The following is a 60,948-nucleotide window of genomic DNA, read 5'->3' on the forward strand; positions in this document are numbered from 1 at the left end:
TTACATCATATTGGGATTATCTTCACCAGACAGAAGTAACAGCCCAGGACATTTCATCAAATGTAGTAATAATTAGAGACCTTAACGAAGATTTGTTAAATAACAATGTACACCACAATCACTATATAAGGGTGAGTAAAGATCCACGTAGTCTCATAAAACAGTCCACACGTATTACTCTGACGTTGGAAACAGGCAGATATACGAATATGAATGTGAATGAAAGAGTGTGTTTTCAGTGTAAGGAAAGTATTGAGGATGAATGTCATGTATTGCTGGATTGCCCTGTGTACGATCAATTTTAGCTATCCCAACTTTCTAGAGTTGTGCAATACTGATAAACTTATTGTACTTTTTAAATATTATGTATATTTTACAGCCAAAACCTGCTTTTTAATTCTCCAACGAAGAAAAAATATTTTATATGGCTAGTGACGGGTAGTATATTTTACACACCCGTTTTACAATAATATATTTATGCTGTACATACTGTGATATATTTTAAGTCTCTCGTAACCCTTAACGGGTGGCTCACGTTTATGCCCTTTTATATGTATCTATGTAAATATTTTTGTGAGGTGAGACTCAAATAAACAATCTGTCTGTCTGTCTATTACACAAACTTCGACTACTCTGATCGACCCTATTGACCCAGGACAGCGACACTGTAGAAGCCGGCGTTTTAGACCCAAGCGTTGATATCAGTGACCACAAGTTTTTTGTGTGTTGCTCTATCCAATTGTATCAACTAATCAAAGTCTTATGCAAGAGATGTTTTACTTTTCAAGCAAGCTGATCATCAACGCCTAAATCAGCTTATTGTTTCCACAGATTGGGAAAAATCGTTTGACTCCTGCAATTCAGTCAGCGATGTTTGTGACGTCCTAACATTAGCACTCATTATGTAAAAGAGTGCGTGCACTCCAAACAAGTGATGATAAGGCCAAGGGATAAACCCTGGTTTAACAGAGAAATACGACGAGCAATCTGTATCAGAGAGAGACTCAGAAATAAGGCAAAATTATCCTGCAAACCAAATGACTTTTTAAGTAATACTGCTCATAATCTCCGAAAACAAGAGAAATAGGACTTCCGTAACTTAGATGGGTTTTTGTCAACTTTATTCCTCAGAAAATAACCCCAACAGTTAGATATTACTTAGATTTATAATGAAGGAATGACCAATCACGGGTAGCTTTCTCGTGCTTTACGGCTTTAATTTCAAATTGGCGTCTACGCTTCGAAACATATTTTGACAAATTCTCGATTAAAAATTTGAAACCTGAACAAAAGAACATTCTGGAATGGGTAGTAGATGGTCTAGATTGTATGGATGCAGTCACTTAACCCGTAACTATCGTTCGGAATACCCCGTGTTAATGTTTTCGAGGTTGCATGATTCGAAAACACATTCCGACTGTCACTTTCATGATCTGGTAAGCGACGCTCTGATTGGTCGGATGAAAGGTCGTTCTGACGTGACCCGTAATGGGATGTCCTCAGATCTTTGTTTAATGGTAGCGAGAACTAAGATCTGATTTTAATGAGATTGTACCATTAACAGTTTTCAATGACATATGTATATAATGGGTAGACTGTCACTGGTGTTACATTACCACAAGACACAAAATGGAACGATCTGTCAATAATATTCTTTTAAATGCTTCAAAAACGATTTCATCATATCGACGAGAAAACTAAAATATCGGTTAATTAGAATAAGCTTGGCAAGAACATATCTAGTTTTTATGAGACCGACGTTAGAAAATGCCTCAGCTGTCTGGGACATTTGCTTCTTCTTATAATGCTAACCAATTAGAATGACTACAGCTTGAGGCAGCTAGAATAGTAACAGGATTAACTAAATTCTCCTCCCATCGTAGCCATTATCACGAAACTGGATGGCAGCCATTTGAGTATAGACTAAACTCCAACACACTTGTAACTGTGTATAAAATAATAATTATTAATAAGCAATGCCCTTCATATGTAACTGATCTTATACCACCATCTGTGACACAGAACGTCAATCATAATCTCAGAAACCACCGTGATTGTGTGGTACCATTTGCACCGACATCTACAATTAAAAGGTCCTATGTTATAGATACCATTAGATGTAAGGGATAGTTCGTCACTGTCTTCTTTTAAAGCTGTCGCATCTGAGCACTCTATAATTGCGGTAAGAGATCTACATACAAATTGCACACTGGACTGAGGCACAACTGTAGCACACTAAATTTCGATCTGTTTTGTGTTAACTTATCTCATACGAGTTCCAGTAAATGCGGAGCCCCTTGAGAAATTTCTTTCCATTTCTTCATCGAATGTAACTTATATGAGGACTTAAGCGAAACATCATTGTCAGCTATCAATAATCTTGGAGGACAAAAAATGCTACACAGTATTTTATTTGGTGACCCAAACCTAAATGTTTTACTGAAAACAAATATATTCTTGTCTGTACACAAATATATTGAAAGGACTAACTGATTCAGTAGCTCCCATATTATTGTTTCCAAATTGTTAATCATTAATATTGTTAAATCTATATATCAACACTAAAATGTATCATATTTGAATATCTATAAGATTCACAGTGTTGAACATATCCCTTATATCAACACTGTATATATGTTGTGGACTGTTTCAACAATGTCAAACTTCAATTGTAAATTATTAATTTTCATGACGCAATATTATATGTAACTGTATAAAGGGAGAACGGGATAATAAGTGGTGCACTTGTGCCCAATCCCTTTATCTTTTTGGACAATAAAAAATGTTAAATAAAAAAACCCGACATCGATGTACATGCAGGGCCACTATGCCCCGCTATTAGTGACCCCGCCATGGCAAGTACCGGTGATTAGACTAATAACTTCCCTCAACCGCAAAATACATTTCATTCCCTCAACCGCAAAATACATTTCAGGTCCATCAAGCTCAAAATTAGGATGAACACCAATATGCAGAGTATCAGCTGCTGATGGATCCTTGGTAACTGGTTGTGTCTCCACGTTGTTGGAATTTGATGGAAGTTATTAGGCTAATAACTTCCCTCAACCGCAAAATACATTTCAGGTCCAACATGGTCCTCAGTTTACGTGCACCCGTCAATCTCCATACGTACGATTATCGCTCTACTACAATCATTCATAATATTCACACATTGATATGGTTTTGCAAAAAACGTTTGATAATGCTCAACACAAAAAATACTCCAATTATTTCGCCCGGTAGTTTATGTTATCATCTTAAATAAAATCTGGTCAGGTGCACTGTTAAACACAGAGAATACATTTATATGCTACCTCAGTGTCAACGCCATGTAGATCTTGCCAATAGCTGTATGTTATAATAATTGCAAACTGGTCGTTTTTTATATGTGGTGATGAAAGTAAGTAGTGTATCTTGCCTGGTGGAGCGGTGGGGAAGGCGAGTGGTTAAAGCGTTCAGTCGTCACGCCGAAGTCCAGGTTCGATTCCCCACGTGGGTACAATATGTGGAACCTCTTTCTTGTGTTTCCTGTCATGAAAGTGGAGGAATAATGCGGCGTAAATCGATATTCACTCACTGTTGTCTTTTTCTAACATAGACGCAGTCATATTATAGTCACATTTGATCTCTGCTTATTGTAAGAGGCGACTAACCGGATCGGGTGGTCAGGCTGGCTGACTTGGTTGATGCATGTCATCGTGTCCCAATTGCGTGGATCCATGCTCATGGTGTCAATCAATGGATTGTCTGGTCCATACTCGATTATTTACAGACCGCAGTCATATAGCTTTTAAATTGCTTGGTACGGCGTTAAACAACAAACAAACAAACAAACATATTTGTTCAACTTTATCTTAAAATTCCCGATACGTTGTGAGTTGTTCAGTTTTAGTTTTTTTTAAACTCGGAAATGCATGGCATATGTCAGAAGGTTTACCACAACAATTAGAGGGAGACAGTGCTCCGTACCGGTTCATCACAACAATTAGCTCGTCAACCACGTGGCCATCAAAGTTTTCTGGTTATCATTTCTATCATTTGTAAATAAGTACCATGTCATACAAACCAATCATCAGTAAGTTCCATGTGAGTGAGTGGGTTGGAATTAACGCCGCCTTATACAATATACCAGTTATGTCAAGGCGTGTCAGCTAAGTTTTGGAGAGAAGCCCGAAAAGTGATGCAGATTTACCACGAGAACGGTTCTGGCAAACCTAGAAACATAATCGCGTCGAACCGGGATTCGAACCCACAGACATAGGTTGCTGGATAACCTAAGGGTCGCAACTGTGCACAGCGAATTGAACGACTGGGCCACCCGTAGCCTCTTAAGTGTCATGTACTAAACAACTCATTTCGTATCATTTCAAGGTCATGTACAAAATCCCACAGACAATGTCTCTCTGTGCCACGGTCTAGAATCGCTTAACGGAAGATATGAATCACACCCTCCATTCTGAACGGATTGCAACAGCGAAAATGCAAACACGTGATCACGATAAGAGACGATTTTATAGTTTTCGTTATAAAATGGCAGAATATACCAACTGAAATGTGCACACTAGATGCATCTATGAGTAATGTACCACCATGCCAACATGTGCACACATACGACTTGTAAAACTAATAATTCACTAAGTTGTTTAATGCGATAAATTCAACATTGCTGTTGTTTAGATAATATGGCAGTCAAATTACATATTTGAGAATGTTCTTTATTTAGATAGTTTCTATGATGTTATGTGAATTGATCTACCTTTTTTATGTATCTTGATTACCCTTTCTAAGTTACAAGGTTTATGTTTGAACAGGTTCCCTGTTGTTACTGTTTGATGTTGTTACTTTCGGTTACCTTTTTGTGCTGTTACTCTGGGAAACATTTATTTTCAATTACAGGGATCACACAACACCAGCGTCTCAAAAACGATTCGACAGAATGTCAAGTATCCGTGCAATGTTTAAAATACGATGTCGACACAAAGTCAAAGTATTCTTGCTATGATTGCTCCAAGAATTTCATGTGTAAAAACAATCAGTTTGGAGCCATGAATGTACATTGCGGTACTAACCCATACCACTGCGGCACCCTTAAGAATCCGTTCGCCTACCACTACCTAAAGACTCATCAAAGGTCATATACTTCAACTGGCAAAACCAAGTGCACAGTTTGTTCCAAAACTCACGATATATGCGTGAGCACGTGGCATCGATGTACGTCGGTGTACCCATGTGATTGTGGCGCAAGATTCAAATGGCATTGCACTCTGCACCATACCAACGAGAGTCCGTGTCTTGGCGATAACAGCATAGCCATGTGCTAAATCTCTGAACTAATTGCTTTAAATGTTTACCAATTTCAGGGAACGGAGATCATGGTCAATATTTATTTTTACTCAAATGTCTTTTGTGATCTAAAAAGATCCCCTCTTCCTTTGGATTTATCTTGGACAGGGTTGTATCAAAGTATTTCTTTCATTTTTTTACAGTCTCTTGAAATTGTGATACTTATTTTTTTTTACATTTTTGTTATGTGCGATTTTTCATTGAGATTAGATATTATTCAGCTACAGCTAAAAAAACCCAGGTATTTTCAAAGAAAATTAGCCTGTAATGTGTTTTAAGGAAAACACCTTGCAACAATGTAATCTTTGTGGCAGGCATTTTTTTTCTTTTCAGCACTTTGATTTGACACAAAACAAATTTGAGAATTTTCGGGGACAATTTATTTTTTTACATATAATCCCAGCTTCCCCTCTCCCCCCAAACCCAGAATATCAAATGGTCGGTCACTTATACTCGGAACTGTTGCTTCCTTGTATCGGAATCTAGTGAGTGAGTGAGTTCAGCTTGATAGTCACATCGACAATAAATACAATAAAATCGACTAGATAAAGTTGTACAGTAATAATACATAAATACAGACTATAAAATCCTGTCGACTCGGGATCAAGAGTGAGTGAGTATGGTTTTACGCCGCTTTTAGCAATATTCCAGCAATATCACGGAGGGGGACAGCAGAATTGGGCTTCACACAATGTACCCATGTCGGGAATCGAATCCGGGTCTTCAGCGTGACGAGCGAATGCTTTAACCAATAGGCTACCCGACTACCCCCGGGATCAAGAGAAAGTCGACCAAACTTTAGTGGCTCACTGATGTGGGCCTGTATTCAGTCGTTGAAAAATATCGACGCTAAGACGGTAGTAGTGGCATTTGAAATTTGACTTTAATGGTTCCACATTACTCCAAAATGAGAAGAATCGTATCTTGTAAATTAGTCGTGAAAATGTAATGCATCCCTAGTTCAATGTTTTCTTATATCAAAATGTCCTTCAGTTTTGAATGAGGATTGTTTAGTAAGATAATATTTAGAGATTATTATACGAACACGTGTGTCATACTGATTTTACGAAACGAGTGTAAGAAATCTTGTATTTCCCGAGCGAGAGCATCAATATTAATTCTTAGACGAGTTCCATTTATTCATCGTAATTGATCACAATAATCCGTCTCTGCACACCTTCAACACGAAGCAAGGCAAATACTTTCAAGAACTTGTCTGTGCAAGAAGGGCTCCGTCTCACAGCGTGACCAAATCGTTGCAATTTCGATACGACTCTTGGCTGCACGGAGCTTAAAGAGAATCCGAAGTGTCACATCCAAAGACAAGTGTCAGAGTAGGCACGTTTAGCATTACTTTAAAGATACACTGATGCCGTAAATAATCAACAAAACAATTGATTGTGTAGATGAAATAGTTTTTCATCAGATTAAGTCAAATTACAAACGCCACAAAATCTCCCCTTGCGCCTGTAATGGATTTTCAAGAATGCATACACAGACCTTCAGATCAACCAAATTGATGTATTACAATTCTTTCAAATTATCTAAAGCTCGACAGAGAAATAAAAACTATTAACTTCTTATCGTGATTAATATCGGCAAGATGCATTTTAAAAAATATATTTTAACGTGATTCGCCATGGCAAAACAATACGTATTCATCCCTGAAATCTGGCGGTCGGGTAGTGGTTAAAGCGTTCGCTCGTCACGCCGAAGACCCGGGTTCGAATCCCGACATGGCTACATTGTGTGAAGCCCATTTCTGGTGTCCATCGCCGTGATATTGCTGAAATATTGCTAAAAGCGGCGTAAAACCCAACTCACTCACTCATCCATGAAATTACTTGCCTATCTCGGTTTAGCAAAACACGACTTCACCATCCACCTGAAATGGCGAATAACGTGGTTGCGATGAAGCTTTTGGTGGCGTTACCGCATTCACTTAACCAACCCAAGTGAGTGAGTGAGTGGATGAGTGGATGGATGAGTGAGTGTTCAAACGCCATTTGACCAGTCCGTCAGTACTGTCAGGGCGTGTCAGTTTAATGTTGAATCAGTCCACAGTGACGCTTGAAGTGGATGTTTACCACTTCGACGAAACAAATGATCATGGTTCTGATACTGATCAGGCATCAGTATAAGGGTGAATCCCGGATTCGAAACCACGATTAAAATATCCCTGGCATGGCACAAAGAGTGAGTGAGTGAGTTGGGTTTAACGCCGCTTTTAACAGTATTCCAGTTATATCACGGCGTGTCAACTAAATGTGGGAGGAAAGCCCGAAGTGATGCAGGTCTCAGACGTTTACCACTTCACTTCAGCGGGTATGGTGCTGACAAACCTAGAAACATAATCGGGGCGAACCGGGATTCGAACCCACAATCATAGGTTTCTGGCATGCCCAAGGGACGCAACTCTGCACAGCGAATCGCGGCGCCTTAGACGACTTGGTCACCCGTGTCCCCCATGGCACAAAGAAGTAACACTGTTCATGATGCTGCGACGGCGGCAACACAGCTACTCTCGAACATACAAAACATATAAGAAAGTCATCTATTCAATCCAGTTTGAGGTCACAACCAATCTCATAACAATCAGATACTTTACTCCGATCAGACACCTTTGCACGACAACCTCACCTACTATACGCTCCACAGGTCGCGACAGTTGAATCCTGTACTACCATGAACCGCCCAATTAAGGATGAGTGGGTTCTTGAGTCAGTCTGATGTCAGCCTTCTGTAGCGATTCGGATTTATTTCTTTACTACCTCCATTATGAAATTGGTGTAAATGTCATGGCGCTCAGAAATGACATGTTGTAAAAGATGTCCAAACAATATGACAGCGCGGGTTTTATCATGTTCCATTCGGAAAATTCAGACGCTGCTCAGAATTCTTCGCTCGCTTGAATTGAAAACTTAGAGGCTTCGACACGAACTGGAAATTGGAAATTTCACCTGGCGCAACCTTCTATGGATGGGAGGGTGTGTCACGTTTTCACGCAGAGAGGTATCTGATTTTAATGAGACATGGTCACACCATCGTTTGTTTTGTGTCATTTTCAATCACGTCGTAAACATTTCAAACATGTCTGTTTCTTTGACATACTAAAATAGATTAAAAACTAAAACTTCATCCTTAAGACAAATTCAGTGATTATTAACACTAGCTCATCAATAAATTCGGCAACAGTGAAGAATCGATATTTTAAGACTGCTACCGGTGTCATTTTCCAAGTGCGCGTTTCGCTTCACTTGACTGCTCCTAATTCTTTAGTCAACAGAAATGAATAACACTGGTTGACTGTTGGAAAATGTACATGATGAAAACATTGTATTCGCGCCCAGAATGTATGGACGCTATTCGTGCAGAAAGCTTGACGGTGGGCGTGTATTTGTAGTTCTGTAGAGGAATATTTAATTGGTAACTTGGGGTGTATTTGTCCATCTTTCAAATAGTTTTCGATTTCGACATTAAATCCTACTTCAATAAACGACATCAGTGATGTAAGAAGGGCATGTAGGAATGTGTATTTTGGTGTGTTGGGGGTGGGAGGAATGATGTGATGTGTTTCACCGGGAAAATACAAGACAACGTTTATCTGTGTCCCCGGGCTTGACAGAAGAATTAGGACGTGATGGAAGGATCGAAAACAAATTGTTTCTCCATTCAGAGAAGAACATTGCGTGGTTTACAGTAGTGGTTTACATCTTTCCAACACCCTTAAGAATATTTCATGGTCGATGCTATAAAACTTGATCTCGACCCAGGATCTGCTGATTTTGAAGCCGAAACCTAGAATCGCCCTGACTATTCCTTAGTATAGTATTGCATCCTTTGTCAGTTTGGTCTTTCCTTCTAAATGTCCTGGAAAAAGACACAAATAAGCGTTGTTAAACTCATTTTTCCTCATATCTCCCCATACATCCCACACAGGATCAAGGACATGGAAACCAACAACTACACGAGGCTTCTACCACATGAGAGGGAGATTGGCCAAAGTTGACAAGAAATGTGCCGTTCGCCCACATAATTAACAGGGTAAGATAAGACCTAATTCTGAAAACGAATCATCGACCATTAACATGACCTCTCCACACAACCCACATGTCACGCCAGACCATGATAACCTCTCACGACTGTTATCCAAAACAAGGGAATCGTGCGTCCATGACACTGGGTGTGCAATGGTTGTTTTTGCAGGCCATATGGCACGCAACACCACGATAACCTTGCAGGACTTGAAGCAAGAACAAGGGAACTTCATCAGGACCGCACGATGTATCCGACCACAACAAAAGGTTCGGTGCTGTACAACTGTGGCTTTGGATTATGCTCAAAGGTCGCATCCAGGGGTACGTTGTGGAAATAATTTACAGAAAAGCATGGTATACTTGGGATTTATTCGTCTGCGGAATCCCAATGGGCATACAAACGCATGAAGAAAAGGTTGAACAGTACACTTTCTTCTGAAGATAATCCAATTGCAGTTTTATTTCGCGTGTGCGTTCTATTATCTTGTAAACGGATCCGCTAACTTAAAGCAAATGACCAAATTAGGCAGAAAATAAGTTGTTGTTTTTTTTGCCCGTTGAGTCTGTTTACAATGGTCAGCCATAAAACTATACAAAAAAATCGATTGAACTTGTCAAGAAGCTCATCCCGAAGACCAAACGTTTAGGATTCCAAAAACAATATTTAAAAGAGAGATCACACGAGAACGATTTCGTTTTTTATTTGGCTTTAGAAAAAAAAAATATATAACAAAGTCAAGTAGTAAAAATAGATTTAGTAGAACAGTGGTAAGCAATGCGCCTGAACGGAGAGAGACCTGGAAAGTCATCATCCACCTATGCTTGGTGTGAGGGGTGACTAAATTGATCAGGGGGTCAGGCTAGGTGACTTGGTTGATTAAATATCGTATCCCAACTGCGTGGATCGATGCTTAAGATGTCAGTCACTGGATTATCCGTTGTCTGTGAGTAAAAATCACACATATCAGTACCCGTCAGTGAATGAGTCAGGTGGGTTTAACGCCGCTTTTAGCAGTATTCCTGTTATATCACGGCGTGTCAACTAAATGTGGGAGGAAAGCCCGAAGTGATGCAGGTCTCAGACGTTTACCACTTCGGTGAAAACCACGAGCACGGGTATGGTGCTGACAAACCTAGAAACATAATCGAGCGGATCTGGAATTCGAACCCAAGTACGCGTCAGTAGAAACGAATGAGTAAGTTTGGTTTTCCGCCGCTTTGAACTGTATTAAAGTCATACCAGGCATGGATGCTTAATGATTTTTTTTTATTTTTTTTTTAATTGTTCCTGGTAAAAGTACATCGTGTTTTGATAGGAGTAAAAAATACATGACCAGGGTTTTTTAAGAAAGTACATATCATTCACACACATCCATACACACATTCACACTCACTAGAAGCTTTGAAGACAGAATGCAGGATATATATTTAGTAAAGTTTTGGAATAGCAAATGTTTATATTTTCAAAAGATTTTAATAAGGAGCCCATTTGGTATAGAATTCAGTCTGTTTGGCTTTATTAAAGTGTCTATATTTTTCTATTTGGTAATAGTATTTAACCTCATTTTGGAAATGTGTAATGGTTGGTTGGTTATTTTTCATTTTGCATCTATAAATGTGAAATTTGGCCAATAAGAGTATCAGATCAAAAATATCATCGGTGTGGAAATGTTTTGAAAAGCCAAAAAGAATTAGATCTGAAGTAAGATTTATCTTGCCAGTATGTGGACACTTGGATTCAATCCATTGTGAAAATATTTTCCAGAAATTTTTGCTTACCCTACTGGATGCTTAATGATGGGGGGAGGCCGAAACGATGCAGCCCTGAGATTGATTTTGATGATTGTTTGTTTAAAGCCACACTCAGCAATATTCTAGCTATGTGACGGCGGTTTATCAATAATCAAGTTTGGTCACATCATGAACATCGATCTACGCAATGGGGATACGATACCCGGGGTAGAAAAGGTCTTCAGCAACCCATGCTTACCGTAAAAGACGACTATGCTTGTCGTAAGAGGCGACTTACGGGATCGGGTGGTCAGGCTCGCTGACTTGGTTGATGCATGTCATCGTATCACAATTGCATGGATCGATGCGCATGATGTCAACCAGTGGATTGTCTGGTCCAGACTCGATTATTTACAGACCGCCGTCATATTGCGGGAATATTGCTGAGTGCAGCGTTAAACAAACAAACAAACAATGGTGAGGTGAGGTGAATTTGGGTTTAACGTCGCGTCCAAGATTATTGCACTTAAATAGCGACGTGCAAGATCGTGTCCGGACTGACACCGATATATTTATAGCTCACTGAGATACCATGCCGCAGTTTAACATGAATATCTCACTCAGACACAGTATACTGACTTCAAGCCGACCATTCCTTGTTTTAGCCCCTTAATGCCGAGCGCCAGACAGGGTAACAACAAGTACCATCTTTTAACGTCTTTTGGTATGACGCGGCCGGGGATCGATCCCCGGACCTTCTGCTCTCTGGGCGGACGCTCTACCACTAGACCACGGAGGCGGTTCAAACAAACGAAGTCAGCGAACATGACCACCCGATCTCGTTAGTTGTCAAGCATAGTAGCCTTTTACAAGCCTTGGTTGCTGAAGACCTCTTTGAACCCGGATATTCGCGGGTGACCATTTGGATGAAACACAGGAACACAGGATGAATGGGGATTCGAACCCATGACCCAAGATACCAGAAGTTATGCGGTTGCGATACCGATCCTGTGAGAGTAATCTTAATATGAATAAGACATACATAACCTTGCTCTTCAACCCTCACTTAGAAGTCGAAAACGACTCCAACAGCATCAGCACAATTGAATCCTGATGGAAAGTCTCTGTTCTGTGATAGAATGATCAGTCACTTTAGGCTAAGCAATATTACTACAAATGACCTCTGGAAATAAGTTATATCGTTAATTTTGACATTAACTAAATCACCATTCACGGCATGTATATTTTGAAATCTAAATATTGGATATTTACAAATGTAGCACATTATTTATCACTGTACCAATGATAAATTTGAAACGTCGCCAATACCCAAAGATTTGTTTAGCTGTATAACGCCGGAATGTAAACAATTGCATCTGGACCAGACATTGATCAATACTGTGAGCAACGTTCCGCGCCGTCTCGTGTGTGTGTCTGCCTGCTTGTACAAGACTAATACAAAGATTTTATAACGCTAATCAATTGAGATACCATGCCAGTTAAAAAGTGATACCCCACTCATACACAGCATATTGTATTCCCTTAATGCCGAAGGGGGCACGGGTGACCCAGTCGTCTAAGGCGCCGCGATTCGGTGTGCAGAGTTGCGCCCCTTGGGCATGCCAGAAACCTATGATTGTGGGTTCGAATCCCGGTTCGCCCCGATTATGTTTCTAGGTCTGTCAGCACCATACCCGTGCTCGTGGTAAACGTCTGAGACCTGCATCACTTCGGGCTTTCCTCCCACATTAAGCTGACACGCCGTGATACAGCTGGAATACTGTTAAAAGCGGCGTTAAACCCAACTCACTCACTCACTATCCACTGGACCAGGAGGCGGTCAGGGCCCGTTCCACAAAGCTATCGTAGTCCATGTTAAAGTATGGGAGTTATGATCACCTTAGTGCTACTATCGCTTTGTGCAACTGGGTACATGTCACGACCAGCATAGGTAATTTGCCGGGGACCAATTCGTACCGGAACCTTCCTGGGGAGAACGCCGAAATGGGCTTTCTGACATACTGAATGGTGTTTACAAAATCACGTTTCATGCCGGTTATGAGATGCCTATTACAATGTACTTCACACATAAGTCCAAGTCATGTTCGTATTACAGCTTTATGATGGCACTTAATCTCATTAAAATCAGATCTTAGTTCTTGCTACCGCTTAACAAAGATCTGAGGACAACCATTTACCGGTCAAGTCAGACCGACCTTGTGCGAACTTTGACCGACCAATGGAATGACTGACAAGAAGTCGACATTAGCCAATCAGAAGGCAGCTTTCTAGTGCTTTACAGCACTAATTTCAAATTGGCGCCTACGCTTCGAAACATATTTTGACAAATTCTCGATTAAAAATTTGAAACCTGAACAAAAGAACATTCTGGAATGGCTAATAGATAGTCTAGATTGTATGGATTCAGTCGTTAAGCCCACAACTATCGTTCGGAAAACCCCGTGTTAAAGTTTTCGAGGTTGCATGATTCGAATACACATCCGACTGTCACTTTCATGATCTGGTAAGCGACGATCTGATTGGTCATATGTAAGGTTGTTCTGACGTGACCCCTAATGAGATGTCCTCAGATCTTTGTTTAGAGGTAGTGACGACTAAGATCTGATTTTAATGAGATTGTGATGGCACACTAAATCATCGAATAGTATGGACAAGGCAAGCAGTGATTGATATTATGAGCAACGATCCACACTGTTGGGGTACGATGACACAAACAGCCCAGTCACATTTAGTCTCTGTTTTAAGCCTTTAATAACGAGCGCCAAGCAGGATAAGTGAGTGAGTATGGTTTTACACCACTTTTAGCAATATTCCAGCAATATCACGGCGGGGGGACACCAGAGATGGGCTTCACACATTGTACCCATGTCGGGAATCTAACCCGGGTCTTCGTCGTGACGTCAAGCAGGATAACAACAAGTACCATCTTTTTATGTCTTTTGGTATGATTGTTGGGGATCAAATCGCTGACCTTCCACTCTTGGGCAGATGCTCTATCCACAGAGGCAGCCTCGACCAGCACAGATAGCTAGTGCCCAATTTGAACACAAAATACCCACAGGTGACACATCTACGAACACAAGACAAGGAAGAAAATACTCAAACACCATAATCAACTTTTCCTCCCGTTTAATGTCACAAATACTGTACAATGCACACATCACTCAAATGAGACACAATTCCCTGCTAATGATAGCACAGGTGTTATATACATTGCTACATACTTACATCTTCACACTAATAGATGATGGGTACAACATGGCACTGATTGTCCGCTTACCACTGTCTGCCTGTGGGTATTTACAATAGTATTTATATGTGCATTAGTATGTATGTAACTAAGTTGTTTGGTCTTTCAGGGTAATCACTATTAATGTCTACCCATTCTCATGATTATACGGGTACCCGGAAGCATCAGCTGAAATGACAAGAAGATGGCCGACTTGTGCCATTGTACATACGATAATAATGAACATGTGTACCAAGCCAAGCTGCTTCGACTGAAGGGTACTACATTCATAAAGTTCTAAGTAAATACAGCCTAAGGTCTTTAATGACTAGACTAGTGGCATTTGTCTGTCTGGTAAACCTAGCTGATGATAAAGCAAAACCTCCTGCAAACTATTCTGAGAGACAAGGGTCATAGGCAGAATGGTTTTGGCACTGTCTTTCGATTTATCATTATCATCTTAAATGCCATTTGTGCATTTCATGTTTACTTTTCAGTTTTTCTTCAGAAATAGAACACAATGTACATACATAAGATATTCGGCTCATCAGGAACTGTATCTTGTATTCTTTGTCTAAATGCAGAGAAATCCCATCTGGTCAAGAATAATCAGAGCAATACATGCAAGACTGGTGTGTACACAACAGACATCAATAGTGATTTGAAACCTCGAGTTGTGAAAGTGTGGTAGGAGCCATGTCCCATGAGTGAGTGAGTGAATGACGTTTCACGCCTCTGAACAGTATTTTCAGTCAGTTTAAATGTGGGAGGAGAGCCCAGTGATACTGACCGAAGGCATAAAATCAATAATCACCTTGTGCTCACAGATCAAGGATACTAAAGGGCAGACCAGTCACAGTCATGGTTGATACATCCGAACACAATGAAGCTAGCACTGACCATGTGTTCAAAGAAAGTCATTGTGTAACAAGCAAAAATAATCTAAGTTCTGGACATGACAGAAGTGAGTGAGTGAGGTTTTACGCCGCTTTTAGAAATATTCCAGCAATATCACCAGAAATGGGCTTCAAATATTGTACCCATGTCGGGAATAGAACCCAGTTCTTTGGCATGAACGCTTTAACCTCAAGGCTACCCGACCGCCCGACATGACAGAAAATATCTCTGCTGTAAGAACTGACAGTTTGTAACTTGAAGACATCTTCTGATAGTGATTCAAAACCAACTTTCAAGGAATTTTGAGAAAAAATAAAACATAAAGCATTCAAGTTATAACTGACCAGGATCCAGTTCCAAACATGGATCTTTGCGTTTATGACTGCTGACAGACAATGTTCAGTGATTCAGATGCAATTAGCTCAAAGATCGCTGTCTGGAACAGGCCAAGTCTTGCACTCAGTAAACACTAATATATGAAGCCTGGATGACATTTTAAAGCTTGATAGCTGCTGGAACATGTAAGTCTATATTTCCCTCTAAAGGTAAACACGATCAATGATTCACCATCTAACTACCTCCCAGGAGCATCTGCAGATAACAGTTCAAAATCTGAACTCTTCAGTGAAGACGAAATTGACGATAGATGATTAAAAGCATTTCAGTTATTAACGCATTAACATCGGAGATTCAATACAAGATACATTTGATTACCATACATTAATGATATAATGTATTTCATGTAGATGATGTAACAGTTGGATATGCATAGATTGGTGAATGGGTAGCATTGGCTTCCAATATTGTACCCATGTGTGGAATCAAACTTATGTCTGTGGCATGATAAGCCAACACTTCAGCTACGAGGCCACCGTTGTGTAGGCGGAAGTCTAAATGATAAGGGTGGGCACCTATCAATCTTATCAATACAGTAAGCGACGACCAAAGGCACCTTTCTTTCTGATGATGCCTCCTGTCCTCATCTATGAGGGTGCCAACTCCCTCATGGTACCCCGAACCCTGTTTAACAAAATACCAGTCTTGGTTCTCAGGCACAGCCCACATTTTCATAAAGTTTGCCGCTTGATTCTTTATTTCCATTTTTAAAAAACACACGGTAGTCAAATCCTGTATTCGATTATTTTGCACAAGGAATACATGAGTGTAGGGAAGTCCTTTCCCAGGATGATTGTACACAACTGTTAATTTGATTACATACTAGTTTGAACAACAACCCCCCCACCCCCACAAAAAAAATAAAAAATAAATTTTTTTTTTAAAAACACAGCTTGTCTGCACCATATTTTCAGAAGTCAATTCTTTTATGTTTTTAAGGCTTAAGTGGTATTCCATATGCCGCAGTGCAGTGCGCTGGATACCACTGTTTATCTGGTACGATGATGCCAATATTTCATTGTTCAAAGTTACTTAAGTCTTTTTTTTCTTGCAAAGAGTGAAAATCAATAAAATATTTATCACTAAGCTTATGAGCATGCATGGTCATGTATACTTGGTGAAAATCCCAGTCTAATTAGCTTGTACCAGCTGTGTACACTGATATGTCTCAAGACTTCTTAAATTGGATCTCAGGGCAAATTAGTGGTTTGTGATTGCCTGGAGAGGAATGGGTGGCACCCTCATATATATCAATGAACATGTCTGGTCTGATCAATGAGATGTCTTGTCTGGTACAACGTAGTCATGTCATGGGGTAAACTGTTAATAGTGTGTTATTGCTACACAGAACTTGATGACAAAATCAGTCTTAGTGTTGAACATACAGTTTGGGACTGCTTTTTGTTAATGGAATATTAACTAATGAAATATTTTAGCCTAAAAAATTGTATTTTAGTCTTAATACTTTCCTTAAAACTGAAATGTTGGTAAAACATTTAGTGTATCTGTCGTCAAGGTTATTCATGAGAAAAAGTGAGTGAGTGAGTTGGGCTTAACGCCGCTTTTAACAGAATTCCAGCTATATCACAGAGTCTCGGCTTAATGTGGGAAGAAAGCCTGAAGTGAAGCAGGTTTCGAATGTTTACCACAATGGTGAAACCCACAAGCACGGTTATGGTGCAAATTCAGGGCGAACTGGGATTCAAACCCACAATCATAGGATTCTGGCACGCCCAGGGGATGCAACTCTGCACAGTGAAATGCAGCACCTTAGACAACTGCGCCACCCATGCTCCGTGAACTAAATATGTAAACCCACTCATCTCAATATCAGAAAGTTTCAAAACCTTATTGTAGTCCTCTAAACATTGCATGGACAGAACCTAAACCATTGTCTCATATAAACCAGGCTAAAAAGTGTCAATAATTTCCTGTAAATAAACAACAGAATAATAATTTCATTCCACCAACACCATGCACTGTATACAAGTACAGTCACCAATATGTATTAGAAGGCGTTTACGCAAGTGTTAAGTTATACAGTGACTATAGGTAATGACACCACTGGGACAGTCTCTGATTGTGGTGGTGTTACAGCAACTGTAGGCCTCTTTGCACCTCGTCTCCGACAAGTCTACCAGAGTTACCTCCCTTGGATTACTGACAAGATGCGTACTTCCTCTGCCCTGTAGATTGTACATGTGGTCTATCTACGCAAATGTATACACACACACCGTAAACGAAAACCTCATGACAGCACAAACAAGTACTCTTCATTTGAAAGATGAATACATTACATGACTATGTACACAATCATCTAATGATAAATGCCAACTGAGGGACTATAGGGGAAGAGACTTTAAAGCTAAGTAATTTAAAACAAAATACCCGGAAAGTAATCAGCATCAGCATGATTGACTGTATTGTTCTCGTAAAAATGTATCATCTGCATTGAATCTTATCACCCAAACCTTCCCATCACAGCTAAAACAAGTGATTATTCATTGTCTATTAATTGTTTGTTAATTGTTTATTAATTGTTTATTCATTGGTTGTATATATCACAATTCCTGTAATGAGCTCAATAACTATTCCAAATTATAATAAAATCATAATAGACAACTCAAACGAAGTTCAAGAAAATCTGATTCTTTCAAATTCTGTAGTTATCTGTCTTGGTTTTAACTTGTTTTGAGTAGTATAGATTCACTTTATCATAGTGGCAGCATTGGGTTGAGTGAGTGAGTTGGGTTTAACGCCGCTTTTAACAGTATTCCAGTCATATCATGGCGTGTCAGCTTAATGTGGGAGGAAAGCCTGAAGTAATGCAGGTCTCTGACGTTTACTACTTCAGTGAAACCCACTAGCACGGGTATGGTGCTGACAAACCTAGAAACATAATCGGGACGAACTGGGATTTGAACCCACAATCATAGGTTTCTGGCGTGCCCAAGGGACGCAACTCTGTGCAGCGAATCGCGGTGCCTTAGACGACTGCACCACCCGTGCCCCCAGCATTGGGTTCAAAATATCGTAATGGCTCCGCTAGTAACGGTCCTCTCAGTTACATCCCACACAGCACCTTGATGATGTAGAATGATAGACAGTGATCATGAAGAGATGATCTATTATATACAACAGTACAGATGCACATCCTAAATGACTACAAACACATTCTCCTTCAGTTACAAAATGTCTGAGGTTCCGGTTGATTATCTTAGAAATATTCCAGCATACTTGTAGGCACTTCCTGTCATGCTCAGTACGTCACACACAAAGGCAAGTTGATCCATCAGTGAACGATGTGACAGCTCTATGGTTGGTGGTGATCATAAAAAGGTGAGCCCAATACCAAATTGTAAACCGGCATTAATACTGAAAGGAAAAAATGTCAACATATTCAGCATCAAACACTCAAAACATTTAATATAAAAAACATTGTATTGCATGACGCATGACGCATGAAGCATGAAGCATGAATATGTATTAAAAGTAAACATTCAAATCTTGGATCAAATTTTTGAGGGATCAAATTTTGTTCATTTGTTGCAGGTGAAGGGAGGTGAAATTGGGCTTAATGTAGCATTCAAGATAATTGCCTATTATTGCCTATTGCTTGCCTATTGCTTGCCTATTGCTTGCCTATTGCTTGCCTATAATGTCTGTCTGTCTGTCTGTATGTATGAATGTATGCGTAATTAATGACATGCTCTTTGAGATTCCATGGTGAGTGAGTGAGTGAGCGTGCGTGCATTCGTGCATGAGTGAGCGTATGCTTGAGAGAGAGAGTGAGTGAGTTTAATGCTGCTTTGAACATTATTTCCACGGCTTCAGCTTCATGTGGGAGGAAAGCCCAAAGTGATGTTTACCGCTTTGATAATACCAAAGAGTACAGCTGTGGTGCTGAAAAAAAGGGCACTTAGTATGCTGAAAGAGATAACGTCGGTACCGACCTGTCTCCTCTTTGTGCTTGCATAGGTATCACATAATTGAGTTCCATCCTGGCTACACGCCCCATCCGCAAGACGATGCCCCCACCGTACGCCCACCGAAATGTCTCCGCCATGTGACAGAAGTTTTCACGAATATCTGAGTCTTGAATAAAGAAAAGGATTGCAAAATTAGAAGTCCAAAGCACCTTAAAATCAGATGTCAAATCTGAGCACACAGCTGGTCTGCACACCTTGGATAATTGGAAAGGACTCCGAATTCTAACCTTTGTAAAATAAAACAAGTTGATTGTACAAATAAGGAGAAAATCTCTAGTCATATCAGAATGTATGCATGAGTAGGGCTGTTACGAATCACTCGTGTATTCGGTGAATCGAACCGTATCCCTTCATGAATTGAGTTCGATATTTGTGGACACAAAAATCAATTATTTACAAAATGTTTTAAATAACTAATAATGTGCATGTGTAGATTTCTTCAACGACAGCACTCTTATGTATTTAATTGGACAGTAATGTGGTCACTGGTCTTTGCCGCAAGTTAGCAGACACTAGTGCCTGGATAAGTGCAGTTGAAAAATGTACAATATAATAATAAGCATTGACACTGTCAACATGGTCAAACAATGTCAAATAATATATTTTGTTATTTTTCACTTAATATAACAAATATTCAACTGATGACCTGTTACTGTATTTGTGCATAAATGTTCATATTCGGTACCATATATTCGTGATATGTATTGTATCCACCTCATAGCATATTCATTGCAGTCCTATGCAAGAGTAAAACAATGACCATTGAGTGCATCACTTACAGCTTGTATGCCATCAGGAATATGATCAGTGAGTGAGTGAGTCAGTATGGAGTAACACCGCTTTTAACAATAATCCAGCAATATCACCATGATCACAGCGGGGTACACCAGAAATGGGCTTCACACATTGTGACCCGGGAATTGAACCCGGGTCTTCGGTGTGACGAGCAAACGCTTTAACCACTAGGCTACCTGACCGCCCCAGAACATGATCAGGTAAAGAAGCCTGAGAGTATTCTACTAGCATCATCTGTTATGGGCATCTAATGTGTTTCAAGTGTAGCTTAATTTTTTTAGATTTGATAAAATCTTAATTACTTGTCAATGACGTGTCCTCACCATGCTAGGAAACATCAATACAACAAAATACATGTTACAAATGTTATATTTATCAATATAATATGAAAATAAAACATCATATCATTACAAGCTTGAAATTATTTTTTCCATTGTTCAAACAATCTCAGCAATATACTTACTTAAGCTTATATTTCCTATGTTTCCAGCATTGATGAAGAAGTGGGTGCGGAAGAGTTCCCCGAAGCCTCCCTTCCCCGGCCGGAAGGGGAGTGGGGTGTACATGTGGAGGGCCGCCAGCCAATAGGCATCTGCTCCCAGAGCGTTACCTGCAACAGATGCATTAACAGGATGCAGGCATCTCGATATATTTGTAATAAAATATATCTTCTCCTTTTTACATCTTTACATGATCTGCATAGTGTCTTCATAAAATCCATATGAAACATGTGATACTGATTTGTGATGCTCAACATAAATGTTAATATTTGTTGACCATTTTAGCTTCAAAACACATATTTAAAAACAATTATGGTTTACAGTTATCCAGTTTCTTTTCTGTTCAAGGCCCTGCTTCCTTGTAGCAGGTAGCGATAGATCTACATGACCCCCTACAGTGGTGGGTGTCTTGACCCTCCCACAACCACCATCACTGTGTGGCCCTACCCCCTTACATCAGGTAGGGATAGATCTACATGACCCCCTACAGTGGTGGGTGTCTTGACCCTCCCACACCCACCATCACTGTGTGGCCCTACCCCCTTACATCAGGTAGGGATAGATCTACATGACCCCCTACAGTGGTGGGTGTCTTGACCCTCCCACACCCACCATCACTGTGTGGCCCTACCCCCTTACATCAGGTAGGGATAGATCTACATGACCCCCTACAGTGGTGGGTGTCTTGACCCTCCCACACCCACCATCACTGTGTGGCCCAACCCCCTTACATCAGGTAGGGATAGATCTACATGACCCCCTACAGTGGTGGGTGTCTTGACCCTCCCACACCCACCATCACTGTGTGGCCCAACCCCCTTACATCAGGTAGGGATAGATCTACATGACCCCCAACAGTGGTGGGTGTGTTGCCCCTCCCACACCATCACTGTGTGGCCACACCCCTCATAGCAGGTAGAGAGAGACCCCCTACCTTCAACAATGTTCAAGACTCACCATCACTGTGTGGCCCCACCCCCTTCAAACTGAAGCCTCTCAGTGTCAGGGGACCCCCAAGGAAGAAACGGTCGTTCACTTTGACCTCATGTTTGGGGTCAAGGGACTTCAAAATGCCTCCAGCAAGAGAAACTTGTAATACCTTAAAGAAACAGAAGCAACATCCCATTAGTCACTCATCTGTAGAAAACCATCCGACAATGGCTCATTCGAAACTTGAGATGGCAAAACTTAAGGTCTCCTTTAGGTAATGATCACACTTGCAAAGTGAGTGAGTGAGTGAGTATGGTTTTACAACGCTTTTAGCAATATTCCAGCAATATCACCGCGGGGGACACCAGAAATGGGCTTCACGCATTGTACCCATGTGGGATATCGAACCCGGGTCTTTGGCCTGACTATATAGTATAGTAGTCATATAGTAGCTGTCTTTCAGTGTACAGTGTTATAAACGTTGTGCTCTGCAATACTTAAACAATGACAACAGACATTGCATTATTTTCAAATTCCTGCATCGATGGTAACTGCTCTGTGACTTACCGTGTCCCAGGCTAAACTCTGGTTGAACTGGTATTCTACATCCTGTTTAGCAAACTGTACGTTTCCTCCCAGACCAGCATATTCCTGTAAATACAGTTCAGATCATCAAGAAACACTGCACACACAAGTGAGGGAGCTAAGTGAATAGTGTTTTATGCCACCCTGTGGGGACTCCAGTTTATAATAGGTCCCCAAGCAACCTATGCTAGTTGTAAGAGTGATTTAAATGAGCAGGTGGTCCTACTCGGTGACTTGGTTGATAGCGGGTCTTCACACTCCTGTCCTCAGATCTTTGTTTTGAGGCTGCGAGAACTAAGATCTGATTTTAATGAGATTGTGGAACCCCATGCAGGGTTTGTGCAGGGTTTTGGTCACAATAAGCTCCAGATAAGCTACTTATTGGCATAAAATACTCACAATAAATAACCATCGAAGTTACACAATTGATATTGAATTGCATACAAATTCCAATGGACTTGTAAGTAAGCCATCAATAGTATGAGTACACTGTGTGTAATAACCCATAAGTCCTTTTCAGCTGGCGTACCTGTATGCATGGTATGTATGATCTTCATTTACTGATTGAATGGAGTGAGTGAGTGAGTGAGTGAGAGAAATGGGTTTAACACAGCTTTGTACAATGTTGTACAGTATTCCAGTTACATCTCAGCATATCAGCTTGATTAGGGAGGTAAGCCCGGAGTGATTCATGTCTTAGATGTTTTCCACGGTGAAACCAACAAGCCTGGAGACAAACTTATAGAAATAATCAATCCCACAAACATAGGTTTCTGGTGTGTCCAAGGGAAGTAACTCTGCATGGCGCAATGCGGCACCTTAGTAGATGTCTAGGCCACCAGTGGAAGGCGATAATCACGTGTCTACCTTACGTCCTTGTAACTCCACATAAAATCATACAATTAATGGGAAATTGATTGATAATCAAGATCTATATTGTATTAAAACAGGAATTACCCCGCAAAGTGCATAAAATTACTTGAGCACCTTGATTACAAACAAGAAAGATTTGCGAAATATCTGGATGCCCAGTTGGCGGTACACAAGCTTTGCTTCAACAAGGGTGGAAACTGGACTTTTATAGTCAGTTAACTCCCTTGCCTCAGGAAGATGATTGAAGATAAGAGCAAACTGCTGACTATCATAGCAGGATAGTAATATTTGCTAGTAATTTCCTGTTAATACTGTCACAGATTCTGGCATATTCAACTAATAGAACCAGATGATTATTGAAGGGAGAAACATGTGGGTTCTAATGATAAATATATGGTTCATATACATAGTTTTAAATCTTGTAAAAATCAGGTAAGATTTACTGCATACCTGTAAACAGAAACTGAAATTAAAACTGGATTGTTCAAATATGTGACAACAGTGTCCTGAGCCTGCACAAAACATATTCAAGATAGTCAGCAAACCAGAATCTGAATTTCAACTTTCAACCATGTTCAATCACGAATCATAACATCTTATTACTCACCAGTGTACCACTGTTTAAGAAACATGCAGGGGTGTGAGCAGGTTTTCCCGAAAAAAGAGGAAAAGTCTAGGGGGGTCTGGGGAAATTTGCTAATCACATGAACTGTAAAACATCTCATTCACTTACAGGCTAAATGACAACTTTATCTTAAAAACAAGCCATCAGCTGACTCTGAGTATTTACAATTTCTGTGTGACGCCACACCCCACGTTGTGTGACGCCACACCCCACGTTATAGTGCAAGTATTCGGGATAGAAAACGTATGATGTCTGAAAACCTATGCTGGTGAAAGCTCTGATCAAAAACAGGACAATTCGCGACGGTTGTCCGGTTTTCGATCATATTTATCGGAGTGTTTTTTTTCAATTGTTTATTTAATTTTTACACGGAAGATGATTTTTTCCGAGGACTACTGTTTTAAAAAACGCGATTTTCCATGTTCAATCACGAATCATAACATCTTATTACTCACCCCTCCAGTGTACCACTGTTTAAGAAACATGCAATTACATCACACATACTGGGACATAACGTGATAACAACACATGCTGGCTATCCTTGTTCATCAGAGGGTCAATCAGAGAGAGTGTCAGTAGCACAGTGTAACTTATCTTCCTAAGGCAAGGAAATTAAATGACTTTAAAAGTCCAGTTTCCACCTTTGCCGAACTAGGCTGAAATTCCTGGGCTCGATAGTAGCACCACCAGTGGCTATTATGAGTTATGTCCCTTCTATGCCTCTCCTATTGACCAATCAGATTCAGCCTCTCATATCACTTGCATTTGCTTAAAACAAAATGTAAGCCCGGTCAAGACAATCTGATCGATAGTCATGATCTTTATTCTGATGAAATGAGTCTTACATAGCGAAGTGCATCAGGTCATGTGAGCAGTTGATTAAAAACATGAAAAGATTTAGAAAATATCTGTTGACAACGAGTCAGCGGTGCACATACTTTGCAAATCCTGCATTCGACCAAAATCTGCATGAAAGTTTACGAACCGGCCAAAATGTAACTCCATAATACCAGCCTAGTACTGCAAGGGTGGAAAATGGACTTTTATAGTCAGTTAACTCTCTTGCCTCGGGAAGATGAGTGTCACTGTACTCAATATCTGCTCTGCTTCACCCTTTTCATGTCAATGCTGAAAAAGCTTCCTTGGGTATTTACATGTGATGTTTTCAAACAATTGAGTTTTCATATAATGCATGCGATTCTGTACGCAAGTTAATTAAAAGTAATTGGGTTTTGAATAGTTTGGGGGGTATTTTATGCTAATATGCAGCTTATCTGTAGCACTGAATATTATGAGCAACGATCCTTGTCAGAGTATGAGGCCAGTCAATCAAACAAGCCTGATCACCCGACCATTTTGTAGCCAGTATAGGTTAGCTGCGGACCTATTCCAACTTGGATTCCCCATGGTGAACAGACTACAGTAAAATCTCAATAAGACGGTACGCACCTGTGTGAGTTTCAACAGCGAGCCCCGGGATGGCAGAATAGGGTCGTCTCTCTTGTCCCGAACAAACAGGTGCTGCAACATTCAGTGACAAACTCTACAGACATGAACATGATGAATTCAGCTGAACTCACATCATCTTTGGGATTTGGGGTCAGAGAGTTTTCCGAGAAAATATCCTGAATTATTTGATGCGCACTTCTTTGAACTTGACAGATTACAAAGTGGACAGATTACAAAGTGGACACAATTTATGGATAACACCTTCTTTTATGTGCTATAATAGCAACATTTTGGTATAGATCCTCAGTCTTTTAAAGCGCTAGCCTCTATACACGCTCTGCATGCCCAAAGGGCTACAATCAGCATATATCATGACATATGATACAAGTGAAACAGAAGAAAATTTAGCTAAGATTCGAACCTGTCCCAAGTTGGAGTTTTAGGTCAGAGGTAGTTTATTCCACAATTCTGTAAAAAACCCACTGATTTCTTTCCATAATTAGTGAGTGAGTGAGTATGGTTTTACGCCGCTTTTAGCAATATTCCAGCAATATCATGGCGGGGACACCAGAAATGGGCTTCACACATTGTACCCATGTCGGGAATCAAACACTGGTCTTGGCTTTAACCACTGGGCTACCCGACCGCCCCCCATAATTAGTGAGTTTGTCTCACAAGAAGCACTGATTTTCCAAGTGCAGAGACCTCTTGGACCTGTACTTGTCCAGTAGGTTGACCACATCAGTTGGTGCTAGGTCATGTTGACACCCATTAGTGAGACAGAGTACTTTGAACTTTATTCTGGCAAAACTTGCAAACATGCTGTGACTTAATGGAAATATGTACATGATGTATGTAAAACGCTTATTTCAAAAAACATTTTGGGAAATCATATCAAACAACATTTAGATATCTTTCTTTAAAATCCTATGTTCAACAACGAAGTACTGATTGACTATGAAGACTCTCACCTGGACACTGGACTTGATGGAATGTCCAGCCTGTTCCCGAACTGCGAATGAAGTGGTTCTGGACAATGCCCTCAGGTCCCTCCACACTCCCTCCCACTTGATGGAGTGAGACCCGAATATTGTTGGGAACTGCAGCACAAATATACATGTTCAATCCTTCCACACTCCCTCCCACTTGATGGAGTGAGACCCGAATATTGTTGGGAACTGCAGCACAAATATACATGTTCAATCCCTTCACACTCCCTCCCACTTGATGGAGTGAGACCCGAATATTGTTGGGAACTGCAGCACAAATATACATGTTCAATCCCTCCACACTCCCCGACACTTGATGGCGTCAGACCTGAATATTGTTGGGAACTGCAGCACAAGCGTACATCTAACCCAGTCCCTCACACAAAAAGTAGATGATACGAAACTAGTGTCATTGCTTTCAACACAATATTAATACAATACAAGTCCTGCCCACTCCATTATCAGCCAATGAATCAAACAGTATCCGGTAGTGGGTGTTTATGGAAACATAAATGTATGAGCTTGATTAGCCAATCAAATGCATTGTTCTCAGTTGCTATTTATTTATTTGTTTACTGTTTACTCTCAGCACTATTCCAGCCAAAAATCAGGGTTGGAACCGGACAATCCTGTGATGAGCCATCCTCCACTTCATCAAGGTACGGTTATCAAAACAAGGTCATCGAGACTGATGACACGATCCATTAAGTCACCTCTTACGACCAGTATGGGTGGCTGAAATGGGGTTCACATATCGTAGCCATGTGGGGAATGGAACCCGGGTCTCTGACCAAACCGAGCGATCGCCTTAACCCCAATGCCCCCAAAGTGAAATAACACAATTGTAATTTTGAGCATGTTTTTCTGTGGAACATCAGTCCCTGAAAATGTGAGTTTCCGCCACTACCATGCTGGCCTTATCATGTTAATGCTACACCACTACTCACAGTGATATCAAGTGCCACGCCCCTGTCTGTCTCCTTGTAGCCACTCCATGGGTATTCTCCATGATTCTGGTAGATGGTCGTACCAAACCTGAAGGAAACCAGAATGTATTTTACTCAAAAACATATGCCCCCCATCCTGTTTCTGATGCATTAGGCTCAAGTTGTTACTGTAAATGTGATTTCAAATCCGAAAAAAACACAAACAATAATAGCAAATTATAAATACAAATATGTCTGTATCATATTTTGCTCACTTAAACCCCCACTCCACCCCTGTTTTATGGAACTGGGTTATTTGCCTTGAACGTCTATGTAACTAGTATTAAAACGGACACTTCACACTGCATACACCATGTCTGGGTTGCCCTTGAGAGGCTTACTAAAACAAATACATCACATGAGGGATTGACTTAGGCCGCGATTCTGCGATATCATACATCTTGCATTAACATAGTTATCATACATCTTGCATTAACATTTATTCAGCACGATTGAAACTGGCATACATCTAACTGTTACCACTTTCAAAAGTTTCATCTGCAATGGCACTCTCATTTACTCCTTCAAAAATCAAAATGTCCTATATCTTGAATACCTTTTATCTACCATGCAAAAAATGTCCAAAAACAATTACACAATAGTTTATCCATTTGTCAAATACTCATTCGAAATCGATATTCGCAACATTGCATGCTATCACTCACTGAGTATAACCCACTCTGCGTGGAGCATTGCATCAGCCGACAATAGCGGAGTGCGAAACATTGTTCATCTCCAAACATATAAATATTTGCAGTTGAATAATTAAGTGTTTGAAAAAAGCATACGTAAGCATACATCTATATAATCAGGTAACATTAACTGCATCATTATTCAAGTCACAAATTACGAAAAATCAAATACAGTCACCACTGTTTGAAGATGAAATATCTCTGATAATGAGCAAAATCTCCTCACACTCCTAAAAATCTCATTGATTTTCGATCTAAGGGAGATTTTTCTCTCAAAAGTAAACCTTTCCAGGATAATCCCTGACACTACATACACCATGTCTGGGTTGCCATTGAGTGGCTTGTTAAAGGTGAGATGGTATCCACGTGACTGCTTGGTTCCGTGTGTATAATCGCCCTGGACACGCTCACCTCGACCGAACAGGTTAGGAAGCCTCAGCCCAAACAACTGTCGAAAGAAAGGAGTGATGTAGGAGATGTATGTCACTTGCATTTACTTCAAACAAAACGGCGGCATCCAGTCAAGACAATCTGATTGATAATCAAGTTCTATATTGTGATGAAGCGGGTCTTACTTCATGAAGTACATCGAATCATGAGCGTACATCGAATCATGAGAGCACCTTAATTAAAAACATGAGATGCTGAGATGCTGGCACGCATGCTTTGCAAATACTGCCATCGACAGAAATTTGCCTGGCAGTTTAAAAACCACATGTTGATTTTGTTATGCGATTTTGATTGGACAATGCATAGACTTGTTAGTCCATCCAAAAACTCCATGATTCCAGCCTAGTTCGACAAGGGTGTAAATTGGACTTTTATAGTCAGTTGACTCCCTTGCCTCAGGAAGATGTTATATAAGCAGTACATATTACAATACAATACATGGTTCTCTAAAATCTGAAAACCAGGTATGTTGATACTTGTTTTGAGTTTTCCATTTCAATACTAAATATTTCTGCAGACCAGGTATAATCATGATAACAAACAAGAAAAGGCACACCGACTGAGCATCAGTCTGTCCCATCAGAATGACGATGGTGATAGTCAGTCATTTGTTTTAAACACCAGCAAACATATCAAAAGTAGTATATAAAACAAGTTAACATAGAATACACATATGCAGTTTGTTTGCTGCTTAAGGCAGCACAACATTTCAGCAATATCAAACAGCATGTAAATAATCAATTTTGGACCAGACAACCCACTGATGATGAGCAACTATCCACTGATGTGCCATGGCATGCAATCTACAGTCATAGTGTCTGACCACCTGATCCACTTAGCCACCTCCTACGACCAGCAGAGGGTGCTGGAGAGCTGTCCTGACCCTGCATAGGGTTTTATGGTTAGAAGAAAATATTTGCAAAATATTATTTGCTTTAAGTGTTAGAACACGCACATAGGTAATTAAAATTCAAGTAAAGTGTGCCTTATGGTGTTATGGTAATTCCCCTTGGGTCCCAGTTTGTAAGCTCAACATTTTCCTGGAATCCTTGGGAACTCATATATGTACCTGGGGTACATCCCTCAGAGAGAACTGACAAGCAGTCCGGCTCAAGTTGACCACTGTCACCTACATGATACCTACACACTGGCAACGTGTGACACAATTTACACGTTTAGTCATAAATACATCATGTGGCAATCTCGGAACATGTTGAAGTTTTGTGCTAATTAAACTGAGAGGTATTTCTTTGTCTGATGTAAAACTAAGGCAGCCAAAAAAGGTTGGGTGGTCAGACTCTGTGACTTCGTTGATAGCATCTTCTTGTAGCCTGCCTGTTTTCGTTTGCTTGTTTGTTCGCTTGTTTATTGTTGTTTTATGCTGCACTCAACAATATTCCAGTTATACGATAGTGGTCTGTAAATAATCGAGTTTGGACGAGACAATCCAGCGATTGACGTCATGAGCATCGATCTACATAATTGTGATATGATGTAGTGCATCAACAAAGTCAGCGAGCCTGACCACCCCATCCCGTAAGTCGCCTCTTACGACAAGCATAATCGCCTTTCACGGCAAGCATGGGTTGCTGAAGACGTCTTCTAAACCAGATCTTCACTGGTCGTACCTCAATTGCTCACATTATCAATCAATGTATTGTCTGTTCCAGAATTGATTATTTACAGGCTTCTGCCATATACTGATATAGCTGTAATATTGCTGAGGCAATTGCTGTAATATTGTGTTAAATAAAAAAAATAGAATGAACAATTAACTCACCAGACTTGCATCGTTGTAGCCAATGAGAGTGTTGATGCCCCCGGACACAGGGCGCAGTTCATGCACACCAAATGTAACTTCATAACCCACTTTCTTCACATCTGTCAATCAAAAGTCTAAAGTATAGAGATCTGGTGGGAAACAAACGTTACTTGTTTGAGACTAAGTCCAAATTGTTTTCATGGAACACAAGAAATAAAAAAAAGTGGAAAATTGAAAAATATGAAAAGGCTGAAGGTGAACATGTGGTCATCATGGTTATTGCACGTGTATAGTTTCATGCAAATATATTCATTAGTTTGAGAGCTATGGCCTATGCATGGAATCTTAACAAATGTAATAGTTTCTGAGGCCATGCATAATGAATTTAGTATTTACATATTTTGCATTGAGCATCCCTCGTGATGTGGAACTTTGTGCCACAGAAATAGCCTTAATATTATTATTTAGAAATGTGTATAGATACATCGATATCTCGATAAGTGATGACAACCCTGATGCTGGAAATATCAATCAAATGAACGGATCTTCGCATCATCTTTGATCCAGTCTCGTACATCAGCAGTCATCTTACCTTTACATGTGTCAATAGAAATTGAAATGTTCTTGAAAAGACCAAGTCGTTCAAATCTGGTCTTGACGTCATGGCTTATTCTTACCATCTGAAAATGTATAAATATTAATGAACTTCATTAATAAATTCATTAGAATTGGAAATTTTACATTAAATTGTATATTAATAATGCTTATCCTATCTCACGCCGTGCATTTCATTCTTCTTCTTCGATCCCTGTGTTGAAACGATCTTAAAACAGGTTTCCAGCTTTGAAAAATGTCTCACCCAGCCACACCCCAGCCGTTACCATGGCTACCATGACTAAAAATGGACTGCACTGCCTGACTCCTGCGCAACTTGATCATGTGACATCACAGGACTACTCATTCTTTTTACTTGAGCACAGAGGATGGTTAAGTGGGAGTTTTCATGTAAATAATCGTGAAAAAGTAAAAAATCGTTGAATGTCTGATCATCATTCTGGTGAAATTTCAATACTGTGGAACAAAGGATCCTGTCCTCCAGGTACAGATACATCAGGTGAAAAACTAAACTGCAAACAGTAGCCAGGGTTTGGATATCCATAAAGATGGTTGTGAACGATGACTCCCAGGATGAAGGAATGACATGATGACCCACTCAATTCTCCAATTGATCGGCCCTATTGTGACAATGTTCCCTTCTTTTGATGATCTTGACCCACATTGTCAAATCTATGCCAAGCCATCTGAGGAAGGTCTTCGAACATCATAATGAATGCTAATAATCCCTGAGCAATCATTGAACCTCATCCGATCCCCAAGGTTCATCGGCAGGTGAATAATCTCATGTTCCCTGGGACTCCCTGAACAATCTTCCGATCGGTTCTTGAGACGAATACCTGTGAAATGTGTGTCACAAATTATTATCTCAATAATATGCCGTGGAAGAGATTGTAGCTGGTTATTAATTCACAGGCCTACCAATCTTTGCAGACTCTCTGATCGTTGAAATGAATCAGCCATCAGAAAAAAGTCCCTCCAATCGGTTTTCTTTACTTTCCATATCCGAAGATACGAACACTAAGAGTGGTAGACATGGCTTGAATATCAGACTAAGAGAACTCTGATGATTGGGTTTGGTGATCCAATGCAGTATGCAAATGAGGATGATCCACTGATCAATCGACTGATCCATCCGCTCCTAACCATCCTCATACGCTCACTAGAATGAAGATATGCCTGCTCCCTCTAATGTCCACGAAGTAGTCCATGCATAAAGGTGTCACCACCCAGTGACGTGAAATATGATCTTTTGTCTCTGAGCTTTTCGCATATTTGCTGTAAGTTGCTATTTATTGATAATTGATCAATATTTAGTCAACGATTATCGATCTCTAAGATCTATTTCGATAGCCAGCGCTATTGTTTTCACGTCTTTCACAATTGCATCTGTGGGAGTCTTCTGACGCGTTTTGAATTCACTCCATCATTCCAACTCTGTACAACAGCCTTGACAATTGCAAACAACTCTGGTGTGGGTCCTGTGCCGTTTTTATTAAAAGGTTCTCTTGTAGTTAGTTATCACACGCTTTCAGGTTCTTGCTGTCCATGCTAAAGAGGAACAGGAATCAAGTCGTGGACAGTCCGTTGTTAGTGATGGTAGCCATGGTTATGGATGGGGTGTTTGGGCGAGGTGTTTTGTGAACCTGAAAACTTGTTTTAGGATTGTTTTCACACAAGGAGCAAACCAGACAAACCAGAAGGATGAAATGCACAGTGTGAGAACAGATTAGCTTTACAAATTTGCAAATCTATAGTATGTTTAACAGACAAAACAAGAAGAGCAAATGATAAAATAACCCAATGTTCATAGAATGTTTCGTATTTCCTGGTTTACAGATATTATATGCCACAAAAAAAGTCTTTTGTTTGTTTGTTTTTTTGTTTGGTGCTTAATGTTGCACTCAGCAGTATTCCAGCTATAAGATGGCAGTCTGAAAGTAATCAAGTCTGGACGAGACAATCCAGTGACAGACATCATGAGCATCGATCTTAGCAATAGGGAGAACGTTTCTATTTTCCAGGGTATCCAGGGTAACCCTTTTGTCCTGCAATTAATTGTTTCTTGGAAGGTGAACAAATAAATGTGAATTCAGAGAAAAACGTTTTTGTGCTTTTCAAATAATTTCTTCCGTTTTCCACTTTTCACTTTTAAGGGTCATTAGAATCCAAATACGGTACCCATTAATACAAATGAGTCTGGTCTATGATTTAACATGCTTAAGAACATTTAACTACTCACATCCTGAAAGTTGTTTGCCTCAAATATTGGCTGCACTTCGTTGACAATGATGTCATTTTTGGTTCTGCCAAGGCCATCAACGACAATGCGACACACTTTCACCTGAAAAACAACATCCTGTTTAGAACAATAAAGTCAATGACCATGACGACTGGCACCTCGAGGGTTGTAAAACATGAATTCACAAAACTTTTTTTATGAGTGAGTGAGTATGGTTTTACGCCGCTTTTAGCAATATTCCAGCAATATCATGGCGGGGGACACCAGAAATGGGCTTCACACAATGTACCCATGTCGGGAATCGAACCCGGGTCTTCAGCGTGACGAGCGAATGCTTTAACCACTAGGCTACCCGACCGCTCCCTTTTTTTTATGAATCACAACCACAATTTTTCAAACATTGATTCAAGGCTACCGGTACTTCCTGTCTCTTTATTGGGCTTGTTCCAGGTAATAACAACTACGACACATTTTCTGCAGAGTGGTGAGTGAGTGAGTTAAGATTTATAGTCACATCAGCAATATTTCAGCCATATCGTGACTAAATCAAGTTGTATATTAATACATGTAATACATAAATATAGACATTAAAATCTGTCCGCAAAGGACAGTAAAAACACTAGACTATTGCAGATGTAGATTTAAAACAAGCATATCATAGTAAAATTCATAACAATTCATAACAATACACAATAAAAATGGGCTATAGATCACCAATAACCAAAGCTAGGTCACCATACTAGGTACCATGGGGACTTACGACATTTCTACAGAGTGTTGTTTACGATACTTTGAGATGATTATTCCCCCAAGCACCTGCAGAAGGCTGAATTTGAATTTAACATTTACAAAACATTATTTATTTATTAACATAGTTTTTTGTTTGTGATTTGACGCCACTCAGCAATATTCCATTTGGTCGTCTCTTACAACCAGCAGAAGTTGGGGGGATCAATGGTAACCCGGAGTGAGTGAGTGAGTATGGGTTTACGCCGCTTTTAGCAATATTCCAGCAATATCACGGCGGGGGACACCGGAAATGGGCTTCACACATTGAACCCATGTCGGGAATCGAACCCAGGTCTTCGGCATGACGAGCGAACCCTTTAACCACGTACACGTACCAGGCTACCCGACCGCCCCATGGTAACCTGGAATACCCAAGGGTGTTATAAACATTGAGCATGAATAGCCAGCTGCTTGACACTTAAATCAACTTGCCCACATTTCATTTCAAATGAAAGCAATGTCAATGGCACCTGTTCATCTATGAGTATTGTCTCCTCCTACCCCATCAAGAAACATAGCATCAATAAAATATCACTGGATCATTACTTTACACCAACTTACACTGTGATCACTGGTGATGTTGTTCATGTTCGTGTTTGTTTGCTTGTTGTTTAACGCCGCACTCAGCAATATTCCAGCTACATGATGGTGGTCTGTCAATAATCGAGACAATCCAGTGATTGACACCCTGAGCATCGATCCACGCAATTGGCATATGGTTATATGCATCAACCAGGTCAGTGAGCCTGACCACCTGATCCCGCTGGTCGCCTCTTACAACAAGCATAGTTACCTTTCACGACAAGCATGGGTTGCTGAAGACCAATGCTTCATTGGATCTTCATGGGTTCAAAATAGCTGTGAAAATTATGTGTATGGATCACTGAAAATCAGTCATGACACCAGATATTTGCAACCTATTTGCTGTAATTGTCGCCAACATGACAAATTCTAACCCGGATCTTCACGGGGCGTTGTTCATGTAAGAGGGGTGTCTGAGCCTAACTTCAAAGGATGTACACCCTTAACAACCAAATGAACAACCCGGGAAGCCTATGAAATGATAAAGATGTAATTTCAGCTGTGGGTGACTTTTCACACCCCTAGATGAGGTGAAATTAGGTTTAACGTCGCATCCAAGATTATTGCACTTATATAGCGACATGCGTGCGTGCGTGCGTGCGTGCATGTGCTTGTACTAGTCCGGACAAATACCGATTTATAGTGCTAGCTCACTGAGATACCATGCCGCAGTTTAACATGAATACTCCACTCAGACACAGTATGCGGAATCTGAGCTGACCAGTCCTTGTTTTAGCCCCTTTATGCCGAGCGCCAGACAGGGTAACAACAAGTACCATCTTTTAATGTCTTTTGGTATGACGCCCCCGGGGATCAAACCCCGGACCTTCCACTCTCCGGGCAGATGCTCTACCACGAGACCACGGAGGTCTACACCACCAGGAGGAATCCTTCTACATCAGTGGAATCCAGGCACTGCATTGTTGCATAGGTATGTGGACCTTGGATTATGCTTAAAATTGACGGCAACCAACTTCATCAACGCAGTCCATCAAAGTTAGGCTCAGAACTTATCCTTCGGAATTTAGACTGATTGATGAACGTATCACTTACCGGTATCTTTTCAAAGGAAAACTCCCTCTCAGTGCCTGGCTGGCTGTCCTGCATGCTGCCAGTCCACTCTGGCTCCTGCATCAATAAAGTGAGGGAGTGAGTTCTGTTTAATGCTGCATTTAACAGTATATCCAGTTATATCACGGCGTGTCAGCTTAATGTGGGAGGAAAGCCCGAAGCGATGCATGTCTTAGACGCTATCCACTTCAGTGAAACTCGTGAGCACAGGTATGGTGCTGACAAACCTAGTAGCTGGGATTCGAACCCACAATCATAGGTTCCTGGTGTGCCCAAGGGACGCAACACTGTACAATGAATTGCAGGGCCTTAGACGACTGGGCCACCCGTGCCCTTACATTAATAAAGACACAGCTGGTGTGTTTAGACCATGGTTACAGGCAAATGCATGATTAATACTCAGGTTTTTACACAATTGTGTTATGAACCAGACAAAAATATGGATTGCATCCTGAGAAACACACAATATTCATTGTACCAAATTCTTGACAACAAATATAAAGTTCCTGTAATTAAAATAATTTTTAAACCTTACTGTACAGTACATGACATCATTTCATTATTTTACAGGACTCAAATAGTTGCTGTAAGGACCTCAAAAGTAGTAATTGTGGGTCCTCTGGACCCCGAGTTTTGTAGGTCAGTGTCAATCCTTGATACTACAATCAAACACAACACATACAGTGGAATCTAATTAAGACTTGAGGATGTTAAATTCCTAGCCCTGATTAGAGATCTGGAATTATGAGAGTCTAGCAAGAGTTATGTCCCTTCGGCCTTGGTATCTCACACACATGAAAACTCAAGATTGAAGACACATGGAGAAATTATTGATGTTTTAGCTCAAACCTCAAGTCGCTGGTGAATTAAAAGCAATGATTGACTCTTCAATGATTACCTTACAAAATAAAGAATAGATAGGACTATGTGGGCAATGGATGAAAGTAAATTATGTCTTTTTATTATTTATAATGTTTGTACAATGTGAATGTCAAATTTGAAAAGAGTTATCATGGGACAACACTACTTGAAGTATGTGTCTTTTGTGGCTATATATCCGGAATTTATGGGTTGTTAACCATCTATCATGTACCTGGTTTAGGCAGGGAAACAATCTGCGATTTTAAGTAACTTCAAACATATTATTGTTCAACTGGAATTATCAGATTATAGTTAATTTCCATAACTGCTGCTTTACTAGACTATGGAGCTGTAAACCTGTCCTGTGACAAAAAATACATTGCTCAATGTGGGAGTAAATACCAAAGTGATGTCAATTCTAGAATGTACAACTTAGGTGGAGCCAATAAGCAAATACACAGATTTGTTTTTTTTTGTTTAATGCCGCACTCAGCAATATTCCAGCTATATGATGGCGGTCTGTAAATAATCGAGTCTGGACCAGACAACCCAGTGATTGATATCATGAGCATCGATCCAGGCAATTGGGATCGATGACATGCATCAACCAAGTCAGCGAGCCTGACCACCCGATTCTGTTAGTCGCCTTTTACGACAAGCACAGTCACCGTTTACGGCAAGTATGGGTTGCTGAAGACCTATTCTAACCCGGAATCTTCACGGGTCTAGATCATGGGTTGCTGAAAACCTATTCTACCCCTGAATCTTCACGGGTCTAGATAGATAGACACACCATGAATCATTATCATAGGGAATCCAGCATTAAAACCTAAACTAAACATTATAAGATTCTGTCACGCCACAGGGACGCAACACTATAAATTGTAGCAGCTTAGATGACTAGTCTGCTTCTATTCTCTTAAATTCATGGTTTGTGGAAAATGTTTCAACGTTGAGGTTTCAAAGTGCCAAAGGAATCATCTGAGGTGGCAGAAAACTTAATCGTTAATGGTCACTTATTTCAAAATGGCTAACATATGCATGCAATGTAAATGTACCTACATACTGATTGAGGCATGTCAGTTTAATGTGGCACGAAAACCCAAAGTAATGCTTGTTGTTGTTTGTTTGTTGTTTAACGGCGCATTCAGCAATATTCCAGCTGTATGACAGCGGTCTGTAAATAATCGAGTCCGGACCAGACAATCCTGTGATTGATATCATGAGCATCAATCCACGCAATTGGGATTGATGACATGCATCTACCAATATATCACGAGAGTAACCACGGGTCCGGGTAGTAATGTGCGTACCCGGGTCCTACTCAGGAACCACCCAAACCGAGTTACCCATCCCAACCAAACAACTCACATGCCCATAACACTGTTAATCAGCTTTTAGTGAGGAAATATATGTGCATAATGTTTGTGAGACGTAAGGTACTTTTTGTCCAGAATATTCAATGTAATATATATATATACAAAATTACTCTGGCATGACAGATCATGACACATGATGAATTCATATCATCACCATCATGATGCAAGAGTAGAACAATGATCGTTCACAAAAGGGGTACACGTGCATCACATGGAAACTGTGGTTGTGACAGTCGGTAAACTGCAAGTACAGCGAGACGTCAAACAAATATGTCTTCAAATGTGTTGAATCGCAAGACTGCAGTTGGCGTGAACTTGCGAAGGTGACTCGGTGCCGGTCGCTTTTTACACATCGCCTGTAAAATACTTTCTTACGCATAATGCAATTTTATAGTAGCATTACGACGTTAGGGTGTATCAATTAAATTATACACGAATGAAACTGACAAATGTTAACAAAACAAGCTTGGCACCTTTGCATGCACAGTTCCCATGTCTTCACGAAGTTGCAGGTGCGTCCTACCTGAAACGCGAGAGTTACTCAAGGGCGAGTAACTCCAAACGGATTTGATTTATCAAATTTGTGCCTTGCGTACCAGCAACTGATGTTCAAATCTATGTATTGCAAGTACACGTTTACAAACAATCTTTTTTCCGGCAACTTTGTTTACTAAAAGTAATAAATCGTTTTGTTTTCATTTTTTAACTTTACTGATTCATTCAAAACAGTGTTCCAATATTGTGGTCGAATTCCCTGAATATGCAGCTGTGTTCTTTTTCTACTGATTAACGTCGCACATGCTTTGGATTAATTCAACGAGTACTACCTTATCACGTCCTTGATGCTATATTTTAGTGACTGTATCTAAACCACGCATATTGAAATCAATAAGTAAATCCTGTCTTCACTGATCCGGCAATTTCTAAATGTCACTTTTATGTTATTATATAACATAATATTATATTGCCCAAGGTCATGCTGGTCAAAAAATAAATTATGCATGTTTTAGCAGAGATGTGTATGAAAAACACAAACATGATTTTAAAAATAGGTAGTTCAAGGTCATGTCAAATTATAGTGATGGATTTAGAGCTCCAGCTCCATTTAAGTCAATTATCATAAAATACATACCGTATTCGACGTAACAAGCGCCCAGGGCGCTCTAAGATTAGAAATAAGGGGCTTCTATAAGAATATTATTTTGGTGAAAAAAACAGAGTTGAAAGATAAATTTCGTGGTTTATGCTGACAGCCTGAAATGTTTATATTCGACAGATATATTTTTCCAGAATTTAATTGCTCATAATTAAGGGTGCATATTACACACGAGTGATCAATGTACACAAGACTTATTTATTCGTGTATAATAACACGAATAAATAAGTCTTGTGTACATTGATCAATCGGAAGGGGTGCTAACTGGGATTGTTCACTGGCCAATATATTAGCAAATATCGCCGTGGGCGCTTATTAGAGCGGAGCGCTTTTTACGTCGAATACGGTAATTGGTTCAGCCATTGGTTTTAAATTGAACTTTTCTTTTACTGCGATGTTAGATGTGTGAGGAAAGGCACTGGATATAATCGCGCTTTTCTAAACTGTTAATCTGGCAGGTGCCAACTTCTAGATAAAGGTACACTATTCTAAAGTATAGTCAAAATTAAAACAGAGTCCAAGATTCGAAATAGCGTTATGTATTTATTCTCGAATTTGATATAAGCGGGCAAATGTATATATATTTATACAGTGAGACGGTCGGGACCGGAGAATAGGTTCTAGATTTCAGTACCTTCAAGACAACTGAGTTCGAGAAAACGAGGTTCGACTGCAGTTATCAGTAAGCTATCCCAGAAACAAGCATGCGCAAAGCGCACAAAATAGCCCCAACCATGCATATAACAACACTGTGCATTATAAACCAATGTGACATTTACACCTGTATTTCTTCACATACCTTTATTTACTGCTCTAATGCAGGCATAAAAAACATCACATCTGCCGCAGTGAATAAAGCACAATCTCGCACCGGTCTCGCTGTATAACGTAAACAAAGGCATCCCCGTTGTGTGACAACACTAGGGCAGAACATTTGCAGATGCAAATTTAGTCACCTTTTTAGCAGAATTATATTTTTTGTTTACTCGATAGTTTACTCATAATTACTAATAATGTTTGAGGGGTATCATACTTATTTGATAGTGATTCATAAACATATGTTAAAATTTGTTTGTTTGTTGTTTAAGGCCACACTCAGCAATATTACAGCTGTATGACTGCGATCTGTTCCAGACAATCCAGTGATTGACATCATGAGCATCGATCCACGCTATTGGGATACGATGACATGCATCAACCAAGTCAGCGAACCCGACCAACCGATCCCGTTAGTCGCCTTTTACGGCAAGCATGGGTTGGTGATGACCTATTCTACCCCGGATCCCCGGATGTCTGTGTAATATATCCCCACTTCACATGTTTTCGAACGTCACCCTTTTTGCGAGCCTCTTAACAGTACGTGTTCATGTGCTTTATGACTTAATCAAGGTAGACGCTTCAAAGGTCACTGAAGACATCGAAGTGTTCGCCAACTGCCGCTTAATTTATGTTGCGAATTAAGCTACACAAGAAAAGATATTCAATAAGTAATGAAAACATACCACAAAATGTACTTTTTCACTAATGCACATTTTAATTAAACTTGATCTTATTCTAATTTGGTCATGCACCGCTTATGTATCGGCAGCTGTTGTAAACTGCCTGTCTGTAATGTCGTGTCACTGATCATGTTGTGCGTGACTATCATTGAGGGGCTCGAAATCATGTGACGGTAACAAGATGGCGCCTGATCGACTCGTCTCACTCGGCGAGTCATTATCGCTATACAGTTAACAAGACATGACCATTTGACCATCAAAATGTAAACAGAAATACATTTTCTCAAAGGTAAGACTTGATCTTAGTGTGTCGTTATTAGACCCGTACTGATCGTGAGAAATATTTCTCAGGGCCTCGAATACCCATAACACGAAGACGTGTGTGTGTGCGTGCATGGGAGCAATTAAAAGCATACATATGTAGACCATATAGGTGTTTATAACCTTACATCTTTCTGCGTGCATTGGTTTGTAGGTGAGGTTTGGGTATGTACGTGTGTATAGAGATATTTGTACAAGTGTGTGTTGTTATTATGTGTTAGGAAAATATATAGTTTGTCTATATATATTAGTTTAGATTTTATGTTAAGTCCCTCATGACCCTTGGGTGGCCTGGACTGTCCTATATAAATTATGTTTAAGGGGAGACTTAATAAACAATATTCTCTCTCCCTATTCTAACTATTAATCCGCGGGGGCTCAATCTCACGCGAGACACTGACATTGTAAAAATATGTATTTCACAAGAACACGTGGGGCGGTCGGGTAGCCTAGTGGTTAAAGCGTTCGCTCGTCACGCCGAAGACCCGAGTTCGATTCCCCACAGGGGTACAATGTGTGAAGCCCATCCTTGGTGTCCCCCGCCGGGATATTGCTGGAATATTGCTAAAAGTGGCGTAAAACCTGACTCGCTCACTCACCCCACAGGTACCTGTATATACGCTGAAGCATACAATGCAGGTGGGTACAGCTTAAGATACATGATATGTTTAAGTACTTTAGAAATATGGATTAGTATACCCGGGCTGAATATGTGGTGAATATGTGGTGGAGTTCGTAGTGACGCAGGGTTGATGCGACATCTTGATATTTTAGTGAGTGCTTGTTAAATGCCAATACATCATCCAGGGAATCAAGATGCTTTTTTAAAGTCAACAACTAGTTAATTAATTGCTATATTTGTTGAGATACTCCCACCCCTTTTTTTGAAAAATACTAATCATGTTAAGGCATTAGACATATAACTTAATTATTTGGTGACGCGTATTTAAAGAAATATTACATAACAGTTTTTCCAAAAGCTCTATCCGCGATTGTAATGCCGATTTGAGATACCTTGTAATCAGCTGCCTTTGATAACAAAGCGCGATCTGCGAGACGCTTATTCGGTCATGTAGTGGGTCACCTCCCTGACTACTATCTATCAGATTCCCAGAGTACCAAGCCCATTTAAATGTTGCTTGGTTGAAACATCACTCCAGTTGTGAGTTGGATTAGACAGACGACGTGATCTACCAGTGTCCCCAAGTCCGGCGTTCGGCAATGTAAGTGCACCAGTATCAATCTTTTCCGTGTATCAATGGTTTGCAGTGATTTTTAGTCAGACATGGCACAGGGTATTTCCACGATATTACCGATATAGTATCACATTTCAATGTGTATTGAAAACCAAATTTGAAAAAAGATGTTTGGAATATTTTTGATGACATTTGGTGAATGTGCCAGACAATGAATCGATCTGAACCGTTGTCGGTGTTCTATTTAATGATAACCGTTATCGCGTTTTGGCGACTGTGTTGTCGGATACAAGGTAGTGTCTGTTATGTGTGTGTGTCCATATCCCAACATCAAAGGCAAATTTAACTTCTACAGTTTAAAACCGTCCTATGTAGGGTGTGACTCCAACCCCTCACCGTAGGCATGAACGACTGGGGATGGGGAAGGCAAAACCAGGGTCAGGCTGTGCACCGAAACTCATTGTTTTGTCTCCGAATAAAAGATGGCAGACAACGTTGGGGGCGTCGCCTGCCAGACCTGCTCAGAGGCCTTACATTTGAATTGTAAAAACGGCATTTTAATATACACCTAATCTTGATTTTGTACTGGTCAAAATCACTATTTCTTCATATGAAAATTGAATGACGTGAATCGAACCTGCAACCTCACATATCATATTTATTGTAACCCATTATTTTCCCACTGAGCTTCCGGAGCAGGTAGTGAAAAGGTTCTCAATCTTACATGTCAGGATTTCGTGACTTGTCTGCACGCGGTCTTTCTCTCGCCCGATGTGATCGAATGCATTTTATACCACGACTACTGTATTGTATCATTTGGGCATTTCCCTCGCTTCTGGGTTTCACATTTTCAACCCAAATCACGGAGTCGTGTTTTAACTATGATTTACACTTTGCCGTGATAAACCCTGTCCTTGGATGCACGTGACATGTCCGTTCATTGATAAATACTTCAAATCCGTCAGAAACAGCAATACTATCCAAAGCGGCGTTAAGCCCAACTCACTGAAAATGAAAACCTCAACGGCACAGCTAGATTCTTCTGAATGTCCTCAGTCCTTCCAAAAAAGATTGATTTAAAGTTAAGGGCAATTATGTTTGACTGAACTTTTATGTAAATCGGCGATGTGTGATGTTTCAGTTACAATGTGTTTTTGAGAATGTGTCTATTTTAGACTTATATTCGCGTGACTTCTTTGATAGGCACTTGGAAGTGGGAGAACTATGTAAGGATAAGCTATTTGGATGAACAACTTCTTTAGTATAATTAAGAGTGACAGTATAGGTCCTAACACCTTTATCAAGCAAGTGATGTACAAAGTATGGTTGACAAGCATATAAATAGGTATTAGGTAGTGTATACTGAGTTGAGTATTGATGAAATCCACCCCATCCTCAGACACCAGACAGACACCTGACAGACACCTGACAGATTATCCGGCTTATACACTCCCGTATCTGCCCCACATACTTTACCCGGGGAGATCACATCTGTCAACAAACCCGCGACCTCCACATGGGATCCCCACTATCAACCTTAATCACCACGATCGTCACGACCCACCTGGAAGAAAAGCCCCGGAAACATCCCCCATAACACCTGGGGGTTCCACTAAGATAATGACACCTTTGTCATCCTACATCCTAACAAGGACCCCAGAACCCTACTGGACCACCTCAACTCCCAAAGCCCACGTATGTAGTTCACCATGGAAGAAGAATCTAAGCATCAACTACCTTTCCTTTATGTACATCAAGAAGCTCCATACCACCGTTAACGGCAACCGATCCACACAGATGAGTATCTTCCATTCCGTGTAATTGTGGCCATGTTGGCGAAACATCAGGGTCCCTCAAACCCCGAATTTAAGAACATCAGAGCTCAGATTCTCAAGTTGACTCGAAGTCAGCTTTATCAAACATTCGTGACAACCCCAGCCACAGCATCCAGTGGTACAAATCCTAAGCCCTTACAACCAACATTAAACGCTTTCAAATCAGAAGACTCCGAGAAGCAATCCACATCAAAGACTCCAACAATCAATCAACCGTAATCAAAGCTTTTACATATCCCTGCGTACCATCAATTCATCATATACTCCAATCAGTCATAATGGTTTCATTTCTAATCGCCTTCAATGCCGATCCATACAGTGAATCTGATGTTTAGTCATTTTTCCTACACGATGAAAAGTGCATCGCTTGTGCAATTGTGTACTGCTCCAAAGTATATTGTATGTTATTATTAGTTTACGCTTTATTGACATGGAGCGGTCGGGTAGCCTAGTGATTAAAGCGTTCGCTTGTCACGCCGAAGACCAACGTTCGATTCCCAACAGGGTACCATGTGTGAAGCCCATTTCTGGTGTCCCCCGCCGTGATATTCCTGGAATATTGCTAAAAGCGTACTAAAATCATACTAACTCTCACTCTATTGACAAACTTGCGAGATGCTTTGAAACATATATTTCCTCCCAGCACCGAGTAGATTAAAGGGGAACTACGTTATGAAGCCTTTGGAGAGGGAAAGAACGGCTGTGTTCACAGTCAAACTATTGTCATCTAAATCCAATGAGCAGCCAGTGAAGAAACCAATCATGAACAAGAGTGAAACAACCCACAGATTTGCAAATGAGAGACATTAACATTAACTGACTCAACACCCGTAACAGAATATATTACTATTGACAGTGTTAATGAATAGTTGGGTAGTCTAATGATGGCTAACCCACGGCGTGTCGAGTTCGGTGAGCCATAGCGTAAAGGGACAAATTTCTTACTTGATAGCTCCAGGTACAGACTAAACAACAGACGGGTTACATGCATCCATACACGCAATGGGGTGTGCCCATGTAAGGTGTGGGTCAAAAGTTAAATCTAAAATTTTTGCTTCTTTTGGAAGGTGAAAATTTCGTCATTAAGTGAGAGTTTTGGTGTTAAATTTGGCATATGTGGTTTTTTTAAAAGTAAGCCGATTGTTGTTTTGTGTTAATGTTGAAGCCCCACTGGGAAGCCCGGTATTCGATGTCAGTTAGTATATGGGTTTAATTGTTTTGTTTCTTTAGTGATGTCCATAGTGAAACAAATCCTACATACCCAGGTAACATAATTAAATCATAACATTAAAACTGGAGTACAGACCTGACTCTCGTAAAAAAATACATTGACAATTAATTCTCTAAAGAATATCTCATTGTTTCATTTATATTGTTGTAAGACAGATTAACCATACATTCAATACAGATTAGTTGCCTTTTAGTCGTATCATAACATTTCACTTGGTCTCTGTTTTACACTGTCATACAGGTCTAATCTTGGTTGCTAGGATACCTCGACCTAGATTTAACCTAGTATGAACATTGAAGAAACTGGATTTGTTTATCTTATCGTGGCCATTTATGTCATGGTCTGTCATCCGCAAAATCCCGTTTTGTTTAATGTGTCAACTGCCATACGTGTGTGTGTGCACTTAACACTACTATATGGAACACGTTGTCATGTGATGTGATGTGATGCTTTATTTGTTTGTTGCTCAACGCCGCACTTAGCAATACTCCAGCTATATGACGGCGGTCTGTAAATAATCAAGTCTGAACCAGCCAATCCAGTGATTGACATCATGAGCATCGATCCACGCAACTGGGATACGATGACATGCATCAACCAAGTCAGCGGGCCTGACCACCCGATCCTGTTAGTCGCCTCTTGCGACAAGCATAGCCGCCTTTTACAGCAAGCATGGATTGCTGAAACCTATTCTAACCAGATTGTTCCCGTATAGGATGCACAATGATTTTCATGCGATACACGATGTTGCGGAGTAATGAGCACTGCAATGTACGAAGTGATACGGGATGCAATGCACATTCTTGCGATGCATAGAGACCAAGAGGGGTATAATACTGTATGGCGCGATATTGCTATGCGATAACACGATGTTGATCAACGACATGACGATATTGTTATGCGATAATACGATATCACTCTGCGATATGACTATATTTCATTACGACAACGCAATATTGCGATGCTATATAACGGTTATAAACCAGTTTGTTATGTTTGTAGAATATAAGCACATTTATTGGTTCCATTGATCTAATGAAATATCATACATCAATCAACGGGATTCGAACCCACAATCATGGGTTTCTAGCGCACCCAAGGGACGCAACTCTCCACAGCGAATCGCAGCACCTTAGATGACTGGGCCACCCGTGTACCTGACAGTATAAATGTCAAGGCAGATACTTAGAGGGTGGGACAGTTGTTCTGTATTTGATCTACCATTAAGATTGAAATCAGCACATGGAACTCCCTTTAATCCTTCAAAATGTCCAAATTGTCGGTATTATGTATACCATGGGAACCAATGCCCCAATTCGACGACGAGAAGAAGTTGTGATACATCTGATCACAAGAAATAATATTCAACACTATTCTTCTCAGAGGTCACAGTGATAATATCATTCCTCAGCTGGAGAGTGCGTAAATAGCGTTTTCCCGAGTAGTGTAGGACAGGAGGTCTGCGACTCCTTTGCCTGTCTATCTTCCGCCCAATCTGCCTGAAACAGGCCATACATCCGAAACTCCTAGCAACTCATCGGTTTCCATTGATCCGTCTGTTTACGTGAGAACAAATGCTATTTATGTCCATCATCCACAATCTTAGTAATTGAAAGTACACGCCTCCAGCAGAAATCTGCACATTGGGCTTTTGCTACACATGGTGTTGTAAAAAAGGGTCTAATATTATATATAAATGCTGCATTGTACTGCTACTTTCATTGTTCTGTTTTGAAATCATCTCCATGTGTACTGTTTTAGTGACCAGTGAAAAAATGTTAACATTCATTCCATATGTTGAATTTGAAATGTGACGTAAATAAAATTAACAAAAATTCAGGTTTGCCGTATAGCGCCCCTGGTTTGAATAAGGTGTCCTGATATCACAGCAATTACACCCGAATATCTAATAGACTGGAAAAATGAAAAAAAAAAACCCACCCCCCCACCCCCCCACCCCCCCACCCCCCACACACAAGCACCCCTCTCCCAATATCGCCCATAATGCTGTTTATGCAACCTATTCCGAGCACTTTAGAAGTGGATATATGTTCTGAGACTGGATCTCTCATGATTTATCACTGCTATTGACTTCTTACAATCATGCATTGGACATACCCAGATAAAGGCATTGTGTATTCATAGCTTTTCGCCTATGCCAATCTACAGTTATCAGAGGGGGTACACAAAGTACGTGATCTAGACAACCATTTATCGGACTTCCATTTTGTGGGAGCCTCGGTGGTAGAGTTGGTCAGATCGCTGACTTTGTGAGCTGACGATAAGGTGCCCTACTTTGGCAGTGTGTGTTCGAATCCTGGATCGGAGTCAACCCTGAAAAGTACTTTAATTTGTACTTTAGCAAGAAAGTATTATCCCAAATAACACTTTCGATAAAGATAATGGGCTTCGGTCCCAAATTCAGTTCAGAACGTTTTACTGTACAGTCAACCTAGCTCTCCATTGAAAACACACAATGTGTATCTCCTAATATTATTATAACGAAACCAGCCAGTTTGTTTTCTTAAAAAAGTTTACGCAAAATCACATCTTACGTTTCAATTTACAATGTACAATTTTGCTCTGTCGGATCATAATTTGGCGTTGTGAGGTAAGGCAATGGCCAATGAATTCTCTCTTGTAATACTAAAACGGGAGCGTTATTCGTGTTAGTTCAAACCAGACAGTACGTGTTGACAAACTATCCCGTCATTTAGGTACTGACTAACATATGATATGGGCTGTCATCCACAAAGTTCCTCAACCAAAAACATTTTTTCTCAACTGAGGTTTCGTCACCATCGATTGTTTAAGCCAGAACATTGATTTATGGTAACTGATGAGCCTTAGTGGATAAGAGTCATAAGGCTGTGAAGAAGTCAGGGCCTGGCGAGTGAGTCAGAGTGAGGCATCTTCTAATATTGTCTGCATTGTTATAGACTCACTCATCTTCATAATAATTCCTTCCTTGGATCGATCGAACAAATCGAAATATCCCAACATACTGTTCGATACATATACCTGATGAACGTTAACATGTCATCCATGATTAAGTCTTCTACTCTCCCTTCTAACTCTCGTCTTTTCTTTATGACAGGACATTATGAAGCGACTATGTCCAAGAAAGCTGGCTCTGTTCCTCTCCACAGCTGTGGCCGTGTATCTATGGTTCAATATCAATATCGGTAAATGGGCACCCCGAAAGTCAAAGAAAACAAGATCCTGTTGTATTGAAAAGATCGATATTTCACTCGTAGAGCCCCATATAACGAAACTGGAAAAAAGCAGTTCAATAGTGGAGGATTTGTCATTTCCGGTTACGAGCAGTGTCTGCCAGGATGTATCAAAGGGAGATAATCGAGTGTGGCTTCTGATTGCTGTGATATCAGCGACTGCTCATTTTCAAGCCAGGAACGCTATACGGCAAACATGGGGGTCTACGGTGAATGTAAACAAGGACAGCAATGTATGTATGGTGTTTATTATTGGTACAACGAACGGTCCCCACAGTCATCAAATCAACAAGGAAATTCATCAGTATGGAGATATTGTGCAAATAAATAAAGAAGATACGTACAAGAACGTGGTTTTCAAGAGCATTGCTATGCTCAAATGGGCAATTTTACAAGTCACAAATGTGCAGTTTCTCCTCAAACTGGATGATGACGTGTATTTTCAAATGACAGGGTTATCCCGAATACTTTCATCATTTGAACGCCAGTCAGGATTTATCATGGGCCACAGGGAAGTGAATGCAAAGCCAATACGTAATTCTTCTTCCCGATATCACATTTCATCAAGTGAATATTCAGGAACGTCTCTCCCGCATTACATGCGTGGTGGGTCTTACCTCATTTCCGGGGATCTCATCCGGGACCTTTTGTCTGTGATACCCACAATTCCATTGGTGTCGATAGAGGATGTGTATATTACTGGTATCTGCGCAGCCTATGTTTCAGCTTACCATGCATACGACTGTGGATTTAAAAGCAAATTTTCACTGACAGATAAAATTGGTTTAGAACCGGAGGCCGTGACTATTTATGAATATGGACCGGAGACAATTTCGCTTATATGGAATTTAACACAGAATAAAGTGAATCTACCGTAAACGTTGGCATATCATACAAATGAAATTTTGTGTCCAGGGTGCCGTTGTACAAAGCGATCTTAGCGCTAAGGTGATCGTTACTCCCCTACCTTAACATAGACTTACGGCAGTCTTAGTGCAAAGGTTCTTTTTGTACAACGGTACCCAGATTACAAATGCAAGTGTCGCGTTGTTATGCGACGCAGTGATATGTGTGGCTGGATATATTTACTTATCTTTTTGAGGTGTTAGAATGAGCAGAGACCATATAATAGATTATATGGTCTCTGGAATGAGTCTGACGGGTCTTATTCTCATCATTGTGTAATTACAAAAAAATTTCCCAAAGTTTCTGATTCCAGTGTCAAATATTTTTTAATTGTCTGGATGTATGGAAAATGATTGACATCTCGGAACCCGACAGTTTATGTTTGCTACATATTCATATCAGCCACAACCAACTGATCATGAAGCTCCACCTCCGCGTGATTATGCTCACTACAATAGATTGTTCTCTGTAACGTGGATTCAATATTTGATTAGAGCACTAAGTGTGTCTTTTGCATGAGGCGAATTATATTTAGATACAAACTTCACTTCTACAACTATAAAGGACGAAGTACATTATTTAGAGTTCTATGGTCTAATAGAAGTTAATCGAAAGACATGATGGTATCATTCTGGCGACAATTCGATACATAATGAAAAACTGATATTCGTCAACATTTTGTTTTGCACACTTGCTGTGTTTACTGACAAACATTACTTTGTTGTTTTATTTTTAACATCAAACATTGATGTATACTTTCTCTTGCCCAGTAGTTTGTTCAAGCCCCCCTGTCAAAGAACTATATGTCAATCCACTCCCTAACCCCCTTTGTAGACCCGTGTTAGAAGAGGTCTTTAGCAACCACTGCTTGTCGTTAGGTGTCGGGATCGGGTGGTCAGGTTCTTGTTCGCTGCATGGCATCGTATCCCAATTGCGTAGATCGATGCTCATGATGTCAATCACAGGATTGTCTGGTCCAGACTCGATTATTTAGAGACCGCTGTCACAGAGATGAATGTTGCTATGTGCGGCGTTAAACAACAAACAAAGGAATAATAATCTTACTTTGTCCAGATGATACTGTTCTGTGAAGACGCATTTCAGCTTTAGTGTCTGTCAGCTATAAAGTGAGTGAGTGAGTGAGTGAGTTGGGTTTAACGCCGCTTTTAACAGTATTCCAGTTATATCGCGGCGTCTCAGTTTAATGTGGGAGGAAAGCCTGAAGTGATGCTGGTCTAAGACTTTTACCACTTCGGTGAAACCCACGAGCACGGGTATGGTGCTGACAAACCTAGAAACATAATCGGGGCGAACTGGGATTCGAAACCACAATCATAGGTTTCTGGCATGCCCAAGGGACGCAACTCTGCACAGCGAATCGCGGCGCCTTAGACGACTGGGCCCCCCGTGCCCCCGTCAGCTATAAAGACGCTAGGTTGTCGAAAAGTATTATGTGTGACAAAAATATGCTACAAGTAAAAGCGACTTCTGATGCTCAGTAGTAGTAAGGATTTTAAAAATCTTTCTTACAATATAAAACTATATACAAGAAGAGTAGGGCTGTTTTGTATTTCATTTACATTAATCGCCCACGCATGTGTTTGGGGTTTCATCCAATTCTTCTGTTCGTGTTCTCGAGTTGTTAGCCTACCCTGGCGTCTGTTGGCAACGCCCTGATTGGTTAAGTGCCAGGATGATGGATGGTCGATCATATCATCATTAAATCCGTAACCGTCGTTCGGAATACCTTCGGTTAAATATTTCGAGGCTGCATGATCAGAAAACACATTCCGTCTATCACTTTCATGATCTGTTAAGCGACGCTCTGATTGGTTGGATGAAAGGTCGTTCTGACGTGACCCGTAATGGGATGTCCCCAGCTCTTTGTTTAGCGATAGCGAGATCTGATTTCAATGAGATTGTGGTCGATGACAAGTTTTTTTTGTTCCTAATCCGGGTGCTGCAGTCTTAGGGGTACATGAAAGCCTAACGTTTGGTATTCTGTCAGGTCACGGGTATTCTGTCAGGTCGCGGGTATTCTGTCAGGTCGCGAGTATTCTGTCAGGTCACGGGTATTCTGTCAGGTCACGGGTATTCTGTCAGGTCGCGGGTATTCTGTCAGGTCGCGGGTATTCTGTCAGGTATTCTGTCAGGTCACGGGTATTCTGTCAGGTCACGGGTATTCTGTCAGGTCGCGGGTATTCTGTCAGTTCGCGGGTATTCTGTCAGGTCGCGGGTATTCTGTCAGGCCGCTGACAGAGAGGCCAGCCCAAAGGTTGGTTATACACATGAAATCCGTTCTGCAACAAAGCGAACCCAGTCGTTCTGTATCGGAAAGACTGCCCGTTCCACCCCCTCCTTTACCATTCTCCATGGTAAATGTAGGTAGGACGAAGCATACGGTCTCTCCAATCAAACGCGTTTGTAGCTTAGTTGCCGACTTGGTGAGGGAACCAATGCTTTCGATGGTGCTTGGTCCCAACTACCGCTATACCTAAACCAAGTTGGCGTTTACGTGCGGTTCCGTTCGCTTCTGTGGTCCACGTAATAGTTGGGACTCGATTATTGATCTTCAGCACCAGTTGTATTGGTAGTGGTGGTTTCTTTCCAGGAATAATTAGCACAACGAAGGACGAAAAGAATATAATTGACAATAAATTCGTGTACACAATTCAGTAGCAGCAATTTAATCCTGTGTGTGAATCTTGACTGTTTTCACCGTTGTTTTATTTTTTGTCATAGGAAGATCTGAACCACATGAGGTGTTTTGGTAGAGTTTTTTTCATATAATTTCCCAAAAAGTATGAAAGCTCTAGACTTTGTTAATTTCATATCATCGTAGTTGATATTTATCACACCACTGCATATAGGAACCTGGGATGAGAGGGACTGAGCAATGGTAACACAATAATCTGTTGCTGAATAAAACACACAAAGCAAATGTGGCACCGTCCCCTTTTGGTAAAATATAAAATATTATTCAAAGCACGACAATGTGACAACTAGGCAATGTGACAAATGGCAAAACTGTCGCGTTGTCGGCTAGCTGGTTGAGCTTGTGGTGCCACCCTTCACGATTGTTGTCAGCGCAATGACTAAAGTTGCCAAAATGGATCTAAGGGACTGCAGGGCTATCGGCAATCGTCTCCAACCACACATATTCCGCCTCGGCGAGTGACTCAAGGGGCAGGTCGTACATCAGTAGTTTCAGTCTTATTGGGTAGTACGGGTAAGTGAGTGAGTGAGTGAGTGAGTGAGTGAGTGAGTGAGAGTGAGTGAGTATGGTTTTACGCCGCTTTTAGCAATATTCCAGCAATATCACGGCGGGGGACACCAGAAATGGGCTTCACACATTGTACCCATGTCGAGAATCGAACCCGGGTCTTTGGCGTGACGAGCGAACGCTTTAACCACTAGGCTAACCGACCCTCCCTCCGAAAACCAAGGGAAAGATGTGTCCTTCGAACTCAACATGAAGGCAGCAGATCTGCTCAAACAGGCATGTGTGTGTTGTTGTTTAACGCCGCACTCAGCAATATTCCAGCTCCATGACGGTGGTCTCTAAATAATCGAGTGGAGGAGGCAATTCAGTGATTGATATCATGGCAATTGGGATACGATGACATGTATCAACCAAGTCAATGAGCCTGACCGTCCAATCCCGTTAGTCGACAAGCATAGTCACCTTTTACGGAAAGCATGGGTTGCTGAAGACCTATTCTACCACGGATCTTCACGGGACTCAAACAGGCATGGAGCAGTGGGAACAATTTCACTGTATACAATATCGGAGATGAAACTTGTATAGCATGTATTTTTCTCAGTGTCATATCGATGTTATTACAATTCAGCATATGGAAGCTTCTCGGTATTTTTGATTTTCTTAAACAAGCGTGTTATCTGTGAACACGTGCGCAACGTGCGTAGATCCACTGCTAATTAAGGGGAAATTCATAATCCTGTGATCTGTTTAAATTATTTTCATTTTTGCTTTCTGCATTTTATGTATTTTATATATTTGTACTATTTCCGAATAACTCATTTATATCATAGAAGATATTGCATTCCTGTATACCACGTGTACGCATTTGCGATTCACCGCATTCACGACTAATCCATCGATGTGATGCTCGCGGTAGCAACAGACGAATCCTTCGAATTATGTATTCGACACGTTAACGGGGTTACCTGCTATTCAAGTGTGGCATTCCCGGTGTATATATCTTAGGAGCTCTACTCAATACCAGGCTCCAAACACTCTAAAGTGACTTGGGCCCAGGCTGAGACCCCTCTAGCCACGGCTAACTAAGGTCAGGTCCGGACTCAAATTGTTGTTTTACCATATATTTTATTATCCCCTGGCACGAAGTAGGGCGGGGTATATAGGAACGGAATTTGTCCGTCCGCCCGCCCGTTCGCTGGTTTCTTAAAGGGGACGAATTTTCTAATAAACTGTTAGAGTCAGAGAAATTTAATTTTAAAACTCCGATCTTACTGATTATGATCTCAAATGAGTTCGAAAATTGATGTCGTAAATTCATTTTTACAGAGATAAGGCCCTTTATCCGTGCTTTTCAACTTTGATTGTATACTGCGTGAAATGGGGAAGGTTTTTTCAGCAACTACTGAAGTAACATGAATGAAAGTTTGTATGCTTATCTAAGGGATACTTGTCAAGACTGAATTCGAAAATTGGTACAGTAAATTATTTTTCCGCAGAGATACGGCCCTTGATCCACGTTAATTTACTTGGTGCATTGTGTCTACAATAGGGATAGGTTTTCTAAAAAAAACTGCTATATGTTTATCTAAGAGATTCTTATCAAGACTGAGTTATTTTTTCCAGAGAAGGTATCTTTTGTGTGTATTAATTTCAAATTTATTAATTTTTTTCTGATGACAAAAAGCGGCCCAAGTGCCTTGCGGCCCAAGTCTTCTTCAGGCTTATTCACACTACTATACAAACAAACACAATTCGAAAGTGCACCGTACCATGACAGGGGAAAGTGATAACGCTGTTTTCTTGTTTACATGGAAATTATATTATGATGTATGGTTCCTTTCCCAGCGAGTGTACCTGTTAAGATCCGGGGTGGAGTAGGTCTTCAGCAACACATGCTTGCCATAAAAGACGACTATGCTTGTCGTAAAAGGCGACTAACGGGATCGGGTGGGCAGGCTCGCTGACTAAGTTGATGCATGTCATCGATCCCAATTGCGTGGATCGATTCTCATGATGTAAATCACTGGATTGTCTGGTCCAGACTCGATTATTTACAGACCGCCGTCATGTAGCTGGAGTATTGCTGAGTGCGGCGTCAAACAACAAACAAACAAACAAAATCCTAGCGTGTGTACATATTATGGATTGATCACATTCGATAAAAGTGTATGTTCCCTTCAAACACAGGTAAACTATTCAAAATTGAAACAAATTCGTGTGCAGAATTGGAATAAATAAGTGTGCAGAAACTGTTCAATTTACCAGTACTCTGTTAATGCGTTCTACGTGTACAGACATTTTACACATCGGATATTGATAAGGTCCCAGCTTGCAGACAAGAATTCTCAGAACGTACGGTTTCAGGGATCAGCTGACAACGAACATGTCTTACCGACATTCACACAGGTCCAGAATATATGTCCGCAGTTTCACTGAGTTAGCAAAACTCGTAGCAGACGACGCAAACGAACCAAGTTAATCCCCTTTACCTAATGCATTCGGATAAACATCAGGAACAGATAAGCTAATATGGTTTAAATAAAATTTCATTTGAGAAACGATGGTTAAAATGGGTTACCTGAACAGACAACTGAATATTTATATCTCGGTTTAAAGTAACAACATGTTTACCGTTATACCTGCCTTCAAGCCAGACTCAATTTTCTTTACATATTCCATGTAGCCGTCGTATACCTGTAAAATAGATAAATGTTGTGTACATTATAATTACAGTGTGGAATTGAATACGATATTGAACTAATTAAAACGTACTCATTAGGCGAACATTTTAAAACAATATGCAATATCAAAAGTTGTCAACCGATCTCGAGGGATGATGTGCCCTGCATGTGAGCCTATATGTATCTACATGACACCATACCTTGCCGACATTCATACAGGTCTGGAACATATGCCCGCAGTTTAACGGAGTTAACAAAACTCGAAGCAGACAACGACGAGTTACTTCCCTTTACCCAATGCATTCGGATGAACATCGCTTTATTTCAACTCAACGAGACATATTCGAGATATGCAAATTACCTACGATATGTTCCGATTGAATTCACAGTGGGAACATATACATATCGCTCACCCTCTTGCCAATGTTCAGATGTGTGTGTCTATTGACTCATGCCGGTTCATTTGTAATATCAAAAGACAATCAGCGGTGATCCTCTAAATCCACTTGAGTGAGAGATTATGGTTTTACGCCGCTGTTAGCAATATTTCAGCAATATGATGGCGGGGGACACCAGAAATGGGCTGCACACATTGTACCGGTGGGGAATCGAACAAGGGTCCTCGGCATGACGAGCGAACGCTTTAACCACTAGGCTACCCCACCGCCCGTAAATCCATTTGAAAGTTCCCAATGGCAAAAATTTCTCTCTTCTCTCTGTGACAATACAATGCCATAAAAGATCGGTAGGGTGGCAGTATAACAAACCTTTTTTCTTTAATACGCATGCCGTCAATTAAGTTTTGATTTGTTTCATGATAGTAATTTTAATATATTTAATTTTTCGTGGTATGATTGATGCACATGTATCCATATAATCTGGTTTTTCTTCAGAACACCCGGTGCTTGAGAAGACGCGATGAGGAAACTCAGAGGTTGGACTGGAGGATGTATAGTTATACTAACTGTTATTATTGTGTTTATTCTTAAAGCATTCATCCATCCTCACCGACTACTAAACGTGGACTGTGCGACTGACAATTTTACATGCTGCACATTAAGGAGAACAGACTGGAGTCATGTCCAAACAAGGACGACACATACGCCGAGTAAGGTTGTTGATGAGATCCAGTTCTCCGTGGACAGCAGATTGTGTAAGGAGAAACTAAAGGATGATACCTCACTGTGGCTTCTGGTAGCAGTGATATCAGCCGTGACTCATTTCGAGCAACGGCAAGCAATCCGGGCAACGTGGGGATCTGCCATCAACAATAATTCGAGTAAACCTGTGTGTTTGGTATTCATACTGGGGACCGGTCCAGCATCTGATGACGTGAAACTTGAAGAAGAAATTAGCAAGCATAAGGATATAGTTCAAATAAACAAGAAGGAAATATACACAAACCTTATTTATAAGAGCATAGGGTTGCTCAAATGGGCAGATGCACAGTTCAAAAATGTCCACTTTGTGCATAAAGTAGACGATGACGTGTATGTACATGTGCCAGTGTTGTATGAAAGGTTGACACGTTTTTCAACTACACCAAAGATCATGATGGGCTATTTGGACAACGGGGCACCTGTCTTTAGAAATTCTAAATCTAAGTATTACGTTTCGAAAGACGAATTCAAAGGGGAGATGTTTCCAAGTTATATTCACGGCCCTTCCTATGTTATATCCGGTGACCTTGTGCATGACCTTCTGGTCACAATTCCGCACCATCCGTTAGTTTCTATGGAAGACTTCTATATTACCGGGATATGTGGCACGTACATCTCCGCGACGCATGTTGGCCATTGTGGATTCAGGAACTGGAGACAAAGGGGAGACGACTCCACACTATTGCCAGAAGTAGTATCTGTACACAGTATGACGCCGAGCCAAATGTACAAAACTTGGAATTATCAACAAACGAAAATCATTGAAAGGAAACTGGAGTGAGTGACCGTAAAGAGTAAACATATAATGAATACCACAAGGAAATTATCAATACCTGATGATAACTTGTGAGTAAATACACATTGCTCAAAAGATTGTTGCGAACCCTGCCCTACTCTTTGTATTCAACAAAGCAATTCAGAAAGCTAGCACCGCCTGCGTGGTCTAGAGGCCGCGTCATACCAAAAGACTTTAAAAGATGGTACTTGTTGTTGCCCTGTCTGGCGCTCGGCATTAAGGGGCTAAAACAAGGACTGGGCGGCTCGGAGTCAGTATACTGTGTCTTAGTGGAGTATTCATGTTAAACTGCGGCATGTTATCTCAGTGGGCTAGCACTATAAATCGACATCAGTCCTGACTAGTACAAGCACACACACACGTGCATGCACGTCGCTATATAAGTGAAATAATCTTAGACGCGATGTTAAACCCAATTTCACCTCACCTCAGAAAGCTAGCTAAAGTCTAGAAGAACAGTGAGTTGAATTTAACTTCGCCTTGAAAAGTATTCAAGTTATATAAAGGCGTGTCAGCTTGGTGATCGAGGACAGCTTGACGTCTCAGACGTTTACCACTTTGGTTAAACCCACGAACTTGGTTATGGTGCTGACAAAGGGAGAAACAAACCTAAGAGCCGCAACTCTACAAAGTGCATTGCAGCACCTCGGACAACTTGGTCACACTTGCCCCCGATAAGAATTTTGAATAGCTGATGAGAATAATGTGTATTGTTGAGCCAGGATTTTAAAAAAAATTTGGAAAGTGTATGCCTTCTTCTCACTTTTACACAGTAATTTTGTTTTTGTGTTTAAATACGGATTTTTCTAGCATTTTGTTCCGATATATTTTAAGCCTATAACCTAGTGCCTGGATGGTAGGATTTCTCTGTGGTTGTCTTTTGTTCTTCGCCCTCTGATTTCACACCGTGTGGGGTAATAGTTATCATATTTATGGATAGATCTTGCTCCATTATATAGTACTAAAACAAGGTACATTTTCAAAATGTTTGTGTGTCTTTATATTCGTCATGCATATCCAATCAATAGATCTTTGATGATAATATGATAAATGTGTTTGTTTTGTTTTTCGACGAGGTATTAAAAATCTTAAACTATTTAACGCTTTCCATAAAAAATGGCAATGAAATTATCAACAATGGACCAGACAAACCCATGCTGAGATGACACGCAATCGACCAAGTCACTGAGTCTGACTACTCGGTCAGGGTGGCAGGAGTGAGTACATGAGATGGCTTTTGAACGGTATTTTAAACATATTACGGCGTATAAGTTTAACGTGGGACTAGGCGCTTACAAACCTGAGATTCGAACCCAAGATCATAGGTTTCTGATATGTCTAAGGAAAACAACACTGCACAGAGAAATGAGGTGCCTCAGATGACGGCGGTCTGTAAATAAACGAGTCTGGACCAAACAATCCAGTGATTGACATCATGAGCATCGATCCACGCAATTGGGATTGATGACATGCATCAACCAAGTCAGCGAGCCTGATCACCCGATCCCGTTAGTCGCGTCTTACGACAAGCAGAGTCGCCTTTTACGACATGCATGGGTTGATGAAGACCTATTCTATCCCTGATCATCACGGGCTTTTGTGACATGTAATGAAATATAATGTAAATGAAAACTGACTGAAGCCTTTTATAACAATTATATACTGAAATTTAACTAAGGACCATCTTCCCGAAGCAAGGGAGTTAACTGACTATAAAAGTCGGAACTTGTTGCGGAACAAGGCTGGAATTTCTTGGCTTGATCGTAGCGCCACCGGTGGCTATTACGAGTTATATACCTTCTATGTTCCTCCTATTGACCAATCAGATTCCGTCTCTCATATCACTTGCATTTGCTTCAAACAAAATGGCGGCGCCCAGTCTAGACGATCTGCTCGATTATCAAGATCTATGTTGTAATAAAACGGGTCTTACCCCGCTCAAGCCACGTGAGCACCTTGGTTAAAAGCATGACAATATATGTAAAATATCTTTCGACGCACACTTGGCGGTACGCATGCTTTGCAAATCCTGCAGTCGACCGAAATCTGCACGTTGAAAACCATATTGATTACAAACCCATGACTGGTTCGTTACGAAATTTTGATTGGACTATTCACAGACTCGTTAGTCCAGCCAAAACACAACTCAATAATACCATCCTAGTTCGGCAAGGGTGGAAACTGGACTTTTATAGTCAGTTCACGCTCTTGCCTCGGGAAGATGACTCGGGACAGACTTGTCAAAGGCCATAACAGGCAAACACAACCACAAGAATATACCTTTACCTGCTGTTGCCATATCGATTTTAAAACAATGCCGGCTTGCTATTTGGTAACGACAAAAATCTATAGAGAGACGATGTTCACAAACGATACTTAGACTTCACTTCATTTGAGCAGTGATTTTTGCGAATAAAACGCTAGTGGCTGAGACACAGAGACACTTTTACGTTTGATATTTCAGAGATAAACCTGACCGAACATTGATTTTCAAAATCATGGAATTATGACTGCTTCTAAAAAGTATGTTTATGTGAACAGCATACATGCAAATATCAACATAACAAATTTTAAAGCTGACACGGAACTGGAACACTGTTCAAATCGGTGTAGAACCCAACTCACTCACTCAATTTTCACCAATTCTCAAACAAATGTTTCACTGTTTCTCAAGGCGAATGACACGTTGCATTATTTATAAAATTAACTATGAAAAAAACTTCACTTGATGAGGGGGCAAGACGTGGCACTGAAACACCGGTGCAAAGAATATGGATGTTGTTAGCCATAACAAAAATGTCAGGTATATAGATCCTGTGTTGTTATCTCTCATGACATCCGTTTTTTGTCACAAAAACAACATTTCCTAATGATATATTACAATTACAGAAAACAAATGTTCTGAGATAAACCAGTTGCGGATCTGGTACGGGCGTGTCCCTGAAATGAGTGAGTGAGTTTGGTTCTAAATTTGGCGTAGCAATATCCTGCAACATCACATCAGGGGACACCAGAAATAAGCTTCACACATTGTACCCATAAGGGAATCGAACCCGGATCTTCGCCGTGACGAGCAAAATCTTTAACCATTAGGCTAACCCCACCACCACTCAAAAAACAAACAAATTATTAAATTAATAAAATAAAAATAAATATATAATAAAATTAAAAAAACCCAACCTTTTTTGGAAAAAAATAAGACTACAGACAAATACAGCCATCATTTTGAAAACACATCACAACCCCATCACAAGCCCAAACGACCCCCATCCCCACCGCTACCCCTCCCAAACGTCACCACCACCATAACCACAACCACCCTGAATAAAGTCCAATTCATCAAGGCTTTGATTATTTGAATGGAATTCAAGCTTGAAGCGCCCATAAAATATATCCCAGATGCTCGACTTGTTTTTTCGAACCGCTGCAAACGAGTTGTCCATTCGTTACCACCAGTACCGAGTTCCTTCTCTGTGTGTTAAGGCGAGAGGTGGCGAATTCCACGGTTCAAACAAGAAAAACGACCAAGCCTTTTCACAATGACTATTTACAACCCCCTGTCATCCCATACAACAGTCTGCTCTAGTCGTCATATTTCACTTCGAAAAAGAACGATATCTTAGGTATGAAAATGAGCAGTAAAAAAAGCAGTTGACGTTACGTACTTGAAACTTCTGACGCATTATGTATCATGTCGGCGTGAGTGAGTATGGTTTTACGCCACTTTCATACTTTCTATATAACGTCCAGATGAAATAATCCTTTAAATTTTCTTGGACTAGATTATGTGTATTTGACAAGTTGGAGTGAGTGAGTGACTATGTTTTCACGCCACATCAGCAACATCACGGCGGCGGAACCAGAAATGGGCCTCACACATTGCACCCATTCTG

At 40.5% G+C, this 60,948-nt stretch overlaps 3 protein-coding genes across 4 annotated transcripts; 2 read left to right on the forward strand and 1 right to left on the reverse strand.

Annotated features, from left to right (window-relative positions):
- Positions 1–14,260: 14,260 nt before the first annotated feature.
- On the reverse strand, positions 14,261–38,351 carry LOC139462308 (sorting and assembly machinery component 50 homolog). Its single transcript, XM_071243938.1, has 14 exons — positions 38,292–38,351; positions 35,561–35,635; positions 33,137–33,238; positions 30,872–30,959; positions 30,298–30,398; positions 28,382–28,515; positions 27,337–27,424; positions 26,372–26,500; positions 25,401–25,472; positions 22,436–22,519; positions 21,896–22,037; positions 20,902–21,048; positions 19,608–19,749; positions 14,261–19,029 (listed from the first exon to the last, which is right to left on the reverse strand). The coding sequence occupies exons 1-14, from the start codon at positions 38,310–38,312 to the stop codon at positions 18,984–18,986; spliced, it is 1,371 nt and encodes a 456-aa protein (XP_071100039.1). The 5' UTR covers positions 38,313–38,351; the 3' UTR covers positions 14,261–18,983.
- A 2,335-nt stretch (positions 38,352–40,686) lies between these two features.
- LOC139461849 (acetylgalactosaminyl-O-glycosyl-glycoprotein beta-1,3-N-acetylglucosaminyltransferase-like) lies at positions 40,687–49,169 on the forward strand. Of its 2 annotated transcripts, none has more exons than XM_071243326.1 (2): positions 40,687–40,762; positions 48,154–49,169. In XM_071243326.1, the coding sequence occupies exon 2, from the start codon at positions 48,160–48,162 to the stop codon at positions 49,165–49,167; it is 1,008 nt and encodes a 335-aa protein (XP_071099427.1). In that variant the 5' UTR covers positions 40,687–40,762; positions 48,154–48,159; the 3' UTR covers positions 49,168–49,169. The 2 variants fall into 2 exon arrangements, with proteins under 2 accessions (XP_071099427.1, XP_071099428.1); XM_071243327.1 differs by lacking the exon at positions 40,687–40,762 and adding an exon at positions 41,935–42,017.
- Positions 49,170–56,017: 6,848 nt separating this feature from the next.
- On the forward strand, positions 56,018–57,040 carry LOC139461851 (beta-1,3-galactosyltransferase 1-like). Its single transcript, XM_071243329.1, has one exon. It carries the CDS (start codon positions 56,018–56,020, stop codon positions 57,038–57,040), a length of 1,023 nt encoding a protein of 340 aa, XP_071099430.1.
- The last annotated feature ends 3,908 nt before the right edge of the window (positions 57,041–60,948 follow it).

The sequence above is a fragment of the Haliotis cracherodii genome, unplaced genomic scaffold (genome assembly GCF_022045235.1).
Source record: "Haliotis cracherodii isolate W230 unplaced genomic scaffold, xgHalCrac1.p SCAF_15, whole genome shotgun sequence".
NCBI classification, from domain to species: domain Eukaryota; kingdom Metazoa; phylum Mollusca; class Gastropoda; order Lepetellida; family Haliotidae; genus Haliotis; species Haliotis cracherodii.

Bases quoted from the DNA above. Each gene is read 5' to 3' on its own strand.
- LOC139461851 (XM_071243329.1), top strand. From the start codon at position 56,018: ATGAGGAAACTCAGAGGTTGGACTGGAGGATGTATAGTTATACTAACT.
- LOC139461849 (XM_071243326.1), top strand. From the start codon at position 48,160: ATGAAGCGACTATGTCCAAGAAAGCTGGCTCTGTTCCTCTCCACAGCT.
- LOC139462308 (XM_071243938.1), bottom strand. From the start codon at position 38,312: ATGGGAACTGTGCATGCAAAG. The intron at 33,239-35,560 runs GTAAGTGATACG...GTTGTTTTTCAG, and splicing joins TTTCCTTTGAAAAGATACCG to GTGAAAGTGTGTCGCATTGT. The intron at 22,038-22,435 runs GTAAGTCACAGA...TGTTTCTTTAAG, and splicing joins AGAGTTTAGCCTGGGACACG to GTATTACAAGTTTCTCTTGC.